At 45.8% G+C, this 72,089-nt stretch overlaps 1 long non-coding RNA gene across 2 annotated transcripts; it reads right to left on the bottom strand.

Annotated features, from left to right (window-relative positions):
* Positions 1-39,761: 39,761 nt before the first annotated feature.
* LOC119324800 lies at positions 39,762-43,059 on the bottom strand. 2 transcript variants are annotated; one of them, XR_005157189.1, is made up of 3 exons: positions 42,745-43,059; positions 41,908-41,972; positions 39,762-41,825 (listed from the first exon to the last, which is right to left on the bottom strand). It is a non-coding gene; the product is annotated as an uncharacterized LOC119324800 (long non-coding RNA). The 2 variants fall into 2 exon arrangements; XR_005157188.1 differs by having other exon boundaries at positions 39,762-41,972.
* Between the last annotated feature and the right edge of the window lie 29,030 nt (positions 43,060-72,089).

Raw genomic sequence — 72,089 nt, 5'->3', positions numbered from 1 at the left:
ATAGTGCTGAGTGATATGCTCCAAAACCCTCAACTACTTTCTCACATCCACATATGACCTAAACCAAAAGCCTAACTCGGCCCCACTGATTCTTTCTATCCGGCGCCACCGAGTTCAGATGTCATAGCCACTGCCACAAACCCTAGGTAAATCGGTCTCACCGATAGGGATCTCGGTCTCACCGAGATGGGATTGTAATCTCTCTGTTTAGCTTATTACCAAAATCGGTTCCACCAAGTTTGAGTAATCGGTCCTACCGAGATTACAATGTAAACTCTCTGTTTCCCTTTCGTAACATTTCGGTCTCACCGAAATGAGCAAACCGGTCCCATCGAGTTTACCTGACCAACTCTCTGGTTAGCTTATTACCAAAATCGGTCTCACCGAGTTTGTGTAATCGGTCTCACTGAGATTACGTTATGCCCTAACCCTAACCATATCGGTCCTACCAAGTTGCATGTCGGTCCCACCGAAAACCATAATGGTCACTAGGTTTACTGAATCGTTCAAACCGAGTTTCTTGATTCAGTCCCACCGAGATTGGTAAATTGTGTGTAATGGTTAGATTTTGTGTGGAGGCTATATATACCCCTCCACCTCCTCTTCATTCGTGGAGAGAGCCATCAGAACAAACCTACACTTCCAACTTACCATTTCTGAGAGAGAACCACCTAATCATGTGTTGAGACCAAGATATTCCATTCCTACCATATGAATCTTGATCTCTAGCCTTCCCCAAGTTTCTTTCCACTCAAATCTTCTTTCCACCAAATCCAAATCCTGTGAGAGAGAGAGAGAGTTGAGTGTTGGGGATACTATCATTTGAAGCACAAGAGCAAGGAGTTCATCATCAACCCACCATTTGTTACTTCTTGGAGAGTGGTGTCTCCTAGATTGGCTAGGTGTCACTTGGGAGCCTCCGACAAGATTGTGGAGTTGAACCAATGAGTTTGTATGGGCAAGGAGATTGCCTACTTCGTTAAGATCTACCGCTAGTGAGACAAGTCCTTCATGGGCGACGGCCATGGTGAGATAGACAAGGTTTCTTCTTCGTGGACCCTTATTGGGTGGAGCCCTCCGTGGACTCGCGCAGCCGTTACCCTTCGTGGGTTGAAGTCTCCATCAACATGGATGTACGATAGCACCACCTATCGGAACCACGGCTCAAAAATCACCGTGTCTCCAAATTGTGTTTGAACACTCCAAACCCTTCCCTTTACATTCTTGCAAGTTGCATGCTTTAGTTTCAGCTGCTCATATACTCTTTGCATGCTTGCTTGATATGTATTGTGATTATTAAACTTGTGCCAAAACTCCACTTAAACTTAGAGAAATTAAAAACTGCAACGTTTGGTACTTAGTGTCTAATCACCCCCCCTCTAGACACCTCTTCTCGATCCTCTCAATTGGTATCAGAGCTTTGGTCTCCATTGCTTTGGTTTAATCACCATTGGAGGAAGATGGATGAGTCTACTTTGGGGAGTCTTAGACATAGAGTGCCTATACTTGATGGAGAGTATTTTCATGAGTGGAAAAATGAGATGCTTGTGATTTTCAATCAATATCATTTGAACAAGTACATTGCTAGCCCTTGTGCACCTCATGTTGATCATATGCATCCTACCATTAATGAGTCAATTGACATGATCAGGAATGTTAGAACTGTTAATATTATCACTAGAGGCTTGCCTAGAAACTTGATTGGAAACTTGCCTACTCTTGAGTGTGCCTACACTATATGGAAATTTCTTGAGGAACGGTTTCCAGGTTATTCCTTGAAAAATCTAGATGAAATTCTTCATAAGTCTATTGCCTTGAGTAAGATGAATTCCAATGATCCTATGTTCGGTAATTGTCTATTTGAGCTTACAAATCTTATGCGTGCCAAAGGAAATGTTGGAATCGTTAGCGACATTATCTCTGAAGCTACTAGAATTCATAAAGGAGATCATTGTCAAATTCATTCTAATAAATCACCCTCTCTAGGAATTGATCCACCACATGACGATGTTGAACATGGATACTATGATGAGGATGATGATGATGACTTTGATCTTGACAATGCAATGAGAAATTTTGGTCTTATGGCAAATCTTCGAGGATATATGGCAGGAGGAAATGAATGGGTTCTTGACAGTGGATGTACCGATCACATGACCGGAGATAAAGACATGTTTCGTGAGCTTGCTGAAAATGATGGTCCTCGAAAGTATGTCACTTTTGGTGACAACTCAAAAGGTAAGGTGGTTGGCCTCGGTAAGGTGGCCATCTCACATGATAGCTCCATTAAAAATGTTATGCTCGTTGAATCTCTTGGCTACAACTTACTTTCAGTATCTAGACTTGCTGATTTCGGTTTCAATGTCTTATTTACTAAAGTAGATTGACAAGTGTTTTCTAGAGATGATCATAAAATGGTCTTTACCGGCATTCGTAGAGGTGATATTTACATTGTTGATTTCACTAAAAAGGCTAAACCTAGAACTTGCTTCATTGCTAAATCTTATAAAGGTTGGTTATGGCATAGATGATTAGGTCACGTTGGCATGCGAAATCTTGACAAGCTTATTAAAAGAAATCATATCCTTGGTGTTAACGATGTCATATTTGATAAGGATAGACTTTGCAGTGCTTGTCAAGTAGGTAAACAAGTTGGAGGAACGCATCCCGTGAAGAACATCATGACCACAAGGAGGCCACTTGAACTACTTCACATGGATCTCTTTGGTCCCAACACTTACAAGAGTCTCGGTGGAAATTCTTTTGGTCTAGTTATAGTTGATGATTTTTCAAGATTTACGTGGGTGTTATTTCTCGATGACAAATCGCAGGTCCAAAAGATCTTCAAAAACTTCGCTAGGAAGGCCCAAAATCAGTTTGAAGTGAAGATCAAGAAGGTTCGCAGCAACAACAGAACGGAGTTCAAGAACGCAAATGTGGACACCTTTCTTGACGAAGAAGGGATTTCACATGAGTTCTCAGCTACGTACACACCTCAACAAAATGGAGTTGTTGAGAGGAAGAACCGGACGCTCATCGAAATGGCAAGAATGATGCTTGATGAGTACAAGACACCGAAGCACTTTTGGGCAGAAGCGGTTGAGACAGCTTGTCATGCAACAAATCGCTTGTATCTTCACAAGGTACTCGGCAAAACAGCATACGAGCTCCTCACCGGTAACAAATCCCAAGTTGGATACTTTCGAGTATTTGGCTCAAAGTGCTACATTCTTGATAAGCATCGTCGTTCTAAATTTGCTCCTAAGTCTCATGAAGGTTTCCTACTTGGTTATGGCTCAAACTCTCACACTTACCGTGTCTACAACAATTTCACCCGAAAGGTTGAAGAAACGCTAGATGTGAAGCTTGATGAATCTAATGGCTCGCAAGTAGAGCAATTGCCAATTGATGTAGGAGATAAAGACCCCTCGGAAGCAATCCAAGACTTATCTATTAGCAAGATTCGTCCAATGGAGCTAAAGGAGAGTAAATCGTCTGTCCAAGTGGAAGCTTCTACCTCATGACAAGGTGAACCAAGAGTTGATACGGGAGCATCCACAAGTGGGACACACCAAGATGAAGAAAATGAGGAAGTACACCAAGAACGTCAACAACCTCCTTCTCCACCACGACAAGAGAACGACAACACCAATAATGAAGAAGGCCAAGAAGAAGAACAAGATGAAGAAGATGTTCAACCAAGACCCAAGCAAAAGATTTCACGAGTTCGAGCAAGAATTGCTAAAGACCATCCCGTCGAGCAAATCTACAATGATATCCAAACCGGGAGAATCACTCGCTCTAAAACTCATTTAGCTAACTTTTGTGAACACTATTCATTCATCTCTAGCATTGAACCTATGAAGGTTGAAGAAGCATTGGAAGATCCGAATTGGATAAATGCTATGCATGAAGAGCTACACAGCTTTGAAAGGAATCAAGTTTGGACATTGGTTGAGAAGCCCGACAACAACCACAACATCATCGGTACGAAATGGGTGTTTCGCAACAAGCAAGATGAAGATGGACAAGTAGTTCACAACAAAGCACGTCTCGTCGCCCAAGGCTACACACAAGTCGAAGGTATGGACTATGGTGAGACTTATGCTCCCGTTGCTAGACTTGAGTCCATTCGCATCTTACTTGCCTATGCTAATCACCATGATATCACCTTGTACCAAATGGACATCAAAAGTGCTTTTCTGAATGGTGAAATAGAGGAGGAAGTTTATGTTAAACAACCTCCCGGCTTTACAACCCTAAGAAACCTAATCATGTCTACAAACTTCGCAAAGCTCTTTATGGTCTTAAACAAGCTCCTAGAGCTTGGCATAAATGCTTAACCAAGTTCCTTATTGAAAAAGGCTTTGAAATTGGAAAAATTCATTCTACACTTTTTACTAAAAGGGTTAATGGAGAATTATTTGTACGCCAAATTTATGTCGATGATATTATATTTGGATCAACTAACCCTCATTTTAGTGAGAAGCTTGGAAAGCTAATGTCGAAGAAATTTGAGATGTCGATGATGAGTGAACTCAAATTTTTCCTTGGGTTGCAAATCAAGCAAACTAAGGAAGGTACTTTTGTCTCTCAAACGAAGTACACCAAGGACTTATTCAAGAAGTTTAATATGCAAGAATGTAAAGGTATGTCTACACCCATGCCTACTAGTGGACATCTTGATTTGACCAAAGATGGTGAACCGATTGATCAAAAGGTTTATCGCTCTATGATTGGTTCATTGTTATACCTATGTGCTTCACGTCCCGATATTATGTTAAGTGTGTGCATGTGTGCATGATATCAAGCTGCACCTAAAGAATGTCATCTTAAGGCCATGAAAAGGATAGTGAGATACTTAATTCATACACTAAACTTTGGCATTTGGTATCCTAAGAGGGCCTCTTTCAATCTTGTTGGCTACTCTGACTCGGACTATGCCGGTGACAAGGTTGATAGAAAGTCCACTTCGGGCACTTGTCAATTTCTTGGTAGATCTCTTGTGTCTTGGTCTTCCAAGAAACAAAACTCGATATCCTTATCCACCGTCGAAGCGGAATACATTGCCGCTGGTTCATGTTGTGCTCAATTACTTTGGATGACCCAAACTCTTAAAGATTATGGGATATATGTGAAACATGTTCCATTACTTTGTGACAATGAAAGTGCTATCAAGATTGCTCACAAATCCCATGCAACACTCTCGAACTAAGCATATTGAAGTTCGTCATCATTTCATTCGAGATCATGTTGCCAAGGGGGACAGTAATCTTAAGCATGTTCGCACCGAAAAACAATTAGCGGATATTTTCACTAAACCTCTTGATGAGAAAGTGTTTTGTAGGTTGAGAGGAGAATTGAACATCATTGATGCTTCAAACTTGGAGTAGGAACTCCATCTGGTACATGCAAGACATGAGCCTATGACTAATCCTCGATATTTCTCTTATGATGATAATCTTACGTCTTGGATATATTTGCACCTTGCATGTTAACTAACCCTTGTAGGAACTTGGATGAATCTAAAACTATGAGACTGCAACTCACTCAGATCTTGAGCAATGTCTACATCACCAAGTCTCTACATAATGGTGGTTGAAAACAAGGAAGCACAAATCCATTCAAACATATCCTTTGACAAATTCCATGTCAAGTTTCATGATTGTCATCTTGGTTACACAAGTGCTCTTCCTTGCAAAAACTGACCCATGTAGGTAGATGGACTAAAATTCCTAGTGGTGCTCCCAACTCTTGATGAGCTACATCAACCTTGAGCAACCCACATAAGTTCAACTACATGATCACAATGAACACCACCACCCAAGGTATGTAATTCCATCTTAGAGAAGCTTTACTCCAAGACATGAGTCAAAGCAACTCAACAAGATGTGAATACATAAAGATGCTTAAACGAAAAATGGTAACCCCATTTTAAGCTTAAACGATGAGTATGACCTATGATCAAGTGATCTCACTTGACTCCTAAGTCAATATACTCTAACATAGGTGACTTTGTCGCCGACCAATTCTAGATGAAGTTCTCTTGCTTTTTTTGTGCTCTTGCATCTGTCTCATGCATATTTATTTCCCCTTCCAAAAAAAAAACTTCATCTAGATTTCTTTTAAGTTTCTTCTCGTTTACTTTCTATTCTGCATATCCTGCATCCAATTCATTGCATATTATTTAGTTAATTCCTTGCAAATCTTTGTGAGATCTTACTTGTCTGAGTGAGCTGAGGTGACAAATGTTTTCTCTGTCATGAACTAGGTCACACCAATTTTATATTTTCGGTCCCACCGAAACCTTTCGGTGCTTCCGAAGTATACACCTTGGTGCTACCGATTTCACTACAGAGAAAAACAGCTTGCCACTTATTGCTGTGATTCTTTTGATCCAGCTCCACTCAATGAATCTTGTCCTCTACCAGCATCACATCTTTCTTGCTGCTTTGATCTGTGACTCAAGGACCAAACCCGTGTGACAGCAAATCCAGAAGCCCCTTCTTGGAAATTGATGTCAAAGGGGGAGAGAGAGATCACATCAAAACTTTATCTATAGAGAGAGATCACATCAAAACTTTATCATACCTCTAGGGGGAGAGAATACTCAAAGATCCCAGATGTTTGGTGTTCAAGAGGAGAGATGTTACATGTCTTCTAGAGGGGAAAGACATGTTCACATGATCATATGTGCATGAGCTCTGTTCAGTTACTTCCTTGAGCTCTGATTTTCTGTTCCCTATCTTCTCCCACTATCCCATGCTAGATTCAGGGGGAGCAATATATAAGGGAAAGGAAATCTTTAAATTCATTACATATCTTTACCCTTGGGGACATGTTTAATCCAATGTGGTACTTGGTACTCAATCTCTACATGTCATCCCAGTCTTGGTATTCTTGTGGTTTCTTCTTGTTTGCTCTGGCTAGTAGATGCATATGTGTTATCTAACCTTATTTTCATAGGTTCACTCCATCCTAAGCCAACTCAAGACCACAAGGTAAGTATATGCATCACAGTCATGTGTATGAGGAATTCTTGCTGATGTATATACTGTTTGCAAGAAGGACTCATGAGCATGAAGGTACATTTCCCAAAAATTCTTCGCTCATAATGCATATAGCCAAGATACATGTAACACATTGCCTACTCTGTCATGCTTATGCATTCACATGCTCCTATATTCCATATTCACATGATTGCATACATGTAGGGGGAGCCTATGCTTGTTACATGTCTTTCCAAAGCTTTACTTGTTATTCTTTATATCATCTATCTAAAGCTTTGATATATGTTGTCATCAATTACCAAAAAGGGGGAGATTGAAAGCACAAGTGCTCCCTGGGTGATTTTGGTAATTAATTTCAACATATCTCTTGTTGGACTAACACCTTTACCTAGTATATTTCAGACAAGTTCAACAATGAAGTGGCATGGACTAAAGGATGTGGAACCCCTTCAAGATGCTAAGGACAAAGGATTGGCTCAAGCTCAAAGCTCAAGACTCTCCATTTTATATTTTAGTGATCCAAGATCACATTGAGTCTATAGGAAAAGCCAATACTATCAAGGAGGGATGAGGTGTTGCTTAGTGAGGTTCTTGCTTCATAGTGCTTAGTGATATGCTCCAAAACCCTCGACTACTTTCTCACATCCACATATGACCTAAACCAAAAGCCTAACTCGGCCCCACCGATTCCTTCCATCCGGCGCCACCAAGTTCAGATGTCATAGCCACTACCACAAATCCTAGGCAAATCGGTCTCACCGATAGGGATCTCGGTCACCGAGATGGGATTGTAATCTCTCTGTTTAGCTTATTACCAAAATCGGTTCCACTGAGTTTGAGTAATCGGTCCTACCGAGATTACAATGTAAACTCTTTGTTTCCCTTTCTTAACATTTCGGTCTCACCGAAATGAGCGAACCGGTCCCACCGAGTTTACCTGACCAACTCTCTGGTTAGCTTATTACCAAAATCGGTCTCACCGAGTTTGTGTAATCGGTCTCACCGAGATTATGTTATACCCTAACCCTAACCATATCGGTCCTACCGAGTTGCATGTCGGTCCCACCGAAAACCCTAATGGTCACTAGGTTTACTGAATCGGTCAGACCGAGTTTCTTGATTCGGTCCCACCGAGATTGGTAAATTGTGTGTAACGGTTAGATTTTCTGTGGAGGCTATATATACCCCTCCACCTCCTCTTCATTAATGGAGACAGCCATCAGAACAAACCTACACTTCCAACTTACCATTTCTGAGAGAGAACCACCTACTCATGTGTTGAGACCAAGATATTCCATTCCTACCATATGAATCTTGATCTCTAGCCTTCCCCAAGTTGCTTTCCACTCAAATCTTCTTTCCACCAAATCCAAATCCTGTGAGAGAGAGTTGAGTGTTGGGGAGACTATCATTTGTTACTTCTTGGATACTGGTGTCTCCTAGATTGGCTAGGTGTCACTTGGGAGCCTCCGACAAGATTGTGGAGTTGAACCAAGGAGTTTGTAAGGGCAAGGAGATCGCCTACTTCATGAAGATCTACCGCTAGTGAGGCAAGTCCTTCATGGGCGATGGCCATGGTGGGATAGACAAGGTTGCTTCTTCGTGGACCCTTATTGGGTGGAGCCCTCCGTAGACTCATGCTGCCATTACCCTTCGTGGGTTGAAGTCTCCATCAACATGGATGTACGATAGCACCACCTATCGGAACCATGGCTCAAAAATCACCGTGTCTCCAAATTGCGTTTGAACACTCCAAACCCTTCCCTTTACATTCTTGCAAGTTGCATGCTTTACTTTCCGCTGCTCATATACTCTTTGCATGCTTGCTTGATATGTATTGTGATTATTAAACTTGTGCCAAAACTCCACTTAAACTTAGAGAAATTAAAAACTGCAACTTTGGGTACTTAGTGTCTAATCACCCCCCCTCTAGACACCTCTTCTCGATCCTCTCAATGGGGTGAAATGTAGCCTTTTCAATAAGTAAGTGTGTCAAACCCAACGAGGAGCAGAAGGAAATGACAAGTGGTTTTCAGCTAGGTAATGTCTGCAAGTGCTAAAATTGTAAGTAGAAGAGTAGTTTGGTAGCAAGATAATTTGTAACGAGCAAGTAACGAAAGTAGTCACAAAAGTGCATCAAGGTAGCCCAATCCTTTTGAGGCAAAGGACAGGCCAAAACGATCTCTTATGATAAGCAAAGTGTTCTTGAGGGTACATGGGAATTTCATCTAGTCACTTTCATCATGTTGGCTTAATTCGTGTTCTCTACTTTGATAATTTGATGTGTGGGTGGACTGGTGCTTAGGTGTTGTTCTTACTTGAATAAACCTCCTACTTATGATTAATCCTCTCGCAAGCATCCACAACTATGATAAAAGTATTAAGAATAAATTCTAAACATAGCATTAAACTTTTGGATCCAGTCGGTCCCTTACGGAATAGCGCATAAACTGGGGTTTAAGCTTCTGTCACTCTCGCAACCCATCATCTAATAACTACTCCACAATGCATTCCCTTAGGACCAAATATGGTGAAGTGTCATGTAGTTGACGTTCACATGACACCACTAAGGGAATCACAACATACACATCATCAAAGTATCGAACACATATCAAGTTCACATGATTACTTGCAACATGATTTCTCCCGTGACCTCATGAACAAAAGTAACTACTCACAAATGATAATCATGCTCAAGATCAGAGGGGTATTAAATAGCATAATGGATCTGAACATATAACCTTCCATCAAATAAACCATATAGTAATCAACTACAAGATGTAATCAACACTACTAGTCACCCACAAGCACCAATCTATAGTTATAGTACAAAGATTGAACACAAGAGATGAACTAGGGTTTGAGAGGAGTTGGTGTTATTGAAGATGTTGATGAAGATAGCCCTCCCCAAGATGGGAGAGTTGTTGGTGATGATGTTGACAATGATTTCCCCCTCCGGGAGGGAAGTTCCCCAGGCGGAATCGCTCCACCGAAGGGCAAAAGTGCTCCTGCCCAAGTTCCGCCTCGAGATGGTGGCGCTTTGTCCCGAAAGTCCTTCCTTATTTTTTTCTAGGTCAAAATGACTTATATACCAGAAGAGGGGCACCAGAGGTGGGCCTGGGTGAGCACAACCCACCAGGGCACGCCTGGGATCCCTGGCGCGCCCAGGTGGGTTGTGCCCACATGGTGGCCCCCTCTGGTACTTATTGACTCCAAAAATTCTTATTTATTCCATAAAAAAATCCTCATGAAATTTCAGCTCATTTGGAGTTGTGCACAATAGGTAGATTGAAGTAGCTTTTTCATGTCCAGATTTCCAGGTGCCGGAATTCTCCCCCTTTGTGTATACCTTGCATATTATGAGATAAAACACATTAGAATTACTCCAAAAAGCATTATTATACAATAAAACAACATAAATAATGATACGTCTCCGATGTATCTATAATTTTTTATTACTCCATGCTACTTTGTCTACTGTTGTGGACTATATTGGGCTTTATTTTCCACTTTCATATTATTTTTGGAACTAACCTATTAACCGGAGGCCGAGCCCAGAATTGTTGTTTTTTGCCTATTTCAGTATTTCAAAGAAACAGAATATCAAACGGAGTCCAAACGGAATAAAACCTTCGGGAACGTGATTTTCTCACCGAACGAGATCCACGAGACTTGGACCCTACTCCAAGAAGTGCCAGAGGAGGTCACGAGGGTGGAGGGCGCGCCCCCCTGGGCGCGCCCACCTGCCTCGTGGGCCCCTCGGAGCTCCACCGACGTACTCCTTCCTCCTATATATACCTACGTACCCCGTCAGATCAGATACGGAGCCAAAAACCTAATTCCACCGCCGCAACCTTCTGTATCCGCGAGATCCCATCTTGGGGCCTGTTCCGGAGCTCCGCCAGAGAGGGCATCTACCATGGAGGGCTTCTACATCAACACCATAGCCTCTCCGATGAAGTGTGAGTAGTTTACTTCAGACCTTTGGGTCCATAGTTATTAGCTAGATGGCTTCTTCTCTCTTTTTGGATCTCAATACAATGTTCTCCCCCTCTCTTGTGGAGATCTATTCGATGTAATCTACTTTTTGCGGTGTGTTTGTTGAGACCGATGAATTGTGGGTTTATGATCCAGCTTATCTATGAACAATATTTGATTCTTCTCAGAATTCTTTTATGTATGATTGAGTTATCTTTGCAAGTCTCTTCGAATTATCCGTTTGGTTTGGCCAACTAGATTGGTAGTTCTTGCCATGGGAGAAGTGTTTAGCTTTGGGTTCAATCTTGCGGTGTCCTTACTCAGTGACAGAAAGAGTTGCAAGGCACGTATTGTATTGTTGCCATCGAGGATAACAAGATGGGCGTTTTATCATATTGCATGAATTTATCCCTCTACATCATGTCATCTTACTTAAAGCGTTACTCTGTTTTACTTAATACTCTAGATGCATGCTGGATAGAGGTCGATGAGTGGAGTAATAGTAGTAGATGCAGAATCGTTTCGATCTACTTGTTTTGGACGTGATGCCTATATACATGATCATACCTAGATAATCTCATAATTATTCGCTTTTCTATCAATTGCTCAACAATAATTTGTTCACCCACCATAGAATACTTATGCTCTTGAGAGAAGCCACTAGTGAAACCTATGGCCCCCGGGTCTATTCTCACCATATCAATCTATATCACTTTATTTACTTGCTTTGTTTTTACTTTGCCTTTTACTTTTTACTTTGCATCTATCTATCAAAAATACCAAAAATATTATCTCTATCAGATCTCACTCTTGTAAGTGACCGTGAAGGGATTGACAACCCCTAAGCGTTGGTTGCGAGTTGCTATCATTTTGTGTAGGTACGAGGGACTTGTGCGTGATCTCCTACTGGATTGATACCTTGGTTCTCAAAAACTGAGGGAAATACTTACGCTACTTTACTGCATCATCCTCTCCTCTTCGGGGAAATCCAACGGAGTGCTCAAGAGGTAGCAAATAACAGTAGGAAAACATGATGCAAAATGGATGTATCAACTCCCCCAAGCTTAGACTTCGCTTGTCCTCAAGCAAAAACCGAAATCGAAAAACATGTCCACATGCTTAGAGAGAGAGAGGTGTTGATAAAAACAAAAATACGGACATAGCAGCATCATGTAACTTATTATAAGAGCAGCAAACTTTAACATAAAACTTTTATCATAGACTTCTCATGAACAAGTGACAATTCATCACAACATCAAAGTATAAAGCATAAACTTTATTGGGAACCAACAAACTATGTTCTCAGTCAATTTTGCAACTACACATTACAAAAAAATACACTTCCGTGATGATATGTGTTTGTCACAGTAGGTCACGTTTTCTGTCATGCATGTACATCCATGACAATTTTACGACAGAATCAAGATAGTCATACCAGTGCTATTGTAGAAGTGTTCCATGACATTACCAAAATTATCATCATAGAAGTGTCCACTTCCATGATGATAAATCACGCGTCACAGAAGTGCTTTCGTCAAGGGTGACTTTCGGTGTCAAAACCGGCGGCGGGTAGGGGGTCCCGAACTGTGTGTCTAAGGCTAATGGTAACAGGAGGTGGGGGACATGATGTTTACCGAGGTTCGGGCCCTCTCTATGGAGGTAATACCCTACTTCTTGCTTGATTTATCTTGATGATATGAGTATTACAAGAGTTGATCTACCACGAGATCGTAGAGGCTAACCCTAGAAGCTAGCCTATGATTATGATTGTTCTTGTCCTACAGACTAAACCCTCCGGTTTATATAGACACCGGAGAGGGCTAGGGTTACACATAGTCGGTTACAAAGAAGGGAATATGCATATCCGAATCCCAAGCTTGCCATCCACGCAAAGGAGAGTCCCACCCGGACACGGGACGAAGTCTTATATCTTGTATCTTCATAGTCCAACAGTCTGGCTAAAGTATATAGTCCGGCTGTCCGAGGACTCCTTAATACAGGACTCCCTCAGTAGCCCGTGAACCAGGCTTCAATGACGATTGAGTCTGGCATGCAGATTGTCTTCGGCATTGCAAGGCGGGTTCCTTCTCTGAATACTCCAAAGTAGATTCTTGAACACAAGAATCGTGTCCGGCTCTGCAAAACGAATTCCACATAGCACTATAGAGAGAACAATATTCCACAAGTCTAATCTGCTGACAACTTTTCCATAGCGTGACATCACGCTGCGGCCCGGTTATTATTCGAACCGTTTTTCCAACCTGCTACTACACGTTTCGTGAGGCGGTCTTATTGGCACATCTTGTCGAAGCAGAGATCGTGTCCCCTTATTACGGGATTCTCATCAATACGGGCGTGGGTAACCCAACCGTTCCACGGGTAGGATTCCTTGGGAATATGCAAGTTTCAAAGTCCACGCGGGGGACGCTTGATATTCGTTCTCTTTATAAAGGGACCAAGGCATGTCTTTTTCTTCCACACTTAATCCCCTCCTTCTCCCACCTCGAGTTCCAACACCCAAGGTTTTAGCCCAAACACTCAAAATTCCGACCATGTCCCGATCCAGCCTTCAAGGCCGGTGGATGGCCTCCTCTATCACAGTGGAGGACGTCAGGAAGCGTAGGGAGGCAAGGTACTTGACCACGGAAATCCTCCAGAGGCTTCCTGCTCAAGGGTAGGTTATCCCTACTCCCAAATCCAATGAGAGTGTCATGTTTATCTATCACTTCCTCCGAGGGCTAGGCCTCGGTCTTCATCCCTTTGTTAGAGGGCTCATGTTCTATTACAAACTAGATTTTCATGATCTAACTCCGGATTCCTTTCTTCACATCTCGTCGTTTATCGTCGTGTGTGAGGCCTTCCTACACATTACTCAACACTTCGGCCTATGGCTCAAGACCTTCAATGTGACGCCGAAGATGATCAACGGCAAACACGCGGAGTGCGGAGGGGCTAAAATAAGCAAATGTGCTAATACCTTATGGCCAAAGGGTTCCTTCCCGGAGGATTTCGACCTATGGCAGCGGGACTGGTTTTATATCACAGCACCCCGAGGTAAAAAGTGGCGGCGGCCCCTGCCTTCCGCTCTGATCCTCCGCTACAACTTGCATCATGGGCCAACAAGGGGCTGGACTGGGGATCGTTTGATGATGTGCGGACATTGCAAAGCCGCATTCAGGATCTCATCAAGAAGGACATTAGTCTTGTCAAGGTAATCCAAGTAATGTTAGTTCGACGGATCCTGCCATGCCAGCGACGACCTCTCCGTATGTGTGAGTTCAATCCGGAAGGACCATGAACCGTTCAGCACTTCTTCGGCACGATGCTCAAAGGGATTTATCAGTTATTCTTCGGATCATGAATAAAGTGTCCGGACACAACAGAGGACGCAGGCCTCGATTGCAACCATCCAGATACCCCAGTAAGCACCCCACAACCGAACATGTTGTAGTTATATCTATCATAACATTATTCTGAAAAACCATCCTCGGCCAGGGTTGGATAAAAAAGGCAGAGAGGATCAGGTGTTTGACGCCTCTTCTTGAAGATTCAGCGGATCCGGTGTTAACCAGGATGCTGGCTCATGCACCATATCAAGTGCCATCAGGGGAAGACAAGGAGAGGAGTGGGGAGGTCAAAGGTGGCCTCCATACCAGTGGCACGTTACGCACCATATCCAGGGAAATTGGAACTCCCGTGTTGGAGTATGAGCGAGGAGGAGAATCTAGTACTCCCTCCCCCCACGGGAAAAAAGGGCCGCCCCCGAAGACTTGAAGGCAGAGGCCTCCAAGCGAGGGAAGGAATCCCTATCAGGGGGTCTTGACTCGGGGGGCAACGTTGCCGCATAGCGCCCTCAAGGGGGCCATCTATGAGCCGAGCCGTAAGTGAACAAAGGTGCTTTGTAAGCATACCCCGTTCTTTTCCTGTTTATGGTAGTAACATTTGAAACATATGTTTGGCAGTTCAGCTTATAGCCTTCCGCAAAAATCTTCGTCTTCGGGGGATCTTCTTCCGGATATGATGGAGAGCGAGACGCCTCCTCATATTTCCCCGCCCCATAAGGCGGACGACCCCGAGGTGTCGTCTCGGAGGATCTCTCTCGATCCGCAAAGGAGGACGAGGCCAGAAGGTGAATCTTCGGCCACCGAGGTCCAAGGTGTTCGGCTCCTAGAGAGACCGAAAACAAAAGCCCCGGACTATCCACACATAGCCGGATACATTGATGGGTCTTCTGCGGCAAGCGCCTGTTTCAGAGGAACATCATACCTTAATGGGTACGGTGATTAAGAGAATTTCGTCCGAAAGCGGACTGGATGAAGCCTTTATGAGCCTGTTAAAAGCCTTTGAGGTACGTAATGTGGCATTTTTTATTTGTACCACAAACGCAAGGTGCACTGTGTGTAGATAGTATCCCCTGAGACTCTGGTTGCCATCCGAACGGGGCGATCAGAGGATCAAAAATAGGAATAATCTCAGGTAGTGATTTTTGCCAATTTTGTACATAGGCAGCTGCAGCCCCGGCAACTTCCGGGGCTGCCGAATTTGCCGAACTGAAGCGGCAACTTGATGTGGCGGATGAGGACATCACGCTCTGAATAATTGTCTTGACGAGGCACAAGGTATGTCTTTTGGGTGGTCAGTACGTATAAATGAGAGCATGATGCTAGGATTTATAATATGCTTTAACTGCAGATGGTGCTGCTGTCGTGGAGACTCTTCGGGCTGAGCTTGCGCATGCCAAGGAGCAAGCCAGGATAAGCGACGCGGCTGCCGAAAAGGCAGCTAGTGAATTAAAATCTGAACAGGCTACTCATCGCCGAAGTGAGGAGAAAATATCCAATATGGCTCTTGAGCTGAAGGATGCCACTGGCCAATATGAGCTTCTCGAAAGAGAGAACCAAGAAAAAACGGTGGACCTAGAGAAGGCCTTACAGGCGGCAAAGGAAACCCGATCTGAGAACAGAGCAGCTCGGGAGGAGCTCCGGCAAGCCGGCGAGATCGCGGCTGGGAATCCCTTTCTATTGTGAACTAAATTCGGCGATCCAAAGTTTGCCCCTCTTGATCAAATGTGGAGTTCTCTAGACGCGTACTTGGACTTGTCAAAGAGTGCTGCCGATCCGACACAATCTTTCCAAGACCAAGAAGATCATGAAGCGGAAAGACTGTTCTGATCGCAGTTCAGCATGCCAAGGTGTCTGCTGCTGTTGAACGAGCAGATGGCCGAATGGGCAGAGCTCCATAGGTTATCCGGGCTTGCCATGAAGGCTGTCGTGGACCGCTTATGGCCGGAGGAACCAAGTCCGAATAGTTATTTCGGTTTGGTGCAACGATTTGTTTGTGCTGTCCCGCATATCGACGCTATCAAGCGGTCGGCGTGCATAGAGGGTGCGTGGATGGCCCTTTCCCGTGTTAAGACATACTGGGCAAGGATGGAGGCCACCGATATTGCAACACAGGGTCCACCCGGGGGCCAGGACCTGCCACAACACTATTTCGAAGAAGTCTTAGAGGGTTCCAGCTTAATAGAGGCTCAGTGCTCAAAAAATATCATGTTCGAATGATATGTATTCGAATTGTAAAGACAATGCTTTTGATAATAAAGGCTATATTTATACTTTTGCCTGTAAAGTATTTGGATGCCTCATGTGCGTCCGTTTATGTATATATGTATATAACCTGAAAGATTGCAGTCGTCGGCTTCAGCCCCCTCGCGTATAATGCAGGGGTGTTCGGCAAAAACACAGTCACACTTGACCCAACGTCTTGGTCCGTTAAGGAGGTGGTGGTGCGGCGAACGAGGCAATCGGACTATAAAGCTTTAACACTTTCACTTAGCCATATGAGTTTGACGGTGGGGCTACTATATAGCCCCTTGTATGTCCGTGTTTTATCCGAATATGGTGCGTTTACATACGTGACCGGGAAACCGGTCCTTCTTTTATGCGGAGGAGTCGCGAGGATTCTGTTGAGTCATCGAGTGGTTGACCAGTCTCTCGCTTTATCATGACAATCAGTTTTCGGCTTTCTCTACTGAGGTGCTCATCCGGATGAACCAGGGCACAATCACAGTAGTTCTCCCTGTGCCACCTTAGCCGATAGAGCGGAACGTAAGGTAGCAAAACATGGGATCCGGGCAAACCCAACATTTTACCAAAGACATGATTCGGAGGTGATGCATATAAGGCCAAACTCGCGACGTCGAACACTCCCAGAGGTATTCGGACTTTACAATATATACCGGGCTGAATTACAACCCCTAGTAATTAACCCTGGATTTCAAGGTACGGGCGACAATCCGGCGTGAAGAAAGAGAGCCTGTGGTGAGAGGATAGATCCCGAAAACACACAGCCTGCTGCTTTTGTAACTTCTATTTAGGTGTGGCGAATCATAAGTTCGCCGATAATGTCGGTATCCCTCTTGGTCATTTTAAATGCCAGGAGGGTATGAAAGAACAAGAGATAATAAAAAAGGTTTACACAGGGTCTTAATCTAAAAAGAAACCTTTGAACGGGGCCCTGCTGCACATCTGCGCCTTTATCTCCGTTGTGTCGTATCCTTGAGGGGTATAGTATGGTGGCCATGTGAAAAAAAGAAAAAACCAGGTGAAAGAATCTGCTATGACCGTGAGTAAAGTTGGTTTGTTTTAGTGAACCATGAAAATGTAATTTCCTTAGTCCGAATAGGGCCAAGCCGAACTATGGACCTTTTACATGCGGGCAGCCCCCCATCGCCACACAACAATTTTGGTTGTATATTTATAATATATGGGAAGACATGTACAATCTTCTTACAGGTTGTTTTTATGGGGGCATAACCGCTAATCAAGCATAGGTTTATCTGAGCTGCTACACCTAGGTGTGCGCCAAACACGTCTAGCTGTGTCCGCGGTCTTGACGACCGATGAGTTTCCCGGGTTAAAAAGGCCACTTCATGCTTCGGCTGCTAGAGCCGCCACGTATTCTTCTGTACGAAGAGAATGCTCTATGTTTCCGCTGACCGTAATAACGCCACGTGGACCGGGCATCTTGAGTTTAAGGTAAGCATAATGCGAGACTTCATTGAAATGGGCAAAGGACGTTCTTCCGAGTAGTGCGTGATAACCACTTCAGAACAGGGCAATGTCGAAGATTAGCTCTTCACTTCGAAAGTTATCAGGAGAACCGAATACGATGTCCAGTGTTAGAGAGCCCGTGCAGCGGGCCTCTACGCCTGGTATTACTCCTTTAAAGGTAGTGCTGCTTTGGTTGATTTTTGACGGGTCTATCCCCATCTGCGGACAGTGTCCTGATATATCAGACTGAGACTACTGCCGACGTCCATAAGGACTTGGGTGAGATGGTATCCGTTGATTATTGGGTCAAGCACTAAGGCCGCCGAACCCCCATGATGAATACTAGTCGGATGATCCCTGCGATCCAATGTCATCGGACAGGCCGACCATGGGTTGAATTTAGGGGTGACAGGCTCTACAACATATACATCTCGGAGTGCGCGTTTGCACTCCCTCTTTGGGATGTGAGTGACATAAATCATGTTCACTGTTTTGACCTCCGGTGGAAATTTTTTCTGTCCCCCTGTGTTCGGTTGGCGAGATTCGTCCTCGTCTTTGCTTTGCGGTCCCTTCCCCTTGTGTTCGGCGTTGAGATTGCCGGCCTGCTTGAAGACCCAACATTTTCTGTTGGTGTGGTTGGCTGGCTTATCGGGGGTGCCATGAATCTGGCAGGACCTTTCTAGAATTTTATCTAGGCTGGATGCACTTTCTCTGCTACCTTTGAATGGCTTTTTCCGTTCACCAGGTTTAGAGCCCCTGAATCCGGCGTTTACCGCTGTATTTTCTGGGCTATCTTCATTTTTTCGATGTTTGTTTTTATTGCGTCGTGGTTTTCCATTGCCATCCCTGATTTCGGATGTGCCTGGGTCGCTGGTGCTACTATGGGCCAACCAGCTGTCCTCGCGCAAAACCGAGGGTGGTTAGGGCTGCCATTGTCCTTGGCTTTTCTTGGCTGAGGTGTCTGGCAAGCCATTCATCTCGGACACTGTGCTTGAAAGCTGCTAGGGCTTCGGCATCCGGACAGTCGACGATTTGGTTTTTCTTGGTGATAATTCTGTTCCAAAGCTTATGGGCCGACTCTCTGGGCTGTTGGGTTATGTGACTTAGATCATCTGCATCCGTAGGTCGGACATAGGTCCCTTGAAAATTAGCCCTGAAAGCATCCTCGAGCTCCTCCCAGCTTCCGATAGAATTTCTCGGGAGGCTTTTCAGCTAGTGCCGAGCTGGTCCTTTGAGCTTGAGGGGTAAGTATTTGATGGCGTGGAGATTGTCTCCGCGTGCCATATGGATGTGAAGGATAAAGTCTTCAATCCAGACCACAGGGTCTGTCGTTCCGTCGTACGCCTCGATATTTATGGATTTAAACCCTGCTAGAAATTCATGATCCAGCACCTCATCGGTGAAGCACAGGGGGTGCACAGCACCCCTGTATTTAGCTATGTCGTGGCGTGAATCTGACGGTTGTATTGTTTGATGTTGGTTTCGAACTGGTGAACGACCGGCATATTTGGTTTGATGGTCATGATTCCTGCGTAGGAGCTCGTTCTCGAGATCCATAGATGGACCTTATTATGCCAACCCTTTTATCCAGGTGTTCACATAAATCGTGTTGCTGGTCCTGGGTTACTACCTCCCTTTCTTTATGGAGAGGGGGTGCAGATTTGTGTGCGGTGTTATTAGCTGCTCTGTCTCGACCAGGAGGTGGTCGGTCTGGTTGGTCGGCCGTATAGTTATTCAGTGGTATGGGCACTATAGCCTCGTCGTCGAATTCGGGCAGCAGTTTACGTTTGGGATAGCTCTTTGTTTGGCAATTACTGCCGTATTTTTCCTCAGTGTCGAGCACTTCATTCCATCTATCATTGAGCGTATCATGTGCAGCTTTAAGCCATTGCTTCTGCTTCTTCAAGCTCCTTGAAGTGGCGATAAGTCTCTGCTGGAGGCGTTCTCGTTCCACTTGTTTTCCAGGAATGATGAATGCATCATCATCCAGACTATTCTCCTCTTCAGAGACAGGTTGATAAGTGGTGTTTTCAGCATCGCTGTGGTCGAACAGCGGCCCCGGACTGTGTTCACCGTCTCCCTGCTCGTCCTGCTTCATGGTTGGGTCCGCAGTGTCTTCATTGTCATTGGCATCAACCGGGGTGCTATTGTCTCCTGTGCCGGTATTGCTATTTTTACCATGCCGTGGTTGAGATCGGCGCCGCTGACGTTGGTCCTTCGGCTACCTCTCAGGAGGCTTATCCTCAACTGTATCCTTTTTGTCCTCGCCATTGCCTTCTTTGGGTGTGTCCACCATGTAAATGTCATATGACGAGGTGGCTGTCCAGCGCCCTATGGGCGGTGATTCTTGTTCTTCTCCTACATCGTCGTCCATACCGTCGATGTCTTCGGAGTCGAAGTCAAGCATGTCGGTCAAGTCGTCGACAGCGGCTATCAAGTGGGTGGTGGGTGGGCAACAAAGTTCTTCGTCGTCCGCTTCCCACTCAAGCGAGACATAGTTCGGCCAAGAATCTCCTGACAAGGAGAGAGATTTCAGAGTGTTTAACACATCACCCAAGGGCGAGTGTTGGAAGATGTCCATGGAGCTGAACTCCAAGATCGGCGCCCAATCATATTCGACGGGCGTGGATACACGTGGTTCGGAACCTATATTCGTAGATGAGTCCGAGAGTCCGATGACACAGACCTCGTTGGAGGTTGGATCTGTGTTCGGCTCTAGCGCCATTGAGTATGCAGCTTATGTGGCGGGGTCCATCCTCCCGTCCTCGAATGGTGCGATCTGCACCGGATCTAAAGCCAGGGCAGTTGTAGGCGCTGTCTCCTGAGCATGATCCGATGATAGATTTAGGTCATGTTCATCGTAGCTACAGGGCGCGGCTGTCATGGGCTTGAATCTGTCGAAGATCAAGTCTCCGCGGATGTCGGTGGTGTAGTTCAAGCTTCCAAACCTGACCTGATGGCCAGGGGCATAGCTGTCGATCTGCTCTAGATGGCCAAGCGAATTGGCCCGCAGTGCGAAGCCGCCGAATACAAAGATCTGTCCGGGGAGAAAAATCTCACCCTGGATTGCGTCGTTGTAGATGATAGAAGGAGCCATCAAGCCTTATGGTGACGACACAGTGGAATTCTCAATGAAAGCACCAATGTCAGTGTCAAAACCGGCGAATCTCGGGTGGGGGGTCCCGAACTGTGCGTCTAAGGTTAATGGTAATAGGAGGCAGGGGACACCATGTTTACCCAGGTTTGGGCCCTCTCTATGGAGGTAATACCCTACTTCCTGCTTGATTGATCTTGATGATATGAGTACTACAAGAGTTGATCTACCACGAGATCGTAGAGGCTAACCCTAGAAGCTAGCCTATGATTATGATTGTTCTTGTCCTATGGACTAAACCCTCCGGTTTATATAGACACCGGAGGGGGCTAGGGTTACACAGAGTCGGTTACAGAGAAGGGAATGTACATATCCGAATCCCAAGCTTGCCATCCACGCAAAGGAGACTCCCACCCAGACACGGGACAAAGTCTTCTATCTTGTATCTTCATAGTCCAACAGTCCGACTAAAGTATATAGTCCGGCTATCCGAGGACCCCTTAATCCAGGACTCCCTTAGTGACCGACACGTGGCATCCATCGTAAGAAACACTGTTAAGCTATTGGGTCCGGTTTTGGATCTGATAACCCGTTAACAGCCCGGACCAATGGGGATTTTCCACGTGTAAAATCATCATTGGCCGGAGGAAACACGTGCTGCCTCACCGTTGGGACAGATGTCATCCACTCATTGGACAGGAGGCGCCTATGATAGGTCGACATGTGGCACGGGCCAACAGTGGCCCATTCCGGTGAAAAAGGCCGGCCAGTAAAAATTGGCAGGCGGGCCCATACAAGGCCTACTTGTGTCAGGTCCATTTAAGCCCATGGCCCATACGAGATGTGCCAATTCGGCCCATCAATGGCCCATTAAAGATTTGACACCATTGCAGCCCATTGTCGGTTCGAGCCCGTTTACAGCCCGCTATATATTTGGGCTCAGTATCGGCCTGATGTGATTTCAGCCTGTTAACGACCCATTCAAGGGATGGGCCAATTTTCATGTTGTACATCTTTCGGCCTTTTAGCGACCCATTTAAGTGTTGGGCTAATTTCCGACCCGGTGTGTCTTTGAGCCTGTTGACGGTCCATAAATCAGTTGGGCCATTTGTAGTCAAACCTGAGTTTTGGTCTTTTAGCAACCCATTTAAGTGTTGGGCCAATTCCCGGCCCTGTGTGTCTTTCAGCCTGTTGACGGCCCATAAATGAGTTGGACCATTTGTAGTCGGACCTGCGTTTTTGCCTTTTAATGGCCCATGCCCTTCATGGTCCAATGCCAGCCCGGTTTCTCTTTCGGCCTGCTAAAGGCCCATAACACAGTTGGGCCATTTAAAATACGACCTGACTTTCGGCCTCTTAGCGGCCCATGATCTTCATGGTCCAGTACCAGCCCGCTGTCTCTTTCGGCCTGCTAAAGGCCCACAGTATAGTTGGGCCATATGTAGCCTGACCTTAGTAACAACCCATGAAATCAAATGGGCCCACCTGTTGCGCTCTTTGATGTCGGCCTGTTAACGACCTAGGAGGTAAGAGGGCCGACCATTAACTTTTGGCCTGGTAACGGCCCATTAAATTGATGGGCCCACTAAAGTTCATACATGTCTTTAGGCCAAATTAGATAATTTGAGCCCATTACGACGAGCAATTATGCACAGGACCAAAACCAATCAAGCAAAGGTATGACATACAAGGAAAAATGTTGCACATCAAGCATATATTACAGGAAATCACATCCACTGGGCAATCAAAGATTGATGCCAGTGCAAATAAATGAACGGAACCTAATGATCTACAATGTCACAATTTGCAACCTCAGCATGGATGACACCCATAAGCATGTGGGCAAGTTCTTGCTGCTTTGCTACTCTCTCTCTGAAAACATTGATCAGTTGTTGTTGCGCATGAATCTGCACCTATGATTCCTCCACCATTTCCATCATTGCTTCAACCATTAATTGGTTCACAAACATACATTTTTTCCGTTGCATTCCAGGTAGAGGAAACTGAATAGATTCAGATGGCGATTTTGGCAGGCATGTATTATTGATAGTGGAGAGTGTCTCGACCACTGCATCATAACATAAATTAGGAGGGGAACCAAACAGATTAATCATGAGTTATTGTCATATTACCTGGCCTAAATTTATTGGAAAGAAACAATGGGGTTGCCTTGCTGTTTTCAGAGTTTGTCTTCTTATCTTCAGCACCCTGTACCAAATTAACACACTAGCATTGATATCATTGGCCAAGTTAGATAATAGGAAAGCAACATGGACACAACGAACATTTGGGCAACTAGCCTACACCAAATTAACACAATATGGCACAAGTATCGTCAGCCAAGTAAGGTAATACAAAAGCAACATTGACACAATGAATGAATGAGCAACCAGAGCAGCACTACAATTCAGTAATGTGCATGATATGAGATAGTACACTCATGCAGCTTAGTATGCAAAACTACTAGGCATTTTTCCTTACAAAAATCAACATTGGCGCCTTTAACATTTTGCTACAACTAATTTTAGATCGGATAAAGGTTGGATTCACGCCGATTAACAAAATACATGCTGATGTAAAAATATAGTGATATGCAACAGGTACTTACATCAGCATTGGAGCATAGAGAATTCCCGCAAGATATTTTCCTCAAATACAATCCCAATGGAAGAAGTCTTCTATCATTTAACCTTATTTTCTAAAAGAGAGATGGGTAAGAAACATGTGAAAAATATGATCAGAATGTTATAAAATTTCATGATGCGAGGATATGCACAGGCTTCTTAGAATGGAGTTGACATTCTTTTGCTGGACTGGAGCAGACTAGTACTTTGGCCACTGGAATCTGCTTATTATCAGTGGGAGTTGGGTTTCTCTATGCTGGAGCAGTATCTATGAAAAATGGAGTTGGTTTATTATTGCTACCTCTTGAGCACTGCGTTGGATTTCCCCGAAGAGGAGAGGATGATGCAGTAAAGTAGCGTAAGTATTTCCCTCAGTTTTTGAGAACCAAGGTATCAATCCAGTAGGAGACCACGCACAAGTCCCTCGTACTTACACAAAACGATAGCAGCTCGCAACCAACGCTTAGGGGTTGTCAATCGCTTCACGGTCACTTATGAGAGTGAGATCTGATAGAGATAATATTTTTGGTATTTTTGATAGATAGATGCAAAGTAAAAAGTAAAAGGCAAAGTAAAAACAAAGTAAGTAAATAAAGTAATGGAGATTGATATGATAAGAATAGACCCGGGGCCATAGGTTTCACTAGTGGCTTCTCTCAAGAGCATAAGTATTCTAAGGTGGGTGAACAAATTACTGTTGAGCAATTGATAGAAAAGCGAATAATTATGAGATTATCTAGGTATGATCATGTATATAGGCATCACATCCAAAACAAGTAGATCGAAACGATTCTGCATCTACTACTATTACTCCACTCATCGACCGCTATCCAGCATGCATCTAGAGTATTAAGTAAAACAGAGTAATGCTTTAAGCAAGATGACATGATGTAGAGGGATAAATTCATGCAATACGATAAAAAAACATCTTGTTATCCTCGATGGCAACAATACAATACGTGCCTTGCAACTCTTTTTGTCACTGAGTAAGGACACCGCAAGATTGAACCCAAAGCTAAACACTTCTCCCATTGCAAGAACTATCAATCTAGTTGGCCAAACCAAACGGATAATTCGAAGAGACTTGTAAAGATAACTCAATCATACATAAAAGAATTCAAAGAAGAATCAAATATTGTTCATAGATAAGCTGGATCATAAACCCTCCATGGTGTTGATGTAGAAGCCCTCCATGGTAGATGCCCTCTCCAGCGGAGCTCCGGAAAAGGCCCCAAGATGGGATCTCGCAGATACAGAAGGTTGCGGCGATGGAATTAGGTTTTTGGCTCCATATCTGATCTGACGGGGGTACATAAGTATATATAGGAGGAAGGAGTATGTCAGTGGAGCAACAGGGGGCCCACGAGGCAGGGGGCGCCCCCAGGGGGGTGCCCTCCACCCTCGTGACTGCCTCTGGCACTTCTTGGAGTAGGGTCCAAGTCTCCTGGATCACGTTCGGTGAGAAAATCACGTTCCCGAAGGTTTTATTCCATTTGGACTCCGTTTGATATTCTGTTTCTTTGAAATACTGAAATAGGCAAAAAAACAGCAATTCTGGGCTGGGCCTCCGGTTAATAGGTTAGTCCCAAAAATAATATGAAAGTGGAAAATAAAGCCCAATATAGTCCAAAACAGTAGACAAAGTAGCATAGAGTAATCAAAAATTATAGATACGTTGGAGATGTATCAAGCATCCCTAAGCTTAATTCTTGCTCGTCCTCGAGTAGGTAAATGAGAAAAAAGAATTTTTGATGCGGAGTGATACTTTGGCATAATTTCAATGTAAATCTTCTTAATTGTGACATGAATATTCAGATCCAAAAGATTCAAGACAACATTTCATATTAACATAAAAATAAAAATACTTCAAGCATACTAATCAAAGCAATCATGTCTTCTCAAAATAGCATGGTTAAGGAAAGTTATCCCTACAAAATCATATAGTCTGACTATGCTCTATCTTCATCACACAAAGTATTTAATCATGCACAACCCCGATGACGAGCCAAGCAATTGTTTCATACTTTATTAATCTCAAAACTTTTTCAACTTTCACGCAATACATGAGCGTGAGCCATGGACATAGCACTATAGGTGGAATAGAATGGTGGTTGTGGAGAAGACAAAAAGGAGAAGATAGTCTCACATCAACTAGGCGTATCAACGGGCTATGGAGATGCCCATCAATAGATATCAATGTGAGTGAGTAGGGATTGCCATGCAACGGATGCACTAGAGCTATAAGTATATGAAAGCTCAACAAAAGAAACTAAGTGGGTGTGTATCCAACTTGCTTGCTCAAGAAGACCTAGGGCACTTTTGAGGAAGCCCATAATTGGAATATACAAGCCAAGTTCTATAATGAAAAATTCCCACTAGTATATGAAAGTGATAACATATGAGACTCTCTGTCATGAAAATCATGGTGCTTATTTTGAAGCACAAGTGTGGAAAAAGGATAGTAGCATTGTCCCTTCTCTCTTTTTCTCTCATTATTTCTTTTTTTTCTTTTCTTTTTTTTCTTTTGGTGGGCTTCTTTGGCCTCTTTTTTTTATTTGGGCTTCTTTGGCCTCTTTTATTTTTCATGAAGTCCGGAGTCTCATCCCGACTTATGGGGGAATCATAGTCTCCATCATTCTTTCCTCACTGGGACAATGCTCTAATAATGATGATCATCACACTCTTATTTTTCTTACAACTCACCAATTACAACTCGATACTTAGAACAAGATATGACTCTATATGAATGCCTCTGGCGGTGTACTGGGATATGCAATGAATCAAGAGCGGCATGTATGAAAATTATGAAGATGGCCTTGCCACAAATACAATGTCAACTACATGTTCATGCAAAGAGCAATATGACAAAAGTAATGTGTGTCATATGAACGAAACAGTGGAGAGTTGCATGGCAATATATCTCGGAATGGCTATGGAAATGCCATAATAGGTAGGTATGGTGGCTGTTTTGAGGAAGGTATATGGTGGGTGTATGATACCGGCGAAAAGTGCGCGGTATTAGAGAGGCTAGCAATGGCGGAAAGGTGAGAGTGCGTATAATCCATGTACTCAACAATAATCAAAAGAACTCATGCACTTATTGCAAAATTTTAGAAGTCATCAAAAACCAAAGCATTAAACGCATACTCCTAGTGGGATAGATTGGTAGGAAAAGACCATCGCTCGTCCCCGACTGCCACTCATAAGGAAGAAAATCAATAAATAAAATTGTGCTCCGACTTCATCACAAGCGGTTCACCATACGTGCATGCTACGGGAATCACAAACTTCAACGCAAGCATTCTTTAAATTCATAATTACCCCTACTAGCATTGCTTTAATATTATCACCTCCATATCTCAAAACAATTATCAAGCATCAAACTTATCTTAGTATTCAACGCACTCAAAAGAAAGTTTCACAAATCTTGAATACCAAGTATATTAACTTTAAGAAAATTACCATGCTATTAACAACTCTCAAAATAATCTAAGTGAAGCATGAGAGATCAATAGTTTCTTTAAAACAAATCCACCACCGTGCTCTTAAATATCTAAGTGAAGCACTAGAGCAAAAATTATTACGCTCAAAAGATATAAGTGAAGCACTATGAGCAAAACTATCAAGCTCAAAAGATATAAGTGAAGCACATAGAGTATTCTAGCAAATTCCAAATCATGTATGGCTCTCTCAAAAGGTGTGTACAGCAAGGACGATTGTGGCAAACTAACAAGCAAAGACACAAATAATAAAGATGCTCCAAGCAAAACACATATCATGTAGTGAATAAAAATATAGCTCCAAGTAAATTACCGATGGAAGTAGATGAAAGAGGGGATGCCTTCCGGGGCATCCCCAAGCTTTGACTTTTTGGTGTCCTTGGATTATCTTGGGTGTGCCATGGGCATCCCCAAGCTTAGGCTCTTGCCACTCTTTGTTCCATAATCCATCAAAAGAATTCACCCAAAACTTGAAAACTTCACAACACAGAACTCAATAGAAATCTCGTGAGCTCCGTTAGTGAAAGAAAACAAAAGACTACTTCAAGGTACTGTAATAAACTCATTCTTTATTTATATTGGTGTTAAACCTACTGTATTCCAACTTCCTTATGGTTTATAAACTAATTTATTAGCCATAGATGCATTGAAATAAGCAAACAACACACGAAAAACAGAATCTGTCAAAAATAGAACAGTCTGTAGAAATCTGTAACTAACACAAACTTCTGGAACTCTAAAAACTTCTACCAAATAGGACGTACTGAAAATTTTGTTTATTGATCATCAGAAAAACGAATCAATGCAAAAGCACGTTCCTGTGATTTATTGATTTTTTTTTCTCGTGAGCGCAAAGTTTCTGTTTTATCAGCAGAATCAAATCAACTATCATCATAGCTTATCCTATAGGTTCTACTTGGCACAAACACTAATTAAAACATAAAACCACATCTAAACGGAAAGCAGAAACAAAATTTAGCACTAAACAGGAACAAAAACAAAGAACACAAAATAAAATTGGGTTGCCTCCCAACAAGCGCTATCGTTTAACGCCCCTAGCTAGGCATAAAAGCGAAGATAGATCTAAGTTTTGCCATCTTTGGTAGGCAATCCATAAGTGGCTCTCATGATAGATTCATATGGTAATTTTATTTTATTTCTAAGGAAGTGTTCTGTACCCTTTCTCAAGGGAAATTGGAATCTAATATTCCCTTCATGTCAATAATCGCACCAATCGTTCTAAGGAATGGTTTACCAAGAATAATAGGACATGAAGGATTGCAATCTATATCAAGAACGATAAAATCTACGGGCACATAATTCCTATTGGCAACAATAAGAACATCATTAATTCTTCCCATAGGATTTTTAATAGTGGAATCCGCAAGATACAAATTTAGAGAGCAACCTTCAAAGTCACGGAAATCTAGCAAATCACACAAAGTTTTGGGAATAGTGGAGACACTAGCACCCAAATCACACAAGGCATGAAACTCATAATCTTTAATTTTAATTTTGATAGTAGGTTCCACTCATCATAGAGATTTCTAGGGATAGAAACTTTCAACTCAAGTTTTTCTGCATAAGATTGCATCAAGGCATCAACAATGTGTTCGGTAAAGGCCTTATTTTCACTGTAAGCATGAGGAGAATCTAGCACGGATTGCAACAAGGAAATACAACCAATCAAAGAGCAATTTTCATAATTAAATTCCTTGAGATCCAAAATAGTGGGTTTAGCAACATCAAGATTTCTATTTCTTTCAATCCAACTTTCATCAATTTCATCATCGAGATCTAGAAACTCAGAATTCTTAGGACGCCTTCTAGGTAAAGGAAGATCATATTCAGTTTCATCAAGATTCATATTGCAAAACAAGGATTTAATAGGGGACACATCAATAACTTTTAGATATTCATCTTGATTTTCATAAGAATCGGGTTTAGCGGCCATCTTATTAACTAAGGTAGCTTGCATATCCGAGATTTCAGCTGTCATTTTTTCGAGACGAGTAATTTGAGCTCTTATAGCATTGAATTCTTTAGACATATCATCAAGTTCTTTATTCATAAAACTCAAAAAACCTTTTTGTTCCTTAAGCTCGTTTCTAAAGAAATTATTATGCTCAAATTGCAAAACCTTAAACTTTCTGACATTACTTTCAATCTCTTCTAGCCTTTTAAGGTGAAGGTCACCAAATTTAAGGAGAGCCATTGCGACAAGTAAGCAGACTAACACACGAGCAAACAAAGAGGCAAATGAGAAAAGGGCAAAAGAGAAGGAGAGGAGGAGGATTGGGAAAGAGAGGGCGAATACAACGACAAGGGTGAAGTGGGGGAGAGGAAAACAAGAGGCAAATAATGTAATGCGAGAGATAGGGATTGTGATGGGTACTTGGTATAGTTGACTTTCGCATGAACTCCCCGGCAACGGCGCCAGGAATTCTTCTTGCTACCTCTTGAGCACTGTGTTGGACTTCCCCGAAGAGGAGAGGATGATGTAGTAAAGTAGCGTAAGTATTTCCCTCAGTTTTTGAGAACCAAGGTATCAATCAAGTAGGAGACCACACACAAGTCCCTTGTACCTACACAAAACGATAGCAACTCGCAACCAACGCTTAGGGGTTGTCAATCCCTTCACGGTCACTTACGAGAGTGAGATCTGATATAGATAATATTTTTGGTATTTTTGATAGATAGATGCAAAGTAAAAAGTAAAAGGCAAAGTAAAACCAAAGTAAGTAAATAAAGTAATGGAGATTGATATGATAAGAATAGACCCGGGGGCCATAGGTTTCACTAGTGGCTTCTCTCAAGAGCATAAGTATTCTACGGTGGGTGAACAAATTACTGTTGAGCAATTGATAGAAAAGCGAATAATTATGAGATTATCTAGGTATGATCATGTATATAGGCATCACGTCCAAAACAAGTAGATCGGAACGATTCTGCATCTACTACTATTACTCCACTCGTCGACCGCTATCCACCTTGCATCTAGATTATTAAGTAAAACAGAGTAACGCTTTAAGCAAGATGACATGATGTAGAGGGATAAATTCATGCAATATGATAAAAAAACCATCTTGTTATCCTTGATGGCAACAATACAATACGTTCCTTGCAACTCTTTCTGTCACTGAGTAAGGACACCGCAAGATTGAACCCAAAGCTAAACACTTCTCCCATTGCAAGAACTACCAATCTAGTTGGCCAAACCAAACGTCTAATTCGAAGAGACTTGTAAAGATAACTCAATCATACATAAAAGAATTCAGAGAAGAATCAAATATTGTTCATAGATAAGCTGGATCATAAACCCACAATTCATCGGTCTCAACAAACACACCGCAAAAAGAAGATTACATCAAATAGATCTCCACAAGAGAGGGGAGAACATTGTATTGAGATCCAAAAAGAGAGAAGAAGCCATCTAGCTAATAACTATGGACCCGAAGGTCTGAAGTAAACTACTCATACTTCATCGGAGAGGCTATGGTGTTGATGTAGAAGCCCTCCGTGGTAGATGCCCTCTCTGGCGGAGCTCCGGAACAGGCCCCAAGATGGGATCTCGCGGATACAGAAGGTTGCGGCGGTGGAATTAGGTTTTTGGGTACGTAGGTATATATAGGAGGAAGGAGTACGTCAGTGGAGCAACAGGGGGCCCACGAGGCAGGGGGCGCGCCCAGGGGGGCGCCCTCCACCCTCGTGACCGCCTCTGGCACTTCTTGGAGTAGGGTCCAAGTCTCCTGGATCACGTTCGGTGAGAAAATCACGTTCCCGAAGGTTTTATTCCGTTTGGACTCCGTTTGATATTCTGTTTCTTCGAAATACTAAAATAGGCAAAAACAACAATTCTGGGCTGGGCCTCCGGTTAATAGGTTAGTCCCAAAAATAATATGAAAGTGGAAAATAAAGCCCAATATAGTCCAAAACAGTAGACAAAGTAGCATGGAGTAATCAAAAATTATGGATATGTTGGAGACGTATCAATTATCTCCTGGTGTTTGGATCTTTTGCAAAGACCTGGTTTGTAACCCTTCAGGTTCTAACATAGCCGTCTTCCCCTTGCATGCCTTATATAGAAGAATCGTGCTTCAATTATAAAACATGCTACAGCAGAGATGGAATAGGTACTGAAGAATATAAAGGCTTGACATATTGACATGTATTCCCTCCGTCCGGAAATAAATGGATGGGTCTAGGCGTATTTCAGTTCTAGATACATCCAGTTTTATCCATTTCTGCGACATGTAATCCGACGAAGGGAGTATGATGTAAGAGCTAGGGATACGACAGGACAACACAGTAAAAAACACTAAAAACCCACTATAGAACCAAAGTATTCAAACCCACTGATATGAGATAGTACAGTCATGCAACTCAGGATGCAAAACTACCAGGCAATTTTCCTTACAAAAATCAACATTGTGGCCTTTAATCATACATTTTGCTACAACTAAATTTAGATCAGATAAAGGTTGGATTCACACTGATTAACAAAATACATGCTGATGTAAAAATATAGTGATATACAATAGGTACTTACAACTGCATTGGAGCACAGAGAATTCCTGCAAGAATCTTTCCTCGCAGACGATGCTAGTGCAGAAATTCTTCTATCTGTTAAGCTTATTTTCTAAAAGAGAGATGGGTAAGAAACATGTAGAAAATATGATCAGCATGCTATAAAATTTCATGATGCAAGGTGCGCACACGCTTCTTAGAATGGAATTGACATATTTTTGCTGGACTGGAGCGGACTAGTTCTTTGGCCACTGGAATCTGCTTATTATTAGTAGGAGTTGGGTTTCTCTGTGTTGGAGCGGTATCTATAAAAACTGGAGTTGGTTTACTATCTCATGGCATTTGGATCTTTTGCAATGACCTTGTTTGTAACCCTTCAGATTCTAACATAGTCGTCTTCCCCTTGCATGCCTTGTATAGAAGAATGGTGCTTCAATTATAAAACATGCTACAACAGAGAGATGGAATAGATAATGAAGAATAGAAAGGCATGACATGTTGACATGTATTCCCTCCATCCGGAAAAAAATGGATGAGTCTAGGCGTATTTCAGTTCTAGATACATCCTTTTTTATCCATTTCGGCAACATGTAATCTGGACGGAGGGAGTATGGTGTAAGAGCTAGGGATACGACGGGACAACACAATAAAAAACACTAGTTGAATGTAAAACTGTATGCTAGCGGAATACGTACAGAAAAAACTAAGGCAACATACACGTGTATGATTGGGAAACTGAGATTGCATTGCAACAGACCACTAGAACAACACTTCAATGTAAAAAACATGGTATGGTAGAAATATGAAGTACATACCGATGAATAACAATGCATAAGATATTCAGAAGCATGATGTCCAAATTAAGTAGATCGCATTGCGATAGAGTAGAATGATAGTACTTGAATTTGAAAACATGTTATCATGAATGGAATAGGTACTGAAAAATAGGAAGGCATGACATATTTACATCCATGATCAGCATGCTAAGCACATGGCATTGCAACAGAGTAGATACACTCCAGGACATTATATGCATGTTGTACCCATATCACGGGCCAAGTTAGAGCAACGACCTTGTGGGGTGAAGAGGATTCATCATCTTTCTGCAAGTCTTCTGAAGAACTGCCTTTACATGTTCCATCATATTGGGTATCATTGACATCAAGTTTATTGGCTTTTACATTGCTCCATGAGGTTCTTGTGGATATATCAGTGTGTGAAATTATATCTGACATGCATGGAAGACAACTAGTAGTTAGATTTATGTAATGAGTGCTTGTAGGAGACGGCATAAATAGTAGGGCCGGGGTTAATTAGCAGCAATAGGTCTCAAAAACCAAAGGGAGAACACAGATGAAAGCTACAAAATATGTATCGTTTGTACTCAAGATTAACTAGATGGCACACAAAAGTATTAAAGAACAACATAGGTAATACTAGAAGTGGTATAATACTATAATCACCAGCCTGTAGGATAGCATTGGCTGATGGATGATAACTATGGAATAGATTTACCTAAAGAACAAGTCTCTTAGCTGAACTATGGAACACCATTAACTCCAGAACAAGACCCGTAAGAGATCAGCATGAATATACAGTGAAATGTGATAATCTATTTTCCATGCTTAGATGAATAACAAAGCCATAAATGTTGCACACAAGTAAGATGAGGGTACAACCTATCTGGCCGCCATCCATAGGAGTGAGCATCATGTGCTGACTGGTCAATGGCCCTGCAGTTGTTGTGGTTGTCCATGTTAGGCACGCACATTTGATGCAAGGAACTGTTGAGTGGGGACTATAGCTCCCTTCTGGTGTATGCTTCCCTTGTTGGAGCAGCTGCGGTGAGTCGGAAGACGGTGTGGCGGAAGATGCAAAAAACGCATAATGTTAAGAACAACACATCTCTTTGATCTAAAGAAATACCCTAAGAGATCAACAACAAGGTACGAGAGTGGTCACATGTCTGTTGACTGAAGACTAAATAGGGGTCACACGATTTTATTTTATTTCGGTACTGTATGATCTACGTCGGATGGCTTGATGGTCGTCTTGTGCCTCCCGGCTGACACTGTTCGGGATCTTCTCCAAAGAGCCAGCGACCAACAGCAGAGCAGCCTACCTCTGTCGTCCGTGGCCCCGACCAAAACCGCTGCTCGCCCCACCGCACTGCCATGGTTGTGCCGCCCCCGGGCCAATCCACAAAGACTCGCCGTCATCCAGATCTGACGGAGGCATTGCCTTCAACCCACGCAACTCTAAGATAGCCATCTAAGCGCTGCTTTTGTGGTGAACTTGCGGGCCCGCACCCTTATGTTAGAAACCAGCCAACCGGTAGCCTAGGAGCTCCGCCGCTGCGAGGGGTGCTGCTTCCTATTGGGAATCAATTGGCCCAGAAAAATTCAGACAACTGACGCCTAAATAAAGTGATTTGAGATGAGGGTGCGACCTATCTGGCGGCATGGTGAAGTTGGTAGCTCCAGCTGCCGAGTCGGTGAGGCCAGCGCGGTTGCGGTGGCGACCGGTGGCAGGGAAGCAGAGATGTCGCGACGGTCGGCGGCTACGGGGAAGCAGCGCCGGGACTCTGGACGGATCTGAAGTTGGAGCCACTCCGGCGCCGTGAACAACGGCGGGGGTGAATCAGCTCCAGTACGGTTCGTGCGGCCATCGTCGAGGCAGCTCCAGCAGCACGGAGTAAGAGGCACACGGCCCAGTGCACGACGGTAAATGGACAGCGTCTCCGATATTAGGGAGGAAGGCGGCTGTGAAATTGGTGCGGTGGGGGCGCCATGGAGGAGGGGCTGAGGTTTCACGGATAGAGAGAAGGGAGCTTCCGGGGAGAAGGTAATTTGGCGCCCAGGAGGTATGAATGGGGAGTGAATTGGGAGGGGGTGGAACCATGTCTTGCGGACGCATTTGTCTGAAATGTGTGTGTGTGGGGGGGAGGGGGGAGTTACAGTTCTACCCCTGCCTTTAGGCTTCTCAGCTTGGGTCTATGTACTGAGGGTCGGGGATAATAGAGTAACTTTGCTTCTCCCCAAATAGTGGGCGGGAGCGATTTCGGGCGAGGAGGGCGTGTTTTGAAATATAGTGGGCGCGAGCAATTTCGGGCGAGGAGAGCGTGTTTTGAAATAGTGGGTATTTCGGGCGAGGAGAGGGTGTTTTGCCGACCATGGTTTATGAATTATTCGGCACATGTCATTTTGGCCGAGGAGAAGGCGCGCTTGGATGAAGTTACGAACCTACCCTCGATGTACAACGTGCCAATTGATGCGTGTCCCACATAGGCCGGTAATTTCGCGTCTCCCATTTATTTTCTCGGGCGAATTCCACCGAGCAGAGGGTGTTTAATGGTTCGTTCAAATTTTGGGAGAACAAGCATCCACGTCTACCTTACCAAGTCGATTCGAATCAAATTTTGAAATATTAGCTTGCCACTTCTTTTTTAGATGGAGAGATGATGCTCGGGAGTAATGTGTTTTTACATGCTCGTTGCTAGCGATTTACTATCTGACAAATTGTTGACCCACTTAAAAACGGGAATGAAACCCAAAAATAAATATCTCGATTCAATGAAATAGCTCGTTCACCAGGTCAAAATAGTGAACTAAATCCAAAATTGAACACCTCAATTGAGTAGCATGTTGTACAGTATTATAGTACTCCATGAACATGTTGAAAGTCAAATTAATGAACTTGTTTGATATACGCATATCTCCGTTCATGTGTGGATTGCAGACAACATGTTCTCCAATTTAAATATTTGAATGCAATTTTATATCGAAACATGGTTTATATCAGTCTTTGATGCATAAAACATGACCTTCCCCTCTCCCAGACTCTTGCTCTCTCTCTCTCTCTCTCTCTCTCTCTCTCTCTCTCTCTCTCTCTCTCTCTCTCTCTCTCTCTCTCTCTCTCTCTCTCCGACAATCTTCAATTCTGTTGCATGCATCCAACACATAAACCTTGTTGGTCCCTCTCCCTCTCTCTCCATCTCTCTCCATCTCTCTCTCTCTCTCTCTTTGTGTGGGGGGGGGGTCTTTGTAGTCCGCATGCATATATACTCCATCTATAGGTCTCTCTCACACACTATGTACGATTCTCTAGTCCAAGCTAGATATCTTGGGTGCACTCATCGTATGCACACAAATTCCTTGGCTCATTGCTCGTAACTCTCTACGCACCACTCTGTCATCTCAGAGCTCTTCCCTCTCTCTCTCAAACTCTCCATCTACCTGGGATCACACATACACATGCATATCTCACTCGCACTCGATAGACTCATCTAAAACTCTATCTCTCTCCCTCGTTCTCTCTCCATCTCACAAGCACACACACAATCTCATGCCTAGCTAGTGAACTATGATGGTCTCTCACTCAACTGAAGGCACACGCAGCCCCCTATATGTATATGACTAGCTAATCTTAGTCTCCATCACAAACATGTGCGTGGTCTATCTCAATTTCTCTCGGGGCAGCTTTTTCTACCGAGCACGCACTGATACGTCTCCAACGTATCTATAATTTTTGATTGTTCCATGCTATTATATTATCTGTTTTGAATGATTATGGGCTTTATTATACACTTTTATATTACTTTTGGGACTAACCTATTAACCAGAGGCCCAACCCATATTGCTGTTTTATTGCCTATTTCAGTATCTCGAAGAAAAGGAATATCAAACGGAGTCCAAACGGAATGAAACCTTCGGCATCGTGATTTTTTGGAAGATTATCATCCTGGAGGCTTGGAGAGGAAGTCAGAAGATCCTCGAGGAGCCCACGAGATAGGAGGGCGCCCCCCTATAGGGCGCGCCCCCTATCTCGTGGACCCCTCGAGCACCCACCCCCCCCCCGACCGACTTCTTTCGCCTATATAGTCCCACGTACCCTAAAAACATCCACGGAGAAGATAGATCGGGAGTTACGCCGCCGCAAACCTCTGTAGCCACCAAAAACCTCTCGGGAGCCCTTCCCGGTACCCTGCCAGAGGAGGGTCCATCACCGGTGGCCATCTTCATCATCCCGGCGCTCTCCATGACGAGGAGGGAGTAGTTCACCCTCGGGGCTGAGGGTATGTACCAGTAGCTATGTGTTTGATCTCCCACTCCCGTGTTCTCTCTCGTGTTCCCTCTATGGCACGATCTTGATATATCCCGAGCTTTGCTATTATAGTTGGATCTTATGATGTTTCTCCCCCTCTACTCTCTTGTGATGAATTGAGTTTCACCTTTGAAGTTATCTTATCGGATTGAGTCTTTTATGAGAACACTTGATGTATGTTTTGCCGTGCTTATCTGTGGTGACAATGGGATATCATGTGCCTCTTGATGTATGTTTTGGTGACCAACTTGTGGGTTCCGCCCATGAACCTATGCATAGGGGTTGGCACACGTTCTTGACTCTCCAATAGAAACTTTGGGGGCACTCTTTGAAGTACTTTGTGTTGGTTGAATAGATGAATCTGAGATTGTGTGATGCATATCGTATAGTCATGCCCACAGATACTTGAGGTGACAATGGAGTATCTAGGTGACATTAGGGTTTTGGTTGATTTGTGTCTTAAGGTGTTATTCTAGTACGAACTCTTTTATAGATTGATCCGAAAGAATAACTATGAGGTGGTTTCGTACCCTACCATAATCTCTTCATTCGTTCTCTGCTATTAGTGTCTTTGGAGTGACTCTTTGTTGCATGTTGAGGGCTTGTTATATGATCTATCTATGTTATTATTGTTGAGAGAACTTGCACTAGTGAAAGTATGAACCCTAGGCCTTGTTTCCTATCATTGCAATACCATTTACGCTCACTTTTACCACTTGTTACCTTGCTGTTTTTATAATTTCAGATTACAAATACCTTTATCTACCATCTATTTTGCACTTGTATCACCATCTCTTCGCCGAACTAGTGCACCTATACAATTTACCATTGTATTGGGTGTGTTGGGGACACAAGAGACTCTTTCTTATTTGGTTGCAGGGTTGTTTGAGAGAGACCATCTTCATCCTACGCCTCCTACGGATTGATAAGCCTTAGGTCATCCACTTGAGGGAAATTTTCTACTGTCCTACAAACCTATGCACTTGCAGGCCCAACAACGTCTACAAGAAGAAGGTTGTGTAGTAGACATCAAGCTCTTTTCTGGCGCCGTTGTTGGGGAGGCTAGGTAAAGGGTACTCACACTCCGTCAACTAAGCTTTTTTTTAGCGTGGTGAGTGCTTGAAGGTATATCTTTAGATCTTGCAATCGAATCTTTTTGTTTATTGTTTTATCACTAGTTTAGTTTATAAAAGAAAACTACAAAAAAATGGAGTTAAGTTTGTCTCGTACGCTTCATCTTTTTAATATCTTTCGTGAGTATGATGGAAAGGATAATTGTGCTCAAGTACTAGAAGAAGAATTACATAGAACTCTTGGCATGAAATATGTGAATGATGAGCATGATTGCAATGTTGTTAGTATGAATTCCTTGAATATCCATGATGCTAATGATATGCAAAGCCACAAGCTTGGGGAAGCTATGTTTGATGAATATGATATTTTTTGTCCCCCAAGTTTTGATGAGAATATTTATTATGATGAAAGCATGCCTCCTATTTATGATGATTGAGGGAGTCCTAGATTAGGGGGTGTCCGGATGACCGGACTATGACCTTTGGCCGGACTCCTGGACTATGAAGATATAAGATTGAAGACTTCGTCCCGTGTCCGGATGGGACTTTCCTTGGCGTGGAAGGCAAGCTTGGCGATACGGATATGTAGATCTCCTCCCATTGTAACCGACTCTGTGTAACCCTAGCCCTCTCCGGTGTCTATATAAACCAGAGGGTTTTAGTCCATAGGACGAACAACAATCATACCATAGGCTAGCTTCTAGGGTATAGCCTTTCTGATCTCGTGGTAGATCTACTCTTGTACTACCCATATCATCAATATTAATCAAGCAGGAGTAGGGTTTTACCTCCATCGAGAGGGCCCGAACCTGGGTAAAAACATCGTGTCCCTTGTCTCCTGTTACCATCCGACTAGACGCACAGTTCGGGACCCCCTACCCGAGATCCGCCGGTTTTGACACCGACATTGGTGCTTTCATTGAGAGTTCCTCTGTGTCGTCATCTTTAGGCCCGATGGCTCCTCCGATCATCAACAACGATGCGGTCCAGGGTGAGACTTTTTCACCCCGGACAGATCTTCGTATTCGGCGGCTTTGCACTACGGGCCAATTCGCTTGGCCATCTGGAGAAGATCGAAAGCTACGCCCCTGGCCATCAGGTCAGGTTTGGAAGTTTGAACTACACGTCTGACATCCGCGGAGACTTGATCTTCGGCGGGTTCGAGCCACAGCCGAGCGCGCCGCACTGTCACGATGGGCATGATCTAGCTCTGCCGCCGAACAGTGCCCAGGAGGCCGCCCCAGTGTCCGCTCCGACCCTTAGCTCAGAGCCGACTGCACCAATCAAGGACGGGTGGCTGGACACCGCCTCAGGGGCTGCAATCACTACGGCGATCGAGCCGAACACCAGCCTTGTCCTTTGCGAAGCTCGTGACTCACTACAAGAGATCAGGCCTACTGTGACGAGACAAAAAATGTCATCGGGTAGCTAATAACGTCACAAATTACCCCTATGTGACATTTTATGGGCGTCACAAGGATCATCACGAAATCCCCGTCACAGATTACTCCTAGTGACGGCGCGTGCAAAATAATGTCACCGAAAATGGGACCTTCGATGACGTTCTCTAGAACGTCATCAACTTGATATTTTTGTGACGAGCAATTAATGTCACTCGTTACAAGAAAATATGCCATATCGTATCATATTCAATGTCAAAGCAATGTCACTGACATCATGCCACATCAACGCTTAAGCAGACTATCCCATATCCCACTGCTAGCATCAATACTTTCATTACTGATGAAGATGACGCCATCTCATAGTAAGTATTTAATTCACATCACATTATATAAAAAGTTAAGATCCAAATCACATCATAAAATAAAATGGATGACAAATCATACTATATATTCAATCTCTCAGCCTAATTGTCCTCTAAACTAAAATGACAATACAAAATAACACCAACTCACGAGTTTGACACAACAATAGTCAAGTTGAAGAGCAATATTTAGATAACTAAAAACAACATGTGTTGTCATGATGATTGCAATGTATGATTCAACAACTATTTCCATCACAAAAGGATGGTCTTCATGACCCTTCTGGTTTGAACTAGGACTGTTGAGTTGCTTGTCGACGTGCTTGAGCCCTTAATAGAAAACCAATGACGTTATCCTCTCATGTTGCTTCTTTTGCCATGCTTCATTCTTCTCTTGCTCGCTCTTCTTCACAGCATCCAATTCTTCATGTTGCTTCCTCTGCGTCTCTTCACATGCTCTCGCTTGGTGGCATTATTTTAGTAACTTAAGATGGAAAAGATAACAGAACTGAATGAGTTGCAAAAAGACCATCAGCCTACACTAGATAAATGGATTCTGCATAAACTTGTTTGGAAATGGGCCTTAAAAGATGCAGCCATTTTATATGTGCAAATGTATTATTCTGTCGCTTACATCTGAATATAATAAAGTAGATAAGTTAGGATACAAACACAGGATGCACTAATATTATATATAAGTAATAGTTAAAGTGAAATTAATGAAAAGCATTTACCCTTTCTTGCACTATAAGTAAGCATATGAATGGAGTACTTGTAACATAACTGATTACATTGACTTACCTGTTAAAAGTTGGCTTCGCATTGGTGCTAGACAAAAAGAACTAGATTGCGTAAAATAGACGTAAACAGGCAACACTGCCAACAAGCAGTTCCTGTCAGATTATATAAATAGAAAATGAAGATTTCATTCATTGCGATCTAACATGTGAAGCAATCAACATGCATGATGCAGCTGGGGCACAGTCAGGAAGAAGCAGACAACAAACCATGAAAAACAAGAACAGAATGTTCAGAATAAAAACATCAAAAAATATGATTACTGTAGCTGCTGGCATAGTTTAGAAAACCAGAAAATTTACTATACTCATCCAAAATTAGGAGCAGATTGATTTACCCAGTTTAGTATGTCATAATATAGTCAAAAATTGAAGTTTACCATGTATCTACTTGTATCAAGTTCTGGGCATACTGAAAATGTTTGTGGGCTTTATATGCTTAACATCATGGGTAGCTAATCAATTACGAGAGGCATGGAAAAGATTAAGTTAATTCTGTTTTATCTAGTAGTGGAGAGAAAAGTACACTGGTGCAGGGCTATACATCTCTGTAGCGAGTCAAAATTAGGTGCAGGCTCAGTCTTTATTCAGTTTTAACAACACTACTGAAGTACTATTTATGGGACAGCAGAACCATAAGTTCCAGGTTTTAGCATACATATAGTAGTTGCATCCAGAAGCTAGTTTATTCGGACATGTAGATACAAGGATGTGCTGCTTCCTTCTTGTACTTGCATACTTTAGTTCATGTGTTTATGTTCATCTGATTATGACACCATTCAGCGATCAAGAGAATCTAGTTTTTGTCATTACAGCATTGTTCAACAATCAGATGGTCAACATATAGTTTCCTTTTGTATGCGTGAGTAGCCATACGAGCACATGGCTGCAAAAGAAATCTCTCAGCTAAGGCCATGCATCTGATAGCTAACTGAACATTTGCACAACGGCTTACTGTACTGCAGTAGCATATATTCAGGTTCAGGCCTTTTTACAATAGCTGGCTATAACAAATGCAATAGTGCAGTTTTACACACATCTATCAATAGGATATCAAAAGTTAATTGGCAAGAGGTTCAGGCTTCTTACCATAGCAAGTTGTGGCAAATCCTAAATTACATAGAAGAGCAGGATGACGAGTAGTATGCATGAACCTGAATCACTAAACATCAAGCAGTGGCGACATGAGGAGGGCAGGATGAGTAAATCACCGAGAGACATCGCCCATTGCAGGGGAGAAGAGAGTCGGGTGCTCGAGTCGGGTTGATGCTATGGATCCAAGGTCGGCGGTGCGGCGGCCTCCTTCAATTTGAAAATTGAAGTTTCAAGTCCAAATCAGAAGTACGACTTAATTAAACTACAAAAGATGCCTTTTGGTAGATACCTGAATCTTACAAAAACACAATTTAGGACTTGTATGCCACCAATGTGTGAAGCCTGGCAGTTGCACTGTACATCCAAATAAAATACAATTCTACTAAATATAAGCCATCCTGTGTTCCATTATACTAAATCCTGGATTTAATGCTTCTTTGTACTTATGTAATATACTTCTAGAAAATTTGAGATGGCCAAGACATTGTTGTATGATGCTTTTGAGGATCTGTTGCAAAAGCAGAATGCACTGTGCTATATATATGAATGCTCTACGCATATTTTTCACAGGTGCAAAGCCAAACAGGGCCTCCAAAACAGGAGGGCCCCAAATTCTTTTTAATCAAAGTTCTAAATTCAGCATTAGATACTAAAGTAAAGCACTAATGAAAATATTTTTTGCCAACCCAACCACTGTATCTCTCTCTAATCACAATGCATCAAATCCTCTCAGCGCTTTATATCTGCCCTCTCTCACTTTCTATTTGTTTGTCTTTTCTGAACCTGTGTAGTCAAGCGGTGTAATCTTTTGTCAAAAAACTGCAGCGACTGCAAAAAATGATTTGCTTTTTCACATGTAGGGCCTAATTTTCAATTACATGGACTCTGATTTCTCTGTTGCGGCCCTGAATAAAATCCATGAAAAATATGGTGCATCCACAATTAAGTTAAAAAACAGATCAAATGTACAGTGTGAACTTAATATAATGAACCCTAATCATTGCAGATTACAAACTTTGGGAAATCCTAATTACCGAGATGGGCCGGGATGAGAAGTCTATACATGAACCCTATTCTTTAAACATTAGGGGCTGGCAGGATGGGGAGGGCGGATTGAGGAAATTACCTAGAGAGTCGTCGCTGGTGGCTTCAATTGGGGAGACAAGAGGGTCGGGTTCTCACGGGGAGGGTCGGTGCGGTGGATCCCATCCCGGCCGGTGGGGCGGCCTGCTCCAATCTGCCGTCATAGGTCGCTGCAATCTGGGAGAAGAGGGGCTGCTCGCGGGGCAAGTTGTTGCGCTGGATCCAAGGCCCGAGCACGGCCTGAGCGCAGGGCGGCCTCCCCCAAAGTGCCATCGCCGGTCGCTGCAATCTAGAGAAGAAGAGAGCCAGATGAATCTATCTATGAAGAAAATTCGGGGTGGGTTGTGGATGGATGCGGGGGGAAATTAGAGAAGGGGAGGGAATAGTGTATTTGGGTTGAGGGAATACATATTTTTGTGGGCGGATGGTTTTCAGAATTTAATTTCCACTTTAATATCATGTAACCCATTTAATTCGAAAAAATAGGAAATGATTATTTAAAAATGTAAATTTTACATACATTGTGATGTCGTATTTTTTTAGGAATTTTTGAAGAATTGTAAATAAATATGTTGAAGGTTGTAGATGGTGACAAGTTGGGGACGAGTGACGTTGTCCCGGTCGCTCACGAGCAAATGACATACCTGCGGAGGGAAGCAGATCTAAGCGAGAGAGGCGGATATGCGACGTGGCAGCCGGTGCTATGCGACGGCGTTGTACCGGGTCATGCTATACAGTAGACAGATGGAATCACAAGAGGTGGGTACATGGGAGTGGAGGCACATACGTGAAATTGGCAACAGCTAGCCGGAACTGATCTGTGTCCTGCCTTGTCTATACCCGTGCTGCCTCTCCTTGTAGTGGCGCCACCACTTAGTAGCATTTTGAAAAACTATCTTGGATCCCATTGCTAGACGTTACATGACAAAAAACAATCGTCCGCGTTTGTAGTATTCGGTGACTCTAGCAAGTTCGTCATGCAAAATAACAAAACATCACAAAATTTGGCAGCCAAGTGTGCTCAAGGTCCAAGGCAACATAGTGACGTTTATCGTCACCGATTTGTGGTAATCGGTGATGCCACCTACCGGAACGTCACACAATAGGCATTTCGATGACGTCGTCCACCATCGTCATGAGGATTTTCGTCACAGTATCTCAATTTTGTTGTAGTGACTCCAAGGAGGCGGACTCCTTTCCGGACTCCGAACCTTCCGCGCCCCTGCCGATCGAACCCGATTGGGCGCCGATCATGGAGTTCGCCGCTGCGAACATCTTTCAGCACTCGCCCTTCGGCAGCATTCTGAATTCACTAAAGTCTCTCTCTTTATCAGGAGAGCTGTCGGTGTCAAAACCGGCGGATCTCGGGTAGGGGGTCCCGAACTGTGCGTCTAGGCGGATGGTAACAGGAGACAAGGGACACAATGTTTTTACCCAGGTTCGGGCCATCTCGATGGAGGTAAAACCCTACTCCTGCTTGATTAATATTGATGATATGGGTAGTACAAGAGTAGATCTACCACGAGATCGGAGTGGCTAAACCCTAGAAGCTAGCCTATGGTATGATTGTTGTTCGTCCTACGGACTAAAACTCTCCGGTTTATATAGACACCGGAGAGGGCTAGGGTTACATAGAGTCGGTTACAATGGGAGGAGATCTTCATATCGCATCGCCAAGCTTGCCTTCCACGCCAAGGAAAGTCCCATCCGGACACGGGACGGAGTCTTCAATCTTGTATCTTCATAGTCCGGGAGTCCGGCCAAAGGTCTTAGTCCGGCCATCCGGACACCCCCTAATTCAGGACTCCCTCAGTAGCCCCTAAACCAGGCTTCAATGACGACGAGTCCGGTGCGCAAGTTTTCTTCGGCATTGCAAGGCGGGTTCCTCCTCTGAATATTCCATAGAAGATGTTGAACACCAGGGTAGTGTTCGGCTCTGCAAAATAAGTTCCACATTCCACCGTAGAGAGAATAATATTTGCGTTAATCGGATCTGCTGACGTATTCCGCAGCGTGACATCGTGCCACGGCCAGGCTTTCATTCACTTTATTGTTCCACCTCAGTGCGTTTAGCGAGGCGGTTTTCTTGGCACGTCTTGTCAAAGCAGAGATCATGTCCCCTTATTCCGGGATTCTCATCAATACGGGCGTGGGTAACCCAACCGTGACTTAGGTATGACTCCCTAATTGAAAGCGAGTCTCAAACGGTTACGGGGAGGGCTCTTGGTATTCACCTCCTTTATAAAGGAACCAAGGCCCGGCTCCCTTGTTCTCAAACCAATCAAATCCGCCCCTCGCTTCGAGTTCCAACACCCAAAGCTCTAGTTTTAGGCGCTTCGGACCTTCGAAGATGTCCGGCTCCGACCCTCAAGGCCGGTGGATGCCTTCCTCCATTACGGAAGAAGATGTGTGAAAGCTAAGAGATGCCAGGTATCTAACCGGCGAAATCTCGCATAGACTGCCTACTCAAGGGCAAGCTGTTCCCGCTCCCCAGCCTGGTGAGAGAGTGGTGTTCGCATCTCACTTCCTTCGGGGGCTAGGCTTCCCGATCGATCCCTTTGTGAGGGGGCTTATGTTTTACTACGGGCTGGAGTTCCACGACCTGGCTCCGGAGTCCATCCTCCAGATCTCATCATTCATTGTCGTGTGCGAGGCCTTCCTCCATATCACCCGCCACTTCGGATTGTGGCTGAAAACTTTCAAAGTGGAACCAAAAATGATCGAGGGGCGGCACGCTGAGTGCGGAGGGGCTATAATAAGCAAGATGGATGACACTCCATGGCCCGAAGGCTCTTTTCAAGAGGAGCTCGGCTTATGGCAACGGGACTGGTTTTACATCACAGCCCCTAGGGGCACCACATGGGTGGGACCACCTACTTTTCGCTCAGGTCCCCCACCACGGCTGGCGCCATGGGTTAATGAAGGACTTATCTGGGGGCCGCCCAAAGACGTGCCCTTGCTGCAGGGCCGTATTCGAGATCTTCTAGAAAGAGATATCAATTTGACCGTAGTGGCACAAGTCATGGTGATTCGCCGCACACTGCCCTGCAAAAGTCGACTTCTCCGCCTGTGGGAGTTCAATCCGGAGGGACCACGAGTCCTACAACATTTCATGGGAATGACACCCATGGAGATGTACAAATTGTTCTTCGGATCACAAGCAAGGTTTCCGGATTTGTCTGAGGACGCAGGTCTGAGCTGCAACCGCCCGGATGCTAAAGTACGTAGCCCCGAATTTGAATACACCATCCATATTTTTATCAAATCTACCCTTTAGCAGAGTTGTCCTCTGAACAGGAGTGGATGGCGAAGGCAAAGCTTATCAGGTGTCCAGCCCCCCTGCTCGAGACCGTGCCGAATCCCATGTTAACCAGGATGCTGGAGGCCGCGCCGTTGGCGGAAGGCGAAGGGGGGAACCAAGCAGCTACCGCCTCCATGAAGGAGGCCGTTAGGAAGGGAAGAATCGAAAATTCTCCCGACCAGGGAAAGAAAAGAACTGCCTCTGAAGACCCGGAGGTGATAACCTCGAAATGGGGAAAGAAATCTTCGTCAGAGGGTTCTGCACCGGAGAACGCCCCAGCCGAATCACCCCCTAAAGGGGACCCGCTCTCCCCCGAGGCGTAAGTGAAGGGAGGGGTTCCATAATGAATCACATTCATGTTTTATTCCTGAGGAAAATAACCGAAACATTATCTTGCAGTTCAGATCTCAACCCTTCTCAGCAGAGCTCATCTTCAGGGGATCTTCATCCAGAGATGATAGAGAGCGAAACGCCTCCCCTTGGTCCACCGTCTCACGAGGCTGGCGACCCCGAGGTATCGTCCCGGAGGGTTTTTTTAAGTCTGGACCCTGGAAAAGGCCGTCAGACTAGTCCGGCACCTTCTTGCGCGCCGGCGGAGGGGCTGAAGGATCTGCTTGGTAGGGCGTCCATCTCAGAAGAACACCGTATGTTGATGGATACGGTGATTGGAAGGATTTCATTCGCGGAAAGCGGATTGTACGAGGCTGCCAGAAGTTTACTAGCAGGCTTTGAGGTATGTAAAAAGGTGTACCTTTTGGTAGAGCTGCATATTAAATGTGCCATGTATGAATAGTAGCCCTTGAGACTCTGTGTGTCGTCACGAGTGACGGCGCACAGAGGATCATAACCCCAGGTATAATATGTCGCCTGTTCCATGAAGGTGGCGAGGCGTTCGGTGGCTAGCCGGACTGAAGAATCTGCCGAACTAAAGCGGCAACTTGACGTAGCAGATGCCGACATCGTGCTTGTAAATAAGCGGCTAGACGAGGCTCAAGGTATGTTCAAAAGACACCCAGTAATAGGAGCTGATGCTCGGGCCTTATATATATTTTTTATGTAGATGATGCTGCTGCCGTGGAGAATCTTCGGGCGGAACTTTCCCGAGCCAAGGAGCAAGCAAGGAAGAGTGATGCGGCTGCCGTTAAAGCGGCTGAAGACCTAATAGCTGAACAGGCTGCTCACTGCCAGAGCAAGAAGGAAATAGCCGAGATGGCCATAAAATTGAAGGATGCTACCGACCGCTGTAAATTTCTTGAACAAGAAGATAGGGCGGCTCAGAAGGACCTTGAAAAGATCACTGCCGAAGCCAAGGATACTCGCTCTGCCATGAGAGCGATGAAGGAGGAGCTGCGTCAGGCCGGAGATATCACGGCTGGAAAGCCTTATATGCTACGCATGAAGTTCGGAGACCCCAAGTATGCTCCATTAGACCGGCAGTGGAGTTCGGAAAATGCTTATCTGGATTTGGCCACAAGTGCGGCGGACGCGACCGAACACTTCCGCAGCCGAGGTGACCATGAATTGGAAGAGCTTTTTTGGTCGCAGTACCACAATCCAGAACGCCCACTGTCAGTATCCGACCGTTTAGCCGCCTGGGTGGAGCTGAACAGATTATCCGGACTCGCCATGAGGTATGTTGCGAGTCGTCTGTGGCCGGAGAAGCCGGAGCCGAAGAGTTATTTTGGCTTGGTGCAGCAGTTCCTTGGTTCGGTGCCGCATGCTGATGCAATGAAGAGGTTGGCGTGCATAGAGGGTGCGTAGATGGCTCTTGCCCGTGTCAAAACATACTGGGCAGATATGAAGGCCAGTATTGTTGCCTCCCACGATTCGGACGAAAGCCGAGTACCTGCCAAGCACTATTTTGAGGAAGTTCTTCCTGGCGCTCGTATAATAGAGTCGCAGTGCTCGAAGGATGTTGTGTTCGAATAGCTTATACTATTTGTAAAACGAATTTTGTTTTTATGAAAAAAAGCTTTTTTATACTTATGCTTGCAAGAATCATGATGCCTCCTGTGCGGCCGTTTAATGTATATATTTGTATATAGTCTGAAAGATGGCAGTCGTTGGCTTCAGCCCCCACGCATAGAATGCGGGGGTGTTCGCAAAAAGGCGCCTTTTCACACTTAATCCAACGTCTTGGTCCTACAAAGGAGGTGGTGGCGTGGCGAACTAGGCAACCGGACTATAATGCTTTATCACTTTCACTTAGCCATAGGAGTTTGACAGTGGGGCTACTGAATAGCCCCTAGGGGCACCGCGCTCGCTCGAATTCAGGGCGCGAGTGTGCCTGACCGGGAAGCGGCCCTTCGTTAATGCGGGGGAATCCTAAAGATTCCGAAAGTCATCGAGTGGTTGACCAGTCTCTCGCTATATCATGACAGTCAGTTTTCGGCTTTCTCTACTGAGGTGCTCACCTGGCCGAACCGGGGCACAATCGTAGTAGTTCTCCTGGTGCCATGTTAGCCGATATAACGGAATGTAAGGCAGCAAAACACAGGAGCCGGGCATACCCAACATTTGACCAAAGACATGATTCGGAGCTGATGCATATAGGGCCAAACTCGCGAGGCCGAACACTCCCTAAGGTATTCGGTCTTTATGAAGACGGGCCGAAATAGAGCCCTTGGTAAAAAAAAGCCCCTAGTGTCCAGGATGTGCAAAAATTCTGGCGTGGCCACATGCCAAGACGCCAGCCTCCTCCTCGGCTATAGAGAAAACTGGGGGATGTTATCAACAAGAGACAGTAAAAAAGGTTTACGCAGGGTCTTAATCTAAAAAGAATCCTTGAAACGGGTCCCTGCTGCACGTCTGCGCCTATGTCTCCGTTGTGCCGTATCCTGGACGGGCGTAGCACGATGTTCGTCTGCGAAAGAGAGGAACTTAGTAAAAAATAAGCGTGCGAGAAATCTATCGAAATAAATAAAATATAGTTGGAGTAGGAGGTGGGTTGTATTGTCTCCGAGCGTGGTCAAACGGAGCCCCTTGCACGGGGGTATGCGGCTATTAAGTATGTTGACGCCGGACTCGTCTAGCCATGTCCGGGATAGTAGGGCTGGATTTGTGGGCGGCTGTCTAGGCAGCCGCACCCTTGCCCGTACTTTGGGGGTCAATTTATGTTCCCCTGTAATGAAATGATGCCCTTTGGGCCGGGCATTTTGAGTGTAAGGGATGCGTAATGCGGTATTGCGTTAAAGCGGGCGAAAGCTTCACGTCCCAGTAGCGCTTGATAGCGACTTACGAATGGGGCGATGTGGAATGTTAGCTTTTCGCTTCGGAAGTTGTCGGGTGATCCGAACATGACTTCTAACGTAAGGGAACCCATACTTGGGGTATCCGGGCCTGGCGTTACTCCTTGAAAGGAAGTGTTGCCGAGGTGGATTATAGCTGGGTTTACCCCGAGTTTGCGGACTGTGTCGTGATATAACAGGTTCAAGTCGCTGCCGCCGTCCATAAGGGCGTTTGTAAATTGGAGTCCATTAATAATTGGATTTACGACCAAGGCAGTCCAGCCTGCGTTCTGGTCTCCTCTGGAGTAATCCTGATGATCAAAGGTGATTGGTTGTAACAACCAGTAGGGTTGCTCCTCCGGGGCTGGCTGTACGGCGCGTGTCTTTGTAGGTGCCGTTCTGCTCTTCCCTTTTGTCACCTGAAGTAGATTTACTGTCTTGACTTCTTGTGGGAACTTCTTTTGTTCTCCACTGTTCTGCTTGTGGGGTGCATCGTCATCTTCACTTGGTGTGTTGAGCCCCTTGTGTTCGATGTTGAGCTTGCCGGACTGCTTAAAGACCCAACAATCTCTGTGGGTATGGTTTGCAGGTTTCCCCGGAGTGCTGTGGATTTGACATATTTTGTCCAAAATTTTGTTGAGGTTGGATAGCTCGTCCCTATCGTCTTTGGGGGGCGGCTTTTTCTGATTTTGCCGAGAGCTTTTGAATCCGGCGTTTACTGCCGTGCTCATCGGGTTGTTGTCCTTTATCCGGCGCGGTTCTTTGTTACGGCGTGACTTCCCGTTCCCATCTCTGGGTTCGGACATATTCGGGTCACTGGTGCTGCTTCTCGCCAACCAGCTATCCTCTCCTGCACAAAAGCGGGTCATGAGGCTTGTTAATGCGGCCATTGTTCGCGGCTTTTCTTGGCCGAGGTGTCTGGCGAGCCATTCGTCTCGGACGCTATGCTTGAAAGCTGCTAGGGCCTCCGCGTCCGGACAGTCGACTATCTGATTCTTTTTAATAAGGAATCTGTTCCAGAGTTTCCGGGCTGACTCTCTGGGCTGCTGAGTTATATGACTCAGATCATCTGCATCCGGGGGTCGGACATAGGTCCCTTGAAAATTTGCCCGGAAAGCATCCTCAAGCACTTCCCAACTGCCCATGGTGTTTTCGGGGAGGCTTTTAAGCCAATGCCGGGATGGCCCTTTGAGCTTAAGGGGTAAGTATTTTATGGCGTGGAGGTCGTCTCCTCTGGCCATGTGTATGTGGAGGATGTAATCCTCGATCCAGACTCCAGGGTTTGTTGTTCCGTCGTATGCTTCTATGTTCACTGGCTTGAATCCGGCTGGGAATTCATGGTCCAGCACCTCATCGGTAAAACATAGGGGGTGTGCGGCGCCCCTGTATTTAGGCGTGACGCCGTGTTCGGGTATTTGTTGCATTGCATCACTCACTGGAGCTTGCTTTCTTGGCCTATACATGGATCTAGTTGGGCCAGTTTTCTGATGCGGATTCTTGGACAGATCGCGCGCCGTATTGAGTGCGGCGTCCTTTGATGCGTGAGATTGATCATAGGGTCGTCTATCCGACCTTGTGACTTCCTTATTTTTTGACTGTGGGGGCTTTATGGCCTCTTCATCAAATTCTGGTAGTAGTTTCCGCTTCGGATAGCTCTTCGTGTGGCGACTACTGCCGTACTTGTGTGCGGTATTGAGTACTTTGCCCCATCTGATCCTGAGTGCATCCTCCGCTGTCTTGAGCCTCCGCTTCTGCTTTCTCAGGCTACGTGCAGTGGCAACGAGCCTTTGGTGGAGGTTTTGATGTTCCAGCAATTTGTCTGGCGTGAGGTCGTCCGGGCTATTATCTTTCTCGGGGATTGGTTGTTCGGATTGTCCGCCCTGTTTGGACGGATGCTCAACGGCATGTTCATCGTCCGTTGATTCACCCTGCTCTATGGCTGGGTCTTTGTCGAGGTGGGGCTTGGCCTTGCGCTTACGCCGCCGCTTTGATTGTTTTTTGAGGGAGTGATCCCTGGCCGCATCCTTTTGTACCTCGTTGTTGTTGCTGTTGTATGTGTCCACCATGCATACATCGTATGATGAGGTGGCTTTCCGGCACCCTATAGGTGCTGGATCCTGATCGTCTCCTTTATCGGCGTCCATACCGTCGATATCTTCGGAGTCGAAAACGAGCATGTCGGTTAGATCGTCGATAGTGGCTATCAAGTGGGTGGTGGGTGGGTTTCAAACTTCGTCGTCCGCATCCCAACCACCCCGACCGTAGTCCGGCCGGGGTTCTTTTGACAAAGAGAGAGACTTTAGTGAATTTAGGATATCGCCAAAGGGCGAGTGCTGAAAGGTGTCCGCGGCGGTGAACTCCATGATCGGAGCCCAATTGGGTTCGATCGAAAGAGGTGCGGAATATTCAGAGTCCAGAACGGAGTCCGGCACCTTGGAGTCATTGGCCTTGCAAAGGACTGGGCTAGTATTCGGCTCTATCGCCGCATAGACTGCGGCTCCTGGGGTGGCGTCCAACCACCCGTCCCTGGCTAGCGCAGTCGGCTCCGAGCTAATGGTCAGAGTGAACACCTGAGCGGCACTCTGGTCGCTGTCCGGCGGCAGAGCTAGATCATGCCCATCGAGACAGTGCGACGTGCCCGGTCGTGGCTCGAATCCGTCGAAGATCAAGTCCCCGCGGATGTCAGCCATGTAGTTTAAGCTTCCAAACTTGACCTGATGGCCAGGGGTGTAGCTTTCGATCTGCTCCAGATGGCCAAACGAGTTGGCCCGCAGTGTGAAGCCGCCGAATACGAAGATCTGTTCGGGGAGAAAAGTCTCGTCCCGGACCGCATCGCGATTAACGAGCGAAGAAGCCATCAGGCCTAAGGGACGACAAAGAGGAACTCTCAATGAAAGCACCAATGTCGGTGTCAAAACTGGCGGATCTCGGGTAGGGGGTCCCGAACTGTGCGTCTAGGCGGATGGTAACAGGAGACAAGGGACATGATGTTTTTACCCAGGTTCGGGCCCTCTCGATGGAGGTAAAACCCTACTCCTGCTTGATTAATATTGATGATATGGGTAGTACAAGAGTAGATCTACCACGAGATCGGAGTGGCTAAACCCTAGAAGCTAGCCTATGGTATGATTGTTGTTCATCCTATGGACTAAAACTCTCCGGTTTATATAGACACCGGAGAGGGCTAGGGTTACACAGAGTCGGTTACAATGGGAGGAGATCTTCATATCGTATCGCCAAGCTTGCCTTCCACACCAAGGAAAGTCCCATCCGGACACGGGACGGAGTCTTCAATCTTGTATCTTCATAGTTCGGGAGTCCGGCCAAAGGTCTTAGTCCGGCCATCCGGACACCCCCTAATCCAGGACTCCCTCAAGAGCCCTGGCCGGACTATGGTCAGCGAGGATGGGATGCGGATGACGAAGAAATTCAAAGCCCACCCACCACCCACTTCATAGCCACTGTCGATGATTTAACCGACATGCTCGACTTCGACTCCGAAGACATCGACGGTATGGACGCCGATGCGGGAGACGAACAGGAATCAGCGCCTATAGGGCACTAGAAAGCCACCTCATCTCACGATGTATACATAGTGGACACACCTTAAAGAAACGACGACGAGGAACAAAGGGGCGCAACGAGGGATCGTTCCCTCGAAAAGCAATCAAAGTGGCGGCATAAGCGCCGCGCCAAAGCCCACCTCGACAGAGACCCAGCCATAGAGCAGGGCGAACCGGCGGACGACGAACATGCCACCAAGAAACCATCCTAACAGGGCAACTTGGGTAAACAAACCAAACAACCCGTCCCCCGCGAAGATAATAGTCCGGACGACCTCACGCCGGACAAGTTGCTGGGACAGAAGAACCTTCACAAAAGGCTTGTCGCCACTGTGCGTAGCCTGAAAAAGCAGAAGTGGAAGCTCAAAACAGCGGAAGATGCACTCAGAATTAGATGGGGCAAAGTACTCAACACCGCAGACAAATATGGCGACAGTCGCCACACAAAGAGCTATCCGAAGCAAAAATTACTGTGGGAATTTGATGAGGAGGCCCTAGAGCCCCTGCAATCAAAAAATAAGGAAGACACCCGGTCGGATAAACAACCCCATGGCCAACATAGAGCGGTAAAGGGCGCCACACACGAGCCGGCACGCGATCCGCACAAGGATTCACATAAAAAAGACGGCCCAGCCACATCTATCTACAGGCCAAGAAAGCAAGCTCTAGTAAGCAATGCAACGCAACAAGTATCCGAACATCACGGCACACCCAAATATAGAGGTGCCGCTCACCCCCTATGTTTCACCGATGAGGTGCTGGACCATGAATTTCCAGCGGGATTCAAGCCTGTAAACATAGAGGCATACGATGGAACAACAGACCCTGGAGTCTGGATTGAGGATTATATCCTTCACATACACATGGCTAGAGGAGATGACCTCCACGCCATAAAATACTTACCCCTCAAGCTCAAAGGGCCAGCCCGGCATTGGCTTAAAAGCCTTCCCGAAAACACCATCAGAAGTTGGGAAGAGCTCGAGGATGCTTTTCGGGCAAATTTTCAAGGGACCTATGTCCGACCTCCGGATGCAAACGATCTAAGTCATATAACTCAACAACCCGGAGAGTCAGCCCGGAAACTCTGGAACAGATTTCTTACTAAAAAGAACCAGATAGTCGACTGTCCGGATGTCGAAGCCTTAGCAGCTTTCAAACACAGCGTTCGAGATGAATGGCTCGCCAGACACCTCGGCCAAGAAAAGCCAAGAACAATGGCCGCATTAACAAGCCTCATGACCCGCTTTTGCGCAGGAGAGGATAGCTGGTTGGCAAGAAGCAGCACCAGCGACCCAAGTACATCCGGAGTTAGGGATGGAAACGGGAAACCGCGACGTAGCAAGGACCAGCGCCCGACCAAGGGAAACAGCCCGAAGATCACGGCAGTCAACGCCGGATTCAAAAGCTCTCGCCAGAATCAGAAAAAGCTGCCCCTCAAGGATACCAGGGACGAGCTATCTAACCTAAACAAAATCTTGGACAAAATATGCCAAATCCACAGTACTCTCGGGAAGCCTGCAAACCATACCCACAGAGATTGTTGGGTCTTCAAGCAATCTGGCAAACTCAACGCCGAACACAAGGGGCTCGACATACCAAGCGAGGACGACGACGAACCCCACAAGCAGAGCACCGGAGAACAAAAGAAATTCCCACAAGAAGTCAAAACAGTAAACTCACTTCACGTGACAAAAGGGAAAAATAGAGTGGCTCCTATAGAGATACGCGCCATACGGCCTGTCCCAGGGGAGTCCCGCCACTGGTTGTTACAACCAATCACCTTCGACCATCAGGATTACTCTAGAAGTATCCGGAACACAGGCTTGACTGCCTTGGTATTAGATCCGATAATTGACGGACTCCACTTTACACAAGTCCTAATGGACGGCGGCAGTGAACTAAACCTGCTATATCAGGACACAATCCGCAGAATGGGGATAAACCCAACAAAAATTCGCCATGGCAACACTTCCTTTCAAGGGGTAACGCTAGGCCCAGATACCCGCTATACGGGTTCTCTCCTGTTGGAAGTTATGTTCGGCTCCCCCGACAACTTCCGACGCAAAAAGCTAACTTTCAACATCGCCCCATTCACAAGTAGCTATCAAGCACTACTGGGACGCGAAGCTTTCGCCCGCTTTAATGCAATACCGCATTATGCATCCCTTATGCTTAAAATGCCTGGTCCGCGAGGCATCATCTCATTAAAGGGAAATATCAAGTGTTCCTCGAATGTGGAAGACTGTGCGGCTGCCTTGACAGCCACACACTAAACCAGCTTCACTAGTCAAAGCACCTAAATAGGTCGTTCAGACCCCGGACATGGCTAGACGAGTCCGGTGTACACATACAAGGGCTTACTAGCCGCATACCCCCGTACAAGGGACCCCGCGCGTGTACAACAAGAGACAATAAAGCTCAATTCTACCCTTTTTCTGAATTATACTTTGTTTATTTAATATAATATAGATTTTCGCACGATCTTTTTCAACTAAGTTCCTCTCTTTTACAGATGAACACCGTGCTACACCCGTCCAGGATACGGCACAATGGAGACACAGGCGCAGACCTGCAGTAGGGACCCATTTCAAGGATTCTTTTCAGATTAAGACCCTGCGTAAACCTTTTTCACTGTCTCTTGTTGATACACATCCCCCGGTTTCTTGTCATAACCAAGGAGGAGGCTGGCATCTTGGCATGTGGCCACGTCAGAATTTTGCGCGTACCTGGACACCAGGGGCTTCTTACCAAGGGCGTTGCTCAGCCCGTTTTCATAAAGACCGAATACCTTAGGGAGTGTTCGGCGTCGCGAGTTTGGCCTTATATGCATCAGCTCCGAATCATGTCTTTGGTCAAATGTTGGGTTTGCCCGACTCCTGTGTTTTGCTGCCTTACGTTCCGCTCTATCGGCTAAGGCGGCACCAGGAGAACTACTGCGATTGTGCCCCGGTTCGGCCAGGCGAGCACCTCAGTAGAAAAGCCGAAAACTGACTGTCATGATATAGCGTGAGACTGCTCAACCACTCGATGACCTGCCGGAATCTTTTGGATTCCTCCGCATTAACGAAGGGCCGTTTCCCGGCCAGGCACACACGCGCCCCGAATTCGGGTGAGCGCAGTGCCACTAGGGGCTATATCGTAGCCCCACTGTCAAACTCCTATGGCTAAGTGAAAGTGATAAAGCATTATAGTCTGGTTGCCTAGTTCGCTGCGCTACCACCTCCTTAATAGGACCAAGACGTTGGATCAAGTGTGAAAATGCGTCTTCTGCGAACACCCCCGCATTATATGCGTGGGGGCTGAAGCCGAAGACTGCCATCTTTCAGGTTATATACACATATACATTAACGGCCGCACATGAGGTATTCTAATTCTTGAAGGCACAAGTATAAAAAGCTTTTATATTCCATCGAAACATTGTTTTACATTAATACATGTTACTCGAACATAACATCCTTCGAGCACTGCGTCTCTATTAAACGAGTGCCCTACAGAACTTCCTGAAAATAGTGCTCGGCAGGTACTCGGCTCTCGTCCAAATCTTGGGATGCAACAGCAATGGCCTTCATCTCCGCCCAGTATGTCTTGACACGGGCAAGAGCCATCTGCGCACCCTCTATACACGCTGACCTCTTCATCGCATTAATATGCGGCACCGCACCAAGGAACTGCTGCACCAAGCTAAAATAACTCTTCGGCTCGGGTCTTTTCGGTCACAGATGAATCACGACATGCTTCATGGCGAGTCCGGATAACCTATTCAGCTCCGCCCATGCGGCCAAACAACCGGATACTGAAAGTGGGCGCTCTGGATTGTGGAACTGCGACCAAAAAAGCTTGTCCACTTCATGGTCCTTCTGATCGCGGAAGTGTTCGTCCGCGTCCGCGGCACTCGCCGCCAAGTCCAGATAAGTGTTCGCCGCACTCCACTGCCGGTCCAACGGAGCATATTTAGGATCCCCGAACTTCATCCGCTACATAAATGGTTTTCCAGCCATGATATCTCCGGCCCGACGTAGCTCCTCCTTCATAGCTCTCATCGCAGAGCGAGCATCCTTGGCATCGGTAGTGAGCTTCTCTAGGTACTTTTGTGCCACCTGATCTTCTTTTTCAAGAAGCTTGCAGCGGTCGGCAACATTCTTCAACTTTACAGCCATCTCGGCCATTTCCTTCTTGCTTTGGCAGTGAGCAGCCTGTTCGGCTTTCAGCTCTTCAGCCGCCTTTAAGGCAGCCGCATCGCTTTTCCTGGCCTGCTCCTTGGCTCGGGCAAGTTCCGCCCGAAGGTCCTCCATGGCAGCGGCACCATCTGCATCAAGCACACATGTTGTAAGGTACGGGCATCAAGCTCCTCTTACCAGGTGTCTTCGGAGAAATTACATACCTTGTGTCTCGTCCAGCCGCTTGTTGACAAGCGCGATGTCGGCATCTGCCACGTCAAGTTGCCGCTTTAGCTCGACAAATTCATCAGTCCGGCTAGCCACCGGACACTTCGCCACCTACATAGGAAAGGCGACATATTATACCTAGGATTATGATCCTCGGCGCGTCGTCATTTTTAACAACGCACATAGTCTCAGGGGCTACTATCTATACAGGGCGCATCTTATATATGCGGATCTGTCAAAAGGTACATCATTTCGTGTACCTCAAAGCCTGTCAGTAAACTCCTGACGGCCTTGTACAACCCACTCTCCAAGGATGAAATCCTTCCAATCACCGTATCCATCAACGCACGATGTTCTTCTGAGATAGACGCTCACCCGAGTAGATCCTTCAGCTCCTCCGACCGTGCACCGGACGGTGCCGGACTTGTCTGATGGCCTTTTTTGAAGGCCGGGCACGGAGGGCCTTGGGGGGCCATATGACTGCCTTCCGGCCCCGCCGGATTCGAAGAAACCCTCCGTGACGACACCTCAGGGTCGTCCGCCTCGCAAGGCGGTACGGCAGGGGGAGGCGTTCCGCTCTCCATCATCTCCGGACGAAGATCCCCTGAAGATGAGCTCTGCTGAGAAGGGCTGAGATCCGAACTACAAGGTAAAACTTTGGTTATCTTCCTTAGAAATAGAGCAGGGATGCATTTCATTTTAAAAACCCCTCTCTTTACTTACGGCTCGGTGGAGAGTTGATCCCCTTGGGGGCGCAATGCGTCCGAGGCACCCCCCGGCGCCGGACCCTCTGACGAAGATTTCTTCCCCCGCTTTGAGGCCATCGCCTCCGGGTCTTCAGAGGCGGTCCTATTCTTCCCCTGGTTAGAGGAATTCTCGATTCCTCCCTTCCTGACAGCCTCCTTCGCGGAGGCAGTAGCTTCCTTGTTCCCCTCTTCGCCTTCTTCCAAAGGCGCAACCTCGAGCATCCTGCTTAACACGGGATCCGGCGTGGTCTCAGGGAGAGGGGTCGGACACCTGATAAGCTTTGCTTTCACTATCCACTCCCGTTTAAAGGATAGCTCTATTAAGGGCAATTTTATGATAAATATACGGATAACGTGTCTGGGTACAGGGCTACTTGAGTATCCGGGCAAGTGCAGCTCAGACCCGCGTCCTCGGACGAGTCCGGACACATTGCTTGTGATCCGAAGAACAATTTGTACATCTCCATGGGCGTCGCGCCCACAAAATGTTGGAGGGCTCGTGGTCCTTTCGGATTAAACTCCCATAGGCGGAGGGGGCGACGTTTGCAGGGCAGGGTGCGGCGGATCAACATAACATGCGTCACTACGGCCAGATTGATATCTCTTTCTAGGAGATCTCGAGCGCGGCCCTGCAACAAGGGCACGTCCTTGGACGTCCCCCAGTTAAGCCCTTTATTGACCCATGATGCTAGCTATGGTGGGGGACCCGAGCGAAAGGCAGGTGGTGCCACCCATTTGGTGCCCCTGGGAGCTGTGATATAAAACCACTCTCGTTGCCATGAGCCGAACTCCTCTTGAAAAGAGCCCTCGGGCCATGGAGCGTCGGCAATCTTGCTTATAACAGCACCTCCGCACTCCGCGTGCTGCCCCTCGATCATCTTCGGCTCTACTTTGAAGGTTTTAAGCCACAATCTGAAGTAAGGAGTAATATGGAGGAAGGCCTCGCACACGACAATGAACGATGAGATATGGAGGATGGACTCCAGAGCTAAGTCGTGAAATTCTAGCCCGTAATAAAACATGAGCCCCCTCATGAAGGGGTCAATCGGGAAGCCTAGCCCCCGAAGGAAGTGAGACGGGAACATCACGCTCTCACCAGGCTTGGGAGTGAGAATGACCTGCCCTTGAACAGGCAGCCTATGCGAGATTTCGCCGGTTAGATACCTGGCATCTCTTAACTTTAGCGCGTCTTCTTCCATAACGGAGGAAGGCATCCACCGGCCTTGAAGGTCAGAGTCGGACATCGTCGGAAGTCCGAAGCGCCTGAATCTGAAGCTTTGGTTGTTGGAACTCAAGGCAAGAGGCGGATTTGATTGAGATTGAAAAAAAGGAGTCGAGCCTTGGTCTCTTTATAAAGAGGTTAAATACCAAGAGCCCTCCCCGTGACCGTTTGGGACTCGCCTTCGATTGAAGAAATATACCAACAGGCACGGTTGGGTCACCCACGCCCATATTGATGAGAATCCCGGAATAAGGGTACACGATCTCTGCTTCGACAAGACGTGCCAAGGAAACCACCTCGCTAAACGCGTTGAGGTAGGACAGTAAAACGATTCGAATAAAGGCTTGGCCATGGCATGATGTCACGCTGCGGAATACATCAGCAGATTAGATTTGTACAAATATTATTCTCTCTACGGTGGTATGTGGAACTTATTTTGCAGAGCCGGACACTATCCTTGTGTTGAAAATATTCTATGAAGTATTCGGAGGAGGAACCCGCCTTGCAATGCTGAAGACAATCTGCGCGCCGGACTCGTCGTCATTAAAGCCTGGTTCAGGGGCTACTGAGGGAGTCCTGGATTAGGGGGTGTCCGGATGACTGGACTATGACCTTTGGCCGGACTCCTGGACTATGAAGATACAAGATTGAAGACTTCGTCCCGTGTCCGGATGGGACTTTCCTTGGCGTGGAAGGCAAGCTTGGCGATACGGATATGTAGATCTCCTCCCATTGTAACCGAATCTATGTAACCCTAGCCCTCTCCGTTGTCTATATAAACCGGAGGGTTTTAGTCCGTAGGACGAACAACAATCATACCATAGGCTAGCTTCTAGGGTTTAGCCTCTCTGATTTCGTGGTAGATCTACTCTTATACTACCCATGTCATCAATATTAATCAAGCAGGAGTTGGGTTTTACCTCCATCGAGAGGGCCTGAACCTCGGTAAAACATCGTGTCCCTTGTCTCCTGTTACCATCCGCCTAGACGCACAGTTCGGGACCCCCTACTCGAGATCCGCCGGTTTTGACACCGACAATGATTATATTGATGAAAGTGGGTTTGGAAGAGTGTGACGCCCCCGATTCAATCGTACACTAATCATGCACGCAAACGTGTACGATCAAGATCAGGGACTCACGGGAAGATATCACAACACAACTCTAAAAACATAAATAAGTCATACAAGCATCATAATACAAGCCAGGGGCCTCGAGGGCTCGAATACAAGTGCTCGATCATAGACGAGTCAGCGGAAGCAACAATATCTGAGTACAGACATAAGTTAAACAAGTTGCCATAAGATGGCTAGCACAAACTGGGATACAGATCGAAAGAGGCACAGGCCTCCTGCCTGAGATCCTCCTAAACTACTCCTGGTCGTCGTCAGCAGCCTGCACGTAGTAGTAGGCACCTCCAGCATAGTAGGAGTCGTCGTCGACAGTGGCGTCTGGCTCCTGGACTCCAACGTCTGGTTGCGGCATCCGAGAAGAAGAGGAAAACGAGGGAAAAGAGGGAGCAAAGCAACCGTGAGTACTCATCCAAAGTACTCGCAAGCAAGGAGCTACACTACATATGCGTGAGTATATGTGTAAGGAGGCAATATGAGTGGACTGAACTGCAGAATGCCAGAATAAGAGGGGGATAGCTAGCCCTATCGAAGACTACGCTTCTGGCAGCATCTGTCTTGCCGCATGAAGAAGAGAGTAGATTGAAGTCCTCCAAGTAGCATCGCATAGCATAATCCTACCCGGCGATCCTCCCCTCGTCGCCCTGTGGAAAAGCGATCACCGGGTTGTCTGTGGAACTTATCTGGGTGTGTTTTATTAAGTATCCGGTTCTAGTTGTCATAAGGTCAAGGTACAACTCCGGGTCGTCCTTTTACCGAGGGATACGGCTATTCGAATAGATTAACTTCCCTGCAGGGGTGCACCACATAACCCAACACGCTCGATCCCATTTGGCCGGACACACTTTCCTGGGTCATGCCCAGCCTCAGAAGATCAACACGTCGCCGCACCACCTAGGCCTAACAGAGAGGTCAGCACGCCGGTCTAACTCCTATGGCGGATGGGTCTGGTCCCACCGCCCATTGCACACCTGCACGTTGCGAGGGCAGCCGGAAGCAGACCTAGCAACCTCCATTACAAAGGAAATCACGTTACGCGGTCCAATCAGGCGCGCGCCGCTCAGTCGCTGACGTCTAGAAGGCTTCGGCTGATACCACGACGTCGAGTGCCCATATCTTTCCCACGTAGTTGGTTAGTGCGTATAGGCTAGTGGCCAGACTCAGATCAAATACCAAGATCTCGTTAAGCGTGTTATTATGAAGCAACCGCGAAAGCCGACCAGGGCTAGGCCCACCTCTCGCCTAGGTGGTCTCAACCTGCCATGTCGCTCCGCCACAAAGTAACAGTCGGGGGCCGTCGGGAACCCAGGCCCACCTCTACCGAGATGGAGCCACCTGTCCTTCCAGCCCCCACATCGAAATCACTTGCGGGTACTCAACGAGCTGACCCAACTTTAGTCACCATCTGTATAGTATGTATATATGTATAGTATATACCCGTGATCACCTCCCAAGTGATCACGGCCCGATAGTATAGCAAGGCAGACTGACAAGAATGTAGGGCCAATGATGATAAACTAGCTCCTATACTAAGCATTTAGGATTGCGGGTAAGGTATCAACGACTGTAGCAACAATGACAGGCTATGCAACAGAATAGGAGTAACCGAATAGTAACATGCTACACTACTCTAATGCAAGCAGTATAGAGAAGAATAGGCGATATCTGGTGATCAAAGGGGGGCTTGCCTGGTTGCTCTGGAAAGAAGGACGAGTCGCCAACACCGTAGTCGAACTGGGGGTCGCCGGCAGTCTCGGAGTCTATCGGAAAGGAGTAACGGAGAGGGAACACAATAAATAACAGAGCAATCAAAGCATCACAAAGTGTAACAAGACAATACATGGTGTTCGGCGTCCCCTAACGCGATAGTAGGTGATACCGGTGAAGGGGGGAAACATTCGGGAAAGTATTCCCGGTGTTTCGCGTTTTCGGACAGACGGACCGAATGGGGAAAGTTGCATGTTTGCTATGCTAGTGATGTGTGGCGGACGAACGGGCTGCGTATCCGGATTTGTCTCGTTTTTCTGATCAACTTTCATGTAGAAAACTTTTTCATCCGAGTTACGGTTTATTTTCTATAATTTTTCAAAGTTTTAAATGATTTTCTAGATTTTTTTTATTTACTTTTAATTTCGAAAATCAGCAGTTAAAAACTGGGTGCACCCGGTGCAGTGCACCAGAGGTGCACCAGTGAGGCTGACCAGTGGGTCCAGTCAACTGCTGACCCAGCAGTTGACTGGTCCATGGTTGACCAGTCAAAGGTCCTGTGGGACCCGGTTGTCATACCCTGTAATATTTTAACAGTGTCTAGTTAATTTCTAATTAGGCTTATTAGAGGGTGGCCCACCTGTCTTAAAGCTATATCTAATCTACTAAAAAATGAACTTAATCAAATGGGGTCCATACGTCATATTGTAGCAACTAACCTAACTAGTACTACCAATTAGTCCTAATCTAATTAGCACGGCCGGCCACTGGTGGCTGTGCACACCACGAACACACCAATGCCGCCATGGTCATTAGCAGCAGCAAGTAGTGCACAGCAGCGGCAGCAGCTAACAATAGCAGCAGCGGCAGAAGCTAAGAAGCTAAACATCACAGGGCAGCAGCTAAGCAGCGGCAGAAATAGAAGGCAGCGATAGGGGCGGCGCTAGGCGGCGGGCGGCAGCAGGAGTGGCGCTAGGCGATGGCCGGCGAGCAGCGGCACACGGAGGCGAGGTCAGGCCGGGCGCGCAGGCAGCAGTACGCAGCAGGAGCAGCTCACGCACACACGTATGTATGCGTACAAGCGAGCTCGGATGTGCTCAGGGACGACAAACGGCGACCGAATCGAGATGGGGGAAGAAGGGATCCGAAGGAGTTGCTCACCGCGAGTCCATTGGCACGCTCGGGGAGGGTCGGGGTGGACCGGAGAGGCGGTGGTGATGGCGAGACGGCGACGGCCGGATGAAGAAGACGAAGACTGCGTCGGCTACGCAACTCCCCGCCTCGTTCCAATGCCATGAACGGACGCGGTAGTGCGCGGCCAACCCCCAGGATGTGCTCCCGTACGCCGGAGAGGCTGGTGGACACGTCAACGACGGCGAGGCAGCGGTGACCGTGTGAGCTTGCGAGCTCAAAATTGAGCCAGAGGAGAGGGGGATGATGGGGATCGAGGGGGAATGAATGAGGGCGAGCTAGGGTTTCCGGGGAATGCCTTAGTAGGCCGAGGGAGGGTGCGGATGGCCGGCACGTGGCCCTGGCGCCATGGATGGCCGGCACGCACGGTTGCGCCTCTCCTCTGCGAGAGGTAGAGGAAAAGGCCGGTCAGTTGGGCTGGGCCTGGTACAGTGTTAGTAGTGGGCTTAGTGAATAGGGGGGATTTCCCCCTTTCTTTTATTTTGCTTTCTGTTTTATTCTTTTCTTTTTACTTACTTTACCTTTACTGTTTTCTATTATTTTCAATATAATTTAGTTTTAGTAAAATATAAAGTTAGTTCCTAAATTAGTGTTACTACATATTCTAATGCCACAAAAACTTGGGCAACTAGATAAAATAGTTTAATATTTTATTAATCGTAAAAGGCATAAAATTAATTGTTTTGCTATTGTTTTATTTACTTTGGGACAATCAAACACTTCCAAAGAGGTTGGTTTCTCCACCATAATTACATAAACATTATTCGGCTCACTTCGTACATTTTAGTTTTAATATTTGAAAACTTTTATTGTTTGCTTGATTTTGGATTTGAATTTGAATCGGTTTCGAACTAACGCGAGATTAGCAACAGTAACTGAGGTGACGTGGCATCGTTAACGTGGGATTACTGTAGCCTAATTATCCGGGCGTCACAAATCTCCTCCACTACAAGAAATCTCGTCCCAAGATTTAAGAGGGGAATTGAGGGGGAAGGGATTTGGCTACGAAATTCTAACGAGCGTTCTGAATCTTGGTTGCTCTTCTTGAAGCGGCCGATCCATTATGTTGATGTCTTCATTTCTCTGCTTCAGATCATCATGATGTAGTACACATCCTTTCTTCGGGATCTTCATCGTACTTACGGAAAGAATAAGGGGCGGGCATTCCGGGAGAACGGACCTCTGCAAGGTCGACTATCTGGTCGATAACATCAAGGAAGATGGCGGAAGTAACTCTCGAATTTAAACTTAAGAAAATATCAAGAGCGAAGTAAGGAGGTATCGTGTGAAGTTTCGAGCGGGCAGGCAATCGTTTGATGCCTGAAACAGGGCGTGGAAGGGGTTCAAAGCAATAGGTATAAGTATTGTGTCTGATACCAGAATTGATGATCTCTCGGAAGGTGGCTCGTGAGTCACATACGAGGCCAAGTGCGAGGAACAACCTTAAGAATAGGGGGTGTATAGGAGAGTCAGGTTTCGATCCTGTGGAACTATGGGTTACGGGCCCACCATGTGGGTTAAAAGTAGGAAGGAGGTGATGCCTTGCACGATCATGCAAGTAAGGCATGTCAGAGGGTAGCCTGTCAGTTATATGTTAGCAACAATGTCGGTACCAAGGGCAAGGGACGAAGAGAATCATTCTCCTGCTCGTTGAACGAGGCGGACCAATAGGCAAAGTTCTCGTCCATCGGTGGTTACTGGAATGTCGTCAACAATAGTAACAGGGTCTTACCGACATGATTGTACACCTAGGTGTTTACATAAGCAGAAGAATATTACTGCTTAGATCATATAGGTCACCAGAAAGGTTAAACAAAACAATGGAAAGGAAAATGTGTTTAAACACATATTTCAAGGGTATATCCTTCCCAAGGACAAGCAGAGCATGATATCCATGACAAGATATAATGTAGAAAACTCTTTAGGTAGGGGAGAGAAATTTCATGACATTACCCATACAACGGTGTTTGGATAATTGAGCAGGAAACATTTAGCATTGGCTTCAGATGTTCTTGTTGAAAATCGAAGTACCATAGACATGCTCCGAAATAGCCTTGACATGGTCATCAGGTGAAGAACAGACTTTGGAAACACAAAGGATTCATCGGAAACAACTTATAGGATAAGTCTTACAATTTCCTCATGGAAGAATGGATAGCCTTGCTGAAAAGGATTCTATAACAATAGGGACTCGGGCCAGGTGTGCTAGGCATGACATCACCTTACCGGGTCATATGAATACCAATGTTATAACTCTTGGAAATATGTCCCAACCATCATATCTGACAAAGATTCAGATCTGATTGGTGTCAAAATCCATGCCTAAGAAGAAAAGGTACAACACAAATTGACGAGAAGACATTGTAAAATTCTCGGAAAATGAACTATGGAAGCGAGTACTGAAACAAGAGTTCATAGTAAACAAAAGAGAGGATGAGGAGGTGGCTGATGGACTCAGCGACAACCCATTGAAATTTCCAGAAATATGGATTTCCACAATCATGTGAACAAGGAGATAACATCAGTCAAATCAGATGATATAATGATGTATGCGCGAGGAAAACATACACAATTAAACATTGGTTGAAAAGGTGCACCCAAAATATGGGCCTATGTAGCATGATCAATGCTTAGAACAATGGTTCGATAACCAATGGTCTAAGAATGAAATGTAGACCATTAACTTCAAAGCAATAGGGTTGCTAGAAGTGCAGAATCCAAAGAGTACTGTTCACTTGTCGGTGTCCCGGTTAGAATTGACATAGGGAACAAGAATTAATGGTGATGGTGAGAAGTATCACTATACTAGGAACTCTTAAGAGGTGGAGCAATCCTCACAACATCCTTGACATAAAAGACAGTAATACTTCAAGGTAGAACATAATACAAGCTGGAAAGCAAGTTGTATTCATAATGTGGACAAGTTCGCGATGAAAGGAAGTCAAGGGTGTTGTCGATGATACTAAAAATCATCGAGGGCAAGGAGGGTATTTCTCATGATGAACACAGTTGACATCTCGAAAGAAGTCAAAGTGTTGAAGGTGATCCGACACATTTGTCGGGAGGTTTCAAGAGGATGCAATCAAACAACAATGGCAACAAGCAAGGAAATGACGAAGTGGCAAGTTATAGGATCAATATATAAGATGCAAGCTCAGAACCAAAATTGCCTTTCAAGACAAGCAACATGATGTTTAAAGCTCGACGTAAGTCGTGCTCACACACTGAAGAATTCGTGCACTAGAGAAGGACGAGGTAGCACAGTAAAAGGTAGCAAGACCAGGATGCAGCCGATAGTCTAGGAATGACCAGATTGAGTTCAAAATTTCCTAGTAAAAATACTAGGGGTATTTGATTTGTAGTGCAGAATAATTTCACTAGTCGGTTTCCTCGGTTGACAACAACCCAGAACCCGTAGAGTGATTATGACAAGGAAAGACATTACTTCAACAAAGTTAGTAAGATGTGGTGCAATGGCAAGATATCTTCGAGATACCAGGGGTAATACTCGAAGGTAGAACATGATAGAAGTAGAATCGGGTCATTGATCTGTGACAGTAGATACTTTAACCTCGCCAAAAATAGATGAGGCACTGGAATGAATTCCCATCAGATATATCAGATCAGGACAGCATGGTCGGAACCATAACTGTAAGGAATCAATTCAAGAATACCAAAAGAATCATACAGCTGGATAATCATTTTGCAAGAAGCTTCCAAGATGGTCTACATCATTTTCATGGGCATGAACACAAAGTTTAAGGTTGACTCCCACTTCTTTAATGCATATCATTTCATTCACCTCTCGCTTTGATATAACTGTAGTGTTGGAATTTTATCTGGTAAAACACCAGAAGAGTATGACTTGTGAAAACTTTCGGGTTCTCACGGATTAGGGGAAGGCATAGGTTCAACCCATCGGGCATCTTAGTAACATATACCACAAGTTTCAAAAGTAAATACACAAGCTTGAAAGCAGAGCATGGTTGGCCAAGCAAAGGATACAATTTACCAAAGGCATTATATACCCGTGGAAAGGCTCACAAGGTTATTGAATATGAAAGACAATGTCGAATGAAATCCAACAATGGATCGGGCGATCCACAACGGAGCCGATCTGAGTATCGGTACTCAATCAGAGGAAGAAAGAATGCACAAGCATCAGATTATAGAACATCCAAATAATTCGATGCTTAGATAACAAAGGAATTATGATTTCCAAAACAAGGGATCAGAAGCAGATGCTCTGATCAAGGATGGATAAGTTGGATAGACCAGAGGCACAATTGACGACAAATAGTTTGGTCTTTAACCATCTCATGTTCAAAATGACGTCTGAGCCGAAAAAATAATTTAGAAGGGTTGATAGATGATTGTGTGCATTCGCACACATGTTGAATCAATAGGATCAAAATGACGGTGTCAAAAGATACTAGTGAATATTGCTAGTGATATGGGAGCATCCATAATGTAAGCATTCAAGTATTTGCAGAGCAATAGTTTGAAGAGGATGCTCAGAAGGTCGGATAGTATTTCAGAGTATCTTACGAAGCATACGAACAACTGGGGATGAACAGATACTCAATAAGTGCGAGGAATTTTCAATAGGGATATTCATGTGGTAAAGAACTGCAAGGCAGTAAGCTTAAAGGATTTTCGGAACAACGGAGAGCAATTTAGGGCATCTTGTAATAACAAGAGCAACTGAGGATGAAGGTATGAACGACAATTGTAGGTAGTTATCCATAAGGGTATATAGGTGGTAGGGGATTGTAAAGTCGGTGGGCACAAGGGTCTCGGGAAAACCTCGGAGAGTATCTTCAGAATCTTGTGGTGCAGCAAGTGATCAACTGGAGTGAGGGGCTCTCCGGGAGAAAGTATTTTCGAGAACCTAAAGTTAGTTTTTTTTGCAAAATCATTTAACCCGAATAGAAGAGAGATCAGAGTCCCAGAGTAAAGATCAAGGAGTAAAAGATCCTAATACCACCCAATGGCGACGTGGGCCCATGGGCCGCACAGCCATGTTAGTAAAACAGTTTTGTAATGTCTAGACTCGACTTCGGCCAAGAAGTGTGGAAGGGGGATTCCTACAGGCAGTCGGCTCTGATACCAACTTGTGACGCCCCCGATTCAATCGTACACTAATCATGCATGCAAACGTGTACGATCAAGATCAGGGACTCACGGGAAGATATCACAACACAACTCTAAAAACATAAATAAGTCATACAAGCATCATAATACAAGCCAGGGGCCTCGAGGGCTCGAATACAAGTGCTCGATCATAGACGAGTCAGCGGAAGCAACAATATCTGAGTACAGACATAAGTTAAACAAGTTGCCATAAGATGGCTAGCACAAACTGGGATACAGATCGAAAGAGGTGCAGGCCTCCTGCCTGGGATCCTCCTAAACTACTCCTGGTCGTCGTTAGCAGCCTGCACGTAGTAGTAGGCACCTCCAGCATAGTAGGAGTCGTCGTCGATAGTGGCGTCTGGCTCCTGGACTCCAATGTCTGGTTGTGGCATCCGAGAAGAAGAGGAAAACGAGGGAAAAGAGGGAGCAAAGCAACCGTGAGTACTCATCCAAAGTACTCGCAAGCAAGGAGCTACACTACATATGCATGAGTATATGTGTAAGGAGGCAATATGAGTGGACTGAACTGCAGAATGCCAGAATAAGAGGGGGATAGCTAGCCCTATCGAAGACTACGCTTCTGGCAGCCTCCGTCTTGTAGCATGTAGAAGAGAGTAGATTGAAGTCCTCCAAGTAGCATCGCATAGCATAATCCTACCCGGCGATCCTTCCCTCGTCGCCCTGTGGAAAAGCAATCACCGGGTTGTCTGTGGAACTTATCTGGGTGTGTTTTATTAAGTATCCGGTTCTAGTTGTCATAAGGTCAAGGTACAACTCCGGGTCGTCCTTTTACCGAGGGACACGGCTATTCGTATAGATTAACTTCCCTGCACGGGTGCACCACATAACCCAACACGCTCGATCTCATTTGGCCGGACACACTTTTCTGGGTCATGCCCGGCCTCGGAAGGTCAACACGTCGCTGCCCCATCTAGGCCTAACAGAGAGGTCAGCACGCCGGTCTAACTCCTATGGCGCAGGGGTCTGGTCCCATCGCCCATTGCACACCTGCACGTTGCGAGGGCGGCCAGAAGCAGACCTAGCAACCTCCATTACAAAGGAAGTCACGTTACGCGGTCCAATCAGATGCGCGCCGCTCAGTCGCTGACGTCTAGAAGGCTTCGGCTAATACCACGACGTCGAGTGCCCATATCTTTCCCACATAGTTGGTTAGTGTGTATAGGCCAGTGGCCAGACTCAGATCAAATACCAAGATCTCGTTAAGCGTGTTATTATGAAGCAACCGCGAACGCCGACCAGGGCCAGGCCCACCTCTCGCCTAGGTGGTCTCAACCTGCCCTGTCGCTCCGCCACAAAGTAACAGTCGGGGGCCGTCAGGAACCCATGCCCACCTCTACCGGGATGGAGCCACCTATCCTTCCAGCCCCCACATCGAAATCACTTGCGGGTACTCAACGAGCTGACCCGACTTTAGTCACCATCTATATAGTATGTATATATGTATAGTATATACCCGTGATCACCTCCCAAGTGATCACGGCCCGATAGTATAGCAATGCAGACTGACAAGAATGTAGGGCCAATGACGATAAACTAGCATCCTATTCTAAGCATTTAGGATTGCGGGTAAGGTATCAACGACTGTAGCAACAATGACAGGCTATGCAACAGAATAGGAGTAACCGAACAGTAACATGCTACACTACTCTAATGCAAGCAGTACAGAGAAGAATAGGCGATATCTGGTGATCAAAGGGGGGCCTTGCCTGGTTGCTCTGGAAAGAAGGACGAGTAGCCAACACCGTAGTCGAACTGGGGGTCGCCAGCAGTCTCGGAGTCTATCGGAAAGGAGTAACGTAGAGGGAACACAATAAATTACAGAGCAATCAAAGTATCACAAAGTGTAACAAGACAATACACGGTGTTCGGCGTCCCCTAACGCGGTAGTAGGTGATACCGGTGAAGGGGGGAAACATTCGGGAAAGTATTCCCGGTGTTTCGCGTTTTCGGACAGACGGACCGGATGGGGAAAGTAGCATGTTTGCTATGCTAGGGATGTGTGGCGGACGAACGGGCTGCATATCCGGATTCGTCTCATTTTTCTAATCAACTTTCATGTAGAAAACTTTTTCATCCGAGTTACGGTTTATTTTTCTATAATTTTTCAAAGTTTTAAATGATTTTCTAGATTTTTTATTTACTTTTAATTTCGAAAATCAGCAGTTAAAAACTGGGTGCACCCGGTGCAGTGCACCAGAGGTGCACCAGTGAGGCTGACCAGTGGGTCCAGTCAACTGCTGACCCAGCAGTTGACTGGTCCACGGTTGACCAGTCAAAGGTCCTGTGGGACCCGGTTGTCATACCCTGTAATATTTTAACAGTGTCTAGTTAATTTCTAATTAGGCTTATTAGAGGGTGGCCCACCTGTCTTAAAGCTATATCTAATCTACTAAAAAATGAACTTAATCAAATGGGGTCCATACGTCATATTGTAGCAACTAACCTAACTAGTACTACCAATTAGTCCTAATCTAATTAGCACGGTCGGCCACTGGTGGCTGTGCACACCACGAACACAGCAATGCCGCCATGGTCATTAGGAGCAGCAAGTAGTGCACAGCAGCGGCAGCAGCTAACAATAGCAGCAGCTGCAGAAGCTAAGAAGCTAAACATCGCAGGGCAGCAGCTAAGCAGCGGCAGAAACAGAAGGCAGCGACAGGGGCGGCGCTAGGCGGCGGGCGGCAGCAGGAGCGGCGCTAGGCGATGGCCGGCGAGCAGCGGCACACGGAGGCGAGGTCAGGCCAGGCGCGCGGGCAGCAATACGTAGCAGGAGCAGCTCACGCACACACGTATGTATGTGTACAGGCGAGCTCGGATGTGCTCAGGGACGGCAAACGGCGACCGAATCGAGATGGGGGAAGAAGGGATCCGGAGGAGTTGCTCACCGCGAGTCCATTGGCACGCTCGGGGAGGGTCGGGCTGGACCGGAGAGGCAGTGGTGATGGCGAGACGGCGACGACTGGATGAAGAAGACGAAGACTGCGTCGGCTACGCAGCTCCCCGCCTCGTTCCAATGCCCTGAACGGACGCGGTAGCGCGCGGCCAACCCCCGGGATGTGCTCCCGTACGCCGGAGAGGCTGGTGGACACGTCAACGACGGCGAGGCAGCGGTGACCGTGTGAGCTTGCGAGCTCAAAATCGAGCCAGAGGAGAGGGGGACGATGGGGATCGAGGGGGGAATGAATGAGGGCGAGCTAGGGTTTCTGGGGAACGCCTTAGTAGGCCGAGGGAGGGTGCGGATGGCCGGCACGTGGCCCTGGCACCATGGATGGCCGGCACGCACGGTTGCGCCTCTCCTCTGCGAGAGGTAGAGGAAAAGGCCGGTCAGTTGGGCTGGGCCTGGTACAGTGTTAGTAGTGGGCTTAGTGAAAAGGGGGATTTCCCCCTTTCTTTTATTTTGCTTTCTGTTTTATTCTTTTCTTTTTACTTACTTTACCTTTACTGTTTTCTATTATTTTCAATATAATTTAGTTTTAGTAAAATATAAAGTTAGTTCCTAAATTAGTGTTACTACATATTCTAATGCCACAAAAACTTGGGCAACTAGATAAAATAGTTTAATATTTTATTAATCGTAAAAGGCATAAAATTAATTGTTTTGCTACTGTTTTATTTACTTTGGGACAATCAAACACTTCCAAAGAGGTTGGTTTCTCCACCATAATTACATAAACATTATTCGGCTCACTCCGTATATTTTAGTTTTAATATTTGAAAACTTGTATTGTTTTCTTGATTTTGGATTTGAATTTGAATCGGT

This window comes from Triticum dicoccoides, chromosome 6B, assembly GCF_002162155.2.
Source record: "Triticum dicoccoides isolate Atlit2015 ecotype Zavitan chromosome 6B, WEW_v2.0, whole genome shotgun sequence".
NCBI classification, from domain to species: Eukaryota; Viridiplantae; Streptophyta; class Magnoliopsida; order Poales; family Poaceae; genus Triticum; species Triticum dicoccoides.
Note: the sequence above shows the minus strand (reverse complement) of the source record. Positions and strands in the feature narration are given on the sequence as shown.